The following is a 72,089-nucleotide window of genomic DNA, read 5'->3' on the forward strand; positions in this document are numbered from 1 at the left end:
ATTTGACTTCATTTTTTTAATGCTCCACTCTTGTCTTATTTGTTACTGTAAATATTTAGCTATTGCAAAGTTCATAGCTCATCCTAAATCATACATCAGGAGGAGTCCCAGAAAACGCTACAGGGCCAATCATTCACTTTTACTTTCCTTACTTTCAGAAAATTACAGAACTACAAGGCTCCATTTCTCTTAAGTGGGTGTTTTCAGTATGCATTCCTGGACTTACAGCTGCCAGTGTTCCTCAGGAAACTTGGATAGGTTATTCACTACAGAATAATTCAGACCACTTAATTCACAGTGCATCAGGAATGTGAGATTCTTGTTAGAACATGCATCTATTAAAACAGCTCTCTCTATTAAAAGTTGTTATTTTCCACTTGGATCTTAAAGATCAGAATATGTTTTCTATTGCAAAATGAAGTCCAGGATACCAAATTCAGCTATGTTACTGACTATATATTTTTTTTAAAAAATGCATTTATGTAAAACAAGCTAACTTTTTATTAGCATTATGTTTTTTTCCTAGGTTATAAAATTCCCACACATTTTCTACCAGCTATTAAACAGTCAAAATAATCATTATCAGTTCTGATTTTCAAAGGAGTATCACAAATGATAATAGAGGACATTGATGTCGTCCATTAGCAAGATTATTACAAAAGCAGCTTGGAGTTTCAAGTGGCTATAGGTTCTGGATCCTCTTGCTTTTTTAAAATTATTATTCTCCTATAATGGACTCCTAGTCATTTATTATGCTATACAATGAACAGCTGGACCTGTATACATGGCAATTCTTCACATTTCTAAATGTTAGCTGTATAATTAAATCCTCCCATGAAAAAAAGGGTAATTCAACATATTATGCAGTTTAATGTCAACCAGCATTTCCTGATACCAGAAGTTTCTTCTCAAGAAATGTCATGCTTGCAGCCAGGGAAAAAAAAAAAAAAAGGTTTTATGTACCAATTGATTCTAAGTGCATTGTCCCCTGAAAACCACAGAAAATGCTCTTGACATATTTTTGAATGGAGAAATTCCAATATTTTTTTAACTAACTGTATTTTGGGATGCATTTTATTGAATTTCCAAGAATAGTCCACAGTCTCTCACGTTGCTTATATACTTACGTGACATCACCAGCTCTCACATCAATGTCTTCTACTGCTTATTATCATAACATCATATGGGATATATTTTCCAAGGGATTTATTTATTTATTTATTTTAATTATAGAAATTTTACGCTCTATGGCGTTTAACTGTGCTCTGTAAACACAGCATGAAAGTGCATGTTGACCTGCAGAAAAAATGTTGTAACCTGCCAGGCTCACTCCTCCCCTCTCCTGGAAGTCTCCCTCAATGCTGTCTCCAGGGACAATACACTCAAAAGAAGACACTATAAGTTAACAAGTGGTGTCATTTTACACATCCTCACAGAATGAGTCTAACTAGCAGGCCTTCATTGTATAAATGTAGCTAAATTAGGTGAATGATCATTTTAATGAAATCTTTAAAATAAGTGTGTGGTAAAAGCGTAGTTAGGTGTAATAAAGCATAGTGAACGCATGGTAAAGCTCAGGCAATTACACGCACCGTGGTGTACTTGGGTAGCCACACGTTTATTTTGAATTCATAAACAGACACTTGATTTTCCGTATACCCCATACTACATAGTACATCATGGGTTTATGGGTTTTTTTGTAGCAACTGCACTTTTTGAGTGCATTCCCAATACTGTACATTCCTCTTAGTGACCATTTTATGTTCTTCTTATGAGGTGATCTATGCTACAAACACAGATTGTTACATCATGGAATTCTTGATTTTGCATCATCAGAAATAATGCAGTAATAAGGCCTCCTATTGGAGATTGTTGGTATATTTAATAATTCTAGAGTGAAATGGATAAATCGCCCCCTTATTTTCAATTTCAGTGAAGCCTTTGTCGCTGAGGTACTTTAGAGGTGTTTGATAAATACTGAAACATGCCATGCCTCTGTGGGGTAAGACTGACGAAACTACTCTTGAGCAGAGCCACGTTCAAACACTCCAGGGTACCTCCAAGATATCTGGTGTTTTATACCACACATGTTCACTGATAACCTGTTAACTGAAAACTGGTTCCAATAAGAGGTGATCAGTTCCCCTTACTAAAATCATATTGGCAACCCCACAGGAAAAGCTGCATCCATAATATATTTTTTTCTAATATGACTATAAAAAGAAACCAGCTTAGTTTTGCTGCCTAATCAAAAGCCCTCTCAGTGTGTGATGGTGTCCAAATTTGACCAGATGATCCTATGTGAATTCCCTAATTCAGTCTTTTAATTGGAGAGGTGTACTTCGGAGATCTGCTTTGGTCTGGAGAACACACTGTTGTTAGACCCCTGGCTGTGTGACTCATCTCCTGGCCAAGGGAAGCATCTGTTAACACCACGGTAGCGTTTGAATGCTAAAGATAATATTGCTTTGCTTTCTGTTGATTCTTCGGACAAACATTAAGTTGAAAAAAACAACAGAAAGAGGCCACACATTCAATATGTGTTTATGAGTAAGCTGCTCTTGATATGCAAACAGAAATACAATGAACGTTATATCAAAAGAGCAAACAAAGCTGTGGAGCTTAAATGAACCGAGATCACATGAAATATCATTAATGTTTTACCTGAAGGAATGCAAGGCAAGCACGGACAAGACAACAATTTTATACTATTTGGTGGGAACAATGATTTCTAATTAAAACATGTTCAAGAGAAAAAAAAGTTAAATTGTAATAACAGTGCTGTTCAAGCTGGTACACATAAACGTTTTATTAAGCTATCCGTTTTTACAAAATTCTTCTAAAAACCTTCGAAACCTTCTTCATCCTTTTATCACTGGGTCTAAAAACATTTTAAAGCATCTTTAAAAAAAAAAAAAACTCTATCATACAAAAAAAAATCTTCCTACTTGTCTAGTACCATCTGTTTAAGTAAATAAAAATCTGTTCTGTCCAAGGAACTGCCTTCTAAATTTATCATTCATCAAACCTAATGCTCATGACATGCAAGATCTGAGACCACCAATGTACTGTGTCACCCAACATTTTCTTTTTAAAAATGAAGAAAAAAGTAAAAGCTGCTTATTCGGCAAGACTGAAATCCTTAATTAAATGCTCTATAGCAACCACGTCATTTTTTCCCCCCACGGGTGTATTGGCCTCCCTAGTAACACCACTAATGTCAATAGAAAATGCAGTGGAATGAGGCTCATCGAGGAGCAGGACTATTATATTTGGGATGGTAGAATTTTATAATATATCAGTGGAGATCTGTGTCAACTGTAAATAATGAACACTGCTGATTATGAAGCTTTTGTGGTATAGTAATTTTGAATTGTCTTAAAAACCACCAATGTTATATGTAATTTGGAAGGTAAAGCAGGTTCTATCAGAAGAATCGATAATAATAATAATTTGTCAGCTAGAAATGTGAAGTTTGATTTAGATAAAGTGACAACTTTTGTTAAGCATAATGTAAACAGCTGTAAATATTTCGAGGAGGAAGGGATTATTGTAATTCAATACAATGGCCTCATTCTTCGTCCATGCAGAATAGGATCGTTTCTCAGGTTAGTCATGCCGGAAAATTGAAAAAGCGTGGCTCCCAATGGAGCGGAGAACAACGCCCACATTACCCAGAGGAATTGTCCTGGTTTTAAACAGAAATTGTGTTAGGATATTTTATTAGTTGAAAAATGCTAACAATATAATTTTACTTTTATGAACTGTAAAATACTTATTTACAGCATTGTCATGTTTTTACCATGTCTACACTATTCATTTACTATACTGCAGTTTGTGATATGTGTTACCATGCCTTCACTAAGCTACATCACACTGTCCGAGGCTTTTACTATGTGAACTTTTAAGGGTCTTTGTACCTCCCAAAGTTTTCAGAGTTTTTGTTTGAATGTGCTGTATGTCATATAAAATACTGTGGTGGTTGACCTGGGGAATATTTCTCCTCTTCTTTGGGGTTTCTCACGAGATGCATTTTATGCTTACAACTCGGACCTGAGCCGGCTCAGGATTGATCCGATTAAAAGATTCTAATCATCTGAGCCACTTGTTTACACTTGAGCACAGACTTGAATTGGGTTGGCCCCATGTGCATAAGCATTAACGAAGGACAGTGCAGAATGGGATTTGTGACTAGAACCCTGATATACCTGTAATGTCCAATCAGATGCATCTAAGCTGTCACTCAAAAGCACCGCTGCTGTTTGGTTGCACAAAACAAGCTACTTACAAGTGAACAGGTTCTTTATTTGTCATTCATTAAAAATACAGTTGAACAGGCAAGGTAACTGTATCTGGGGAAAGGTATCCACTTGGTTTATTCGATCTGCATTGAAGTGCATGCACTATTCATGGCGTGTTAACAGACATGCTTTTATTCTTAATTGAAATCCATCCTGGTTTGAAGCGTAAAGCCCATCCTTCACATAGGTACTGTAGGCAAAGTTTTCTATATCCCAATATACAAAGCTGCATGAACATATTTAATACTGCATTAACATTTTGATAGGTTTGCTTTAAAAGAAAAGTATTACAATGCAAAAGGTAATCATTTACAAGTTATTAAAAGTAATGTTATACTTTCAAAGCAATAATGCAATAAAGATTACGAAGAGAACTATTGTTAGCTTTTAAGTACAGACTGATGGCTCAGGGAGTGACTGAATGAAAAGCTAATAGTCTAAAGCAAACCCACGCTTACACACATTGTAGGCTGCCTTGCTGTATGCTACACATCCATTTATACATATATCTAGAGACATAAATATCCAATTTAGTATTTACAGCAATGTTGATTTTGACCCATTGAGACACTATGAGTAGTTTAGCACGTATAATTCATTTAATAAAAAAAAGAAACTTCAGGTTGGTTCTTCTTGATTGTTGTTAGCAACGCCCTGCCTGTGGATGAGTGCGAAGCAGAGGTACACATTCGTTCTCACAGCCAGTGATTGCGTATAATCACACTGCCACTTGTTTTCCCAGCAGCAGTGAATTGCTGGTGTTAGCGATGGAAGGAAAATAAGCCTACAATGAATGCCACCGCTCAATTATCCCAGTCAGCTTCTTCATAAAATGAGACTATTTTATCAGGTGCACTGACAGGTGGCTAGAGGTGCGTGTTGTATCATATTCATAAGTTACCAATACTAATACTTTACAAGCACAGGCACCAATTATAAATACAGTTCATACTCACTTGCACTGTAGGATAGACACATATCTATAGAGCACAAACCACTCCCACACGCCAGCAGACCCAACAAAAAAAATTAAATTGAAATTAAACATAAATAAATTACTAAGCAACAGAGAAGACGTCATCTATAATAAATTCCAAGACCTGTATCGATGGATCCTGGAGGTTAGTCACAGGACATAAATCCTATTGGGTATCTGTGTAGGATGTGCTGGACATAAGGCTAACCAGATGACCCACACCATCGCATACAGCTCTGAGGATCATAGTCAAACCGTCATCATGCTATACATGATCTGTGAATGCAGTATGTTCAGCAATGAGCCGGACACCTTTTTTTTATTTCTTTAATTTAGTCGTCGGCAATAGTTTGTACCCCACTTTTCCCCCCAGTATGGAATGCCCAATTATTATTTTTATCTAGGTTTACTGCTGCACTTTACTTTAATTAGTAAACTTTACGTTTACTAATAGTTTCCAGGTGGTGGAGCGCTACTGCAGGTACCACAGAAGGCCTGTGTGCATGTGATTGACAGGGAGCCCAGGCATGCAGCAGTTGTCCTCAAGACAAAAGGTCTTACCTCATACGCCCTACCCTATACGGAGCCCCACCCAATACTGCAAGCATGCTGCTGGTGGTCTTCACATCATTCTTTAAAGTTTGAAATGCCTTAATTTATGACCCCAAGAACCTTCCCCCCGTCACTTGTCTTTGTCGCAAACACAAATTTAAAGCAAGCAAACAAAACAGTATCAAAGGCTTGTTTGTTGATACGTGGTTATAATAAAATGGACAGTTTATATAAGGTGCTATATCAGGGTGCAGTTCGCAAAATAAAACAAGCTTTGTGTCTCTGTGAAGAAAGCTGCACACTATTGTACAAATACTGTGCATATTTCCATATTCTAATTACAAAGCTTCTGTATAAGCAGGAGTCTACAATTGGCTGGCTTGCAGGAAATAAAGATGCATATTTTAGAGGAAATCGTAAGAGTTTGTCCTATAATAACCTGCAGGATGAGAATAAGGGCACCACCTAAAGCAATGATCTTCACACCTGTGCAGTGCTGCTGGGGCAGACCTCCTTCAATACTGATAGCTATGTAATGAAGTTCATTATCTGTCTTCATAATTGTATTAGCAAAACAACAAATCCAACAAAAGATGAACGATCACCTAGATGCTATTACCGGTACTTTGACATATTTATCCATCATCTTTTGTAACCCTAGGAGTTTTTGCCTCCCTGACCCGAGGGCAGTAGCTTGATGGGTGGTGTGCTTACTTTAGACTAGGGGTGTGCCGAGGCTTGTATTTTCAGAGTAATTGTCTTTAAGAACTTGAAGTTCTTAGGTATTAAATTGAATAAAGCGTGTTAATTACTCAACACAAAACAACGCGGACCATCGGTTTCCCTTGTTTACACAATTACTGAGTATCACTTAAAAACAATCTGAACAGCAAACTAACTAAAACTTAGCTTTCTTTTATCCTTTTGATATGAAATACATTTTCTTTCACTTGCCTTAATTTCCTTAGGTGTGAGTTTTCTGTGCAGTGAGCTGTGGGATTATAGGCCAGGGCAAGGTCTTATCTCTGATTAAACTCTGAAATACATATCCCAGCTTCCAGTAAAGTTGATGATTTGTGATGAATATGCTTGATTTGCATATTTTCATTGTCGGTTTATGGCCTCAGTATGATTGGTACTCAATTATAAGCCGAATAATCAATAGACATATTTGTATACTATTAAGGTGTAATCTTTTCATTTTTTTAATTTTTATTTAATATGTCCAATTATATTTTTTCACCGATTTTCTTCCAGTTTGGATTGCCCAATCACCTCACCGCAGCAATTCCCCACATGGGTCAGGAGACTTGAAGGTTCAGTGGGCGTCCTCCGATCCCACGACCAAGCCAGCTTCCTTTTTCACTCAGGAACTAGAGAGCGGACGTCAGCGAGCCTGGCGCCTGGCCAGCAGGGTTCGCTGTAGAGCGATGAGGAGAAACAGTCCCTGCTGGTTTTACCTCCCTAACCTACAGGAGCACCAGAGCCTACGACGCTCCCTTCGGAGTCCCCAGCAAAGGCCAACCTACTTCGCAAAGCAAACCTGCGCTGTATGACTTGCCCTGCACACCATGCGGCTGCGCTTCTACCAGGTGAGCCACTCAGAGACCCTATCTTTTCCGTTTTGTTGAGTTGAAATTAAATACTATGTATAAACTGTCAGTGACATATAAAAAAAAAACAGTCAGGTTTGGACAGAAGCAGATAATGGCACCATCTACAAGTTAAACTAACAAGATTTAGGTTTCAGTAGAGATCAGCTTCATGCAACTCTATCGAAGCAGGGCTGCAATCTTGGTTGACTGCAGCATGCGCCTGCAGCCCCTTAGCAACAGATAATAGTGGGTGTCCACTCAGGTTACACAATTTGACAGCACTGCAGAGAGCAGACCCATTCGTGAACGTGCAACGCTGCTTTCACATACAGTGCTTCCCATTCGATTGAAACCCGAAACTTTAATCAGAGTCCTCCTTTTTTCCTCTTCGTGGCTATGTCGGAGCACGAAAGCTAGAGAATGACCTTGTCATGACAACAAGGCTAAAGGGGTATGAGAACAATAATAGCCTTGCCTAAAAATAAAAGAGCTAAATAACAGCGGAGGCTTCTATTACAAAGGCCTGCAGTGGGCAGGAGAGCCGGTGCTTTGAAAACTATTCACAAGACAAAGTTCTCTGGAGATCAGATATCCTTTATCTAGAGTGTACCTGAAGAAAAAAGAAAAAGATGCCAGGGGCTCGTTTGAAGAGACAGTTAGTAGCCATTCTTGTACTGGATTGTCATTGAGGATATACATGCTGCGTCACAGACTAATCCCAGGAGAACCGTCTGTTTAATTCATCATATTGACGCAACTCTGTTTCATATTACTTCCATTAGCTTCATTAAAGACAGAGGAGCTACAGAATCCTGGGTATTTAAACCTGGACGCCTGTTCTTTTTTATGTGAAATTAAGACAGGGAAATTACACCCCATGGCAATTTTGAATTAACATCAGTGTTTTTTTGTGTTTTGTTTTATTTGGCCCCCTTATCATTTAGAAATGTTATTTGTAATAACAATAAACCATTCATTGATAAATAGCCAAAGGGTGGAGAGTATCATTAGTTGACTTGATATTACAGGATGTGTTTAAATCCTGTTCATGAAAGTACATTAGCACTCTGCATTGCAGAGATAATTGCTGGCAGGTTTAATGCCAGTTACAGGAGATCATAAACATTCATACAGTACAGAGATGGGAAACACCCTTATTTATAGATTACAATTATCCAAGGAAGGTCTTTGAAACATTCTCTTCAGAATCTTTTATTTATTTTTATTGTACAAAAATATTTTCAGATCGGTACACCCACCCCCATCAAGTTTGACTTGTCTTCTTGACTGTCAAAAATACAAGAATGATATGCTCTAGAATGATATGCAGCCCCCAACATCAGACACACATGGGGTAATAACTCAAAAACAGATTGCTGTGTGAAGTGTCTACTTGAAAGTGTCTCAATGGGTCACAATCAACAGGGGGCTTTAAATAGTGTTAATCCACAATCCTCCAGGAAACTCCAATCACATGGCTGACACATCGTAGCACCCCTGCTACAAACTAATATCAAATGAGTTTTTTTATCTAAAGATTAAATGAAGAAATGTTCCATAAACTTCCTATTTCTGAGTGCTGATTGGGGTCTGTGAAACCAACCACAAAACATCTTAGAACATCTCATTCTCCTTTAATCCCTAATCTTATAAAATGCAGGCTCCAGCCACATTCCCACTCAAATCATATAATAAATAATAATAATAAATTATTCTCAAATAATAAATAATAATGTCGGATGTTTTTCAACCACCCACACAGAAGCATCAATAATAACAATAATAACAATGATAACACAAATGAAAACAACATTAATACACAAATGGTACTTTTATTATGATCAGACAGGGCAGCGAATGTCCAGAGTGCACTGAAACATGTCCTGATTGACCCTGTTCTCTGCTGCAGATCATGGTTTCTAAAGATGCAAGAGCACAAAATAACTTTTGCCATCATTCCAGATTGGTGCCTTCTCGTTTTATCCCATATACAAACTTCTTTGTATCTGTAGATCGTCAGTCAAATACGGTCTAATTTGCAGTGATAGACACATTTTTCTATTAGTCACGGCTGATATCAGAAAGTGCAGTAAAAAGCTATCCCAAGGGCATCTGCTTGGGTGCTGGATTAGCACTTCATTGATACCTAGGGCTAAATTACAAACAGTAATCCGGTACTTAGTCTACGAGACAGAAGGAATGCTGCCTGTGTCTGATAAATATCAACGAATAACAAGTTGTAACTTGTGACTTGAATAAAGGAAGAGGCTGAAAGAGAAAGCATGGTGAACATGTGGGGAACCTGATGAAGGTGAAATGAGTGTTTTTTATGGTTTTGTGGCAGAGCAAAAGCTCTGCCTGTAAATATTGTGGTGTTTTGCTTGTGTTTTGGTGGTGGTTGGCAGGGATGGGATTAATTTCGGTCCCTGCCAAAAATATGTGAGAAAGTGGCTGCTCCTTCATTGAATAATTAGTGCTAATTGGGAGCAACCACATTCTATAAAAGGAGAGCCCAGGGGTCCATTAAGAAGGAGGGAGTTTGGTGAGTTTTTGTTCTATGTGGTTGTTTTAAGTAAATAAATAAATAATCTGTTCAGTGAAGGTGAATGCCCAGCCTGACAGCAGTTTTTGTTGTGTATTTAGTTTAAACCTTTTGTTTTGGCCCTTGTGCCTTTTGATTTCTATTACTTGCGTTTATTAAAGTGCGCGTTAGCACTTAAACTGCAGCTACTGTGCCTCGGAGTCTCTTTCCTGCTGCTATCCTGTCACAGGTTTTGTAACTGTTCTTTTTTTCTGTGTGAGTTGTAGGGTTTCTGACGCACCACCGCTGGTTTTTGTGATGCACTGCAGTGCCACTTCTTATCTGTTTACAAGGGCCCGAGCTTGTCCCTATTTGTTTATGAAATGGAAAACTTAACAACAATATTAATAACATTAAAAAAAAAACAAAAAAAAAACAGCATAACTGTATTGCAGGCTAGAGTAGTAGTCAAAATAAAATAAAGGGCATGTTGCGTTAGCAAAGACACACAACGAAACAGATTAAGATCAGCAATGACGATGTATTGTAGAGAAGGGTTACTTCAGCAACACATTGGAATCCTCAATGTGTTGTTCTTTCTTACCAAGATTAATATTATCAGTTTCTCTTTTGTAGTGGCCTTATTTTTAGAAAAGCAGTCCATCGAACTGTTTAATATCAGTACCGTTTTCCAGTTATTTTATACTATCACTGCAGGACACAAGCCAAACTGTTGACCCTTGGAGTAACTTCTCCACAAGGATATAGATTTTTAATGATTTGTTAAACGTATTGTGGGCAAGAATTTTTAAGAACAATGAGGCGCTTGGCCAGTCAGCATCCTCTAACGTGGGGCAGGTAGTTATCAGCTTTAGCAGCTGTAGTTATCATTCAATATAAAGCAGAAAAAGCTAACATTCATTTTCAATAACACATTGTTTTGTCTGGCAGTGTTTATTTAGAAGTCAATCAGCAGTAAAAGTGTTATATCCTGTCGATACATAAAGTTTGAACTTGACAGGAAGCTGGTAAGAAGAGATTGGAACTCTGAAATATGCGAAGGAGGTGATTTGCCAGCAAAGAATGATGTCAGCCTTTGAGCAGCTGCATATTTAATGTACTGTATAGACACCTAAAAAATCAATTATCACTAGTGCTCACTACTGCCAAGGTGGTGAATTTCTGTATTTGGAAAGAGAGAACAAAAATACTTATATGTAAACTCATTACATGTTATTTTTTAAATTTGCAAGTTCAGAGACTTGATTTGATAATAAAAAATGCAGACAAAAGTCAACAGAAGTGAGTCATTAATACACGTATGTGATAACAAATGTTTTAAGATGGAGCCAGTTGATTTGTTACCTAGTTTAATTAACACTGTTCTGTTTCTATGTTACCAAAACTGTATCGTTGCACTGAATATAAAATGAACTACTACAATATTGTCTGTTTTCTTATACAGTAGGATCTGTTTTGCTCAGGAAGGAAATTCCAAAAAAACTTCCCTTTAGGTCACAAATGTAACATCTGTAACTTTACCATATACTTAGTAGTTCACTAACAGACAATCATGGCTGACTGAAGAGAACTACAGGAAATGCTGGAAATAAAAAAAAAAAATAAATAAAAAAAAAATATATATATATATATAATTAATTGCTCAGATGTCAAAAAACACGGCTGCCTTTTTTAATGTACTATTGCTACTTATGCAAAGTAAAAAAATATTTTAATGGGGATGAGATGATTACTGAATGGTGAAGCAATTCTAAAAGTCTTTTTCAAAGGGTCACTACACGGTCTCAAAGTCACAATGTGTTTCATAAAGCATGAATCACGTTAAGACCCACTCTCTTCATCCTGATGCCTTCTGAGTAAGGTAGTGTGCTAACACATATCCAGGGTGAAAGGGAATTCCTACACCATCCTGACCTTATGGACTGGCATGGTCTCATTCACTGGGTTTCTAAAGACATAGACGGGAACATATGGTACTACAGTACAGTAAGTGGGTCCTCAAATTTCAGCCTCATTTGTTCTCCCATATTCTAAGTGAGAATAAATAGGTCATTAAGTTCAGCAGAGCCGTCTCCAGTAATATGTGAGGGACCTGATATATTGTGTGCAAGAAGATGGTAAGCAGGGGGACAGCAATCATCTACTGAGTGCATTACCACTATCCTGTATGCTACTGCATCAATAGAGGCTCTGTCAGACCACAGCAAGCTACTAAAAATATAGCAGCAAACTGATCAAGTCATCCTCATACACAGAAAAAAATGGTTCAAATCAGATGAAATACAGTCAAACTTGTGACAGTTTTGGACCAGCATAAATTTACCCCTTACAGCAGGATTTTCTCTGTGAAACCAACAAAGATCAGAGGTGGGAGTATGACTCTCAGTCTAAAACAGACGCTTTTAAACTTTTAAAGGGGGAAAGGGATGAATCTCATGATTTGACCTTCGTGGCCTTCTGCACATCAAAGCGTGTACCTGATACTGTATCACTTTAGATTGAGTTCCGAAGAGCTAGCAAGGGTGAGATAAAGTGCAGATTCACAGATTAATATAACCCACTAAATCTGGAGTGCATTTAGAACTCGTGTGCTGGTGTGATAAGAAAGCAGGCGCTACAATGACTTCAAGCTGGTTATAACAGTTCTTTTTTTTTTTTTTTTTGGTGCAGTATACTAATATACTTACTGCTGAAGACTGCACTGCATGGCAGTATTTATTCTTTATATACTGATAACTTTTCACTTCACTAATACAATTATAATTATTTGGTAAGGGCTGCATATTGTGGTTTACATTATCTTGATACATTATTATTATTAAACCAAATTCCATTTCACACATTAGTGTGCATTTCATAATCTTGGTATTAGTGATTATTGTTCATGGTAACCCCCCATACCTGCTGATAGGGCAGTAGGATTGTATATCTTATACTAGCGTCTGACATCATACTCACATCCTGTAGGTATAACCCTAGGCATGCTCAAGCTAACCTATTGTCGAGGACTCTGAAACATACACAATTTGTTTAGCTTTCAAAAGAATAGATCTATTAATCACAGGATTCACACAGTCCTAATGAACTCATAAAACCCACCCTTTCTGTCAGTCTTATCTGATGGCATGTATTTTTTTTTCTTGTTTGTTTTACTTCAGTGTGCATTATTGTATCAGCTTTAAACGTCACCCCTTCTGGCATGCACTACACACCTTCATTTACCACGTCCTGTGAGCTGGCCATCAGTCTTATATCATTTCAGCATGTGTCAAAATGATTACACTGCATGACTGGAAATGGGTTTGTTTAGCACCTTCATGTTCACATTTTTCAAGGTTTCCTTTGTCTTATAGCTTAGAGTAAAAAGGCTGAGGAAAAACTGTCTTTGTAGTGGTGTAGTCGAGCTGGAACATGCAGAATGCCGTTCCAGTCCCTTTTTCTAGAAACAGCACCACTGGTGTAGTCGAGTCAGAGATAGCATAACAGGCAAGCTAAGTCACATGACTTGCATCTCCCGCACCACTGTCTGGTTCCTCTTGATGCAATGAAAAGAGCATTAGGAACTTCTACTACAAACCCTTCTTTAAGATACTAAAAATTCTGATGAAGGTGTCATCAACCGTGCCTCGACCACGACTGTGGACCCAAACACAAACAAAGCCACTGACACACAGACGCATAAATAAAGTAAAGCATCCTGGCAGGATGGAGAAAGACTCTTTGTGGAAATACTTGTAAAAATTAGATAAATGCATTACCTATTCAGTCAAAGACTGCCTCAGACGTAATCACTTCAAGGCCTGTGCTGGTCCACTGTGAATTACATCATGCAGATATTCTAGGACTTCTGTGACCAATGGTCAGTAACAAATTGCATTACACTAGTGTCTGAACACTAAAGACCAAGTCAGCATGCTTATTATCACCATGGTCAAATGGCCCTGGAGACATATCAAAAACCTCAGGGAGAGAAAAAAAAAAAATACAGGGAAAATACATAATAATAAAAAATGTGGGTTAAATATACATTGCAACAATAAAAGGTTATATGACTGGTAATAATAATAATAATAATAATAATAATAATAATAATAATAATAATAATACAAGCAAACTGCACTGCACCTCAGTGTTGAGGTGTCTATTTCTAACTTTTCTGGCCCAAATTCTCGAATAGCCCTGTGAACTGCAAATTAATTATTCAGCTGCAATCATCACTATTCATACTGAAATACAAATTACATTGCATTGCACTACCCCAACCAAATGCAGTATTTATGTTTTTACAGAAAACTGTATCCCTGGGCATATTTTATATTTATGTCGGTCAGTTAAATAAAAATAAAAAAGTGATTTTTACTTCCTAATTAATTATCAAATCATTGTGTATAATTTCATATTTTTTGTTATAGAATTTTTGCTGTAAGTATATTCACTAAGCATTTACTCAAGTATTGTATTTTTTTTTACAGGGAAAAACAAACTATTAACGTTACAATTCTAGCAGAAAATAAATACAAAGATGTACATCAGTTTTTTGCATTTAGAAATAAAGTGGAGCAAACACAGCACAGGAGTAAAGTGTAGTGAATTTGTCCCATATACCCGTTTACAGTAGCCACTTGCAAGCCAGGTTAGCTTAGGTCTTTTTTTTGTAGTGTAAATGCAGCTGTCCTCAGTCCAGCCCAAGTCCAGCTGTCCTAAAAGAGGTCTGCTCCTTTGGTGTGTTTTTTGCTCTACTGTGAATGTAGTGGTCCTTGAGACGGCTCACGTTTCCACATACATTCCTGGGAAATTCCCCCATTGCCATCGTAAAACAAACACAGACAACAGCAACAGGAAGTTTGGTTTGTTGCTCAGACAACAGAACCCCCCAAAAAATATCAAACCATATTTGTCTCTAATAAAACAAATACTAATTACAGAGACAATCTGTTTACAATTTAAAACTAAACTAGACATTCTGTATGTATTTTATTCCTAATAATTAGCAAGCATATTTTATTTGATCTTTTTAAAACAACTAATACAATTCAAGTGTCTTTTCCTGTGATCACGGAGCATCTGCCATCTAATTAGAGTTGCAATGATTATCATGCTTGCATTTGAATATGAATTACTATCAACATCTGCTTGTGGACAGATCAGTGGAGAACCTTGAGGAATGCTTGCAGAGTGCCGATAGAATCTGCTTGCAGAGTGCCTCTGTTTGAATGAAGACCTAAGCAGCATGCAGTCTTGTAGATCAGAGGCCATCATTTCCACAGTGTAGGAGTTTACATTACCTAATTAAGCAGGAACGTTAACAAACATGCTCGCACAGTTAATACAGTGTCCTGAAAAATAAGTTGTCTTCTCTGACTCAGTGAAGGCATGAAGAAGTTAAAATATCATCCTGGTGGGTATGTTTTAGTAGCAGTAAGTGAACCGATCCCTGCAACATCATTCAAACTTTTAAAAGTGAAAACATTGCAAATTAATTTGCGTAGAATAACAGAGAGGAAAAAAAAAACCACACACAATAAAAAAAAAAAACATCATACTGGTAAAAACAGAAAATCTCATAGTGCAACATTGTAAAACTGTAAAACTATGTAGGAAATGTCTTTCACTACTTCCACATACATTTGCTACAATTTTTCTCGTTCAGAAGTTACAAAACTGCAAGCCACTTTTTCTTTAAAAATGTATTTCGCTGTTCTGTCTGAACAAATCCCACCAAATAAAAAGGACAATTACCTTGCATGCTTTATTATTTAACAACTAGGCAACTATGTTCTATTATCCTGCACAGCTTACTCACTGTCACAGTAAACACCATACCAATAAAATGCAAGGACAAAAAATGCAAACTTAAAGCAATAACTGTGCAAAGATTTCATGCATGCTTGCTACAGGAAATGCAAGGTTTATGATTGGATGATGCACGTTTCCTAAAAAGAACTTGGAGGAACGTAAAAAAATAAATTGTGCATGATATGCATGAAATCCTGCCTTATCCTTACGTCATCCTTACAGAGTTCCTGCTTTATCCTTTTAAGCATTGTATGCACTTGCATGCCTTGCCTGATCTTAGCGTGATCCCTGCTTTTTTTATGGGAAGCCACAAGCCACTATACGTGACCTCTATCGCCTTTATCCCTCCAGGCTGTTATAAAATCTTACAGATGCATATCCTTACTTGCATTAATCTAGAAAAGTAGGTACATTATTTTAATGTACTCAGTGGGACGGTCACCTAAATTCTATTGACGTAAAGAAATTTTGGGGCTGTGGAAGCTTTTCCATTAAGAAAAAAAAATGTATGTACCACTTGGATTTTAGTCCAATTAAGGAATTTTATTTGCACCCTTTAAAAGATGGTTCAATATTTGGAGTATTGATTACCGGGGTCTGGGAAGAGTCATAGCTGTGGGAAAGGTCAATGGAAATGTGTTACAGAAACATGTATAATAACTACTAAATAAAATTATAGGATAGTGTAGCAAAAAACAAATACAAATCTGCATAAAAATGAGCTTAATCAACTAATGCCAAACATAGCATGGACTTCTTAACTATGATTTGAGACCACTACTAATATTATGCTGCACAATGCAAACACAGTTGCAGTTAAAGATAAATGCGTTTAAAAGGTAAGATATTCAACACCAGTCTGGGAATGGGAACACTCTTCTGTCAGACAGCATACCGTATCTACAGAGCTTTGCAAAGTCCTTATAGAAACGTAAGGTGTTTATTAGATGCAAAGCAGGCAGAGAGTCATTTCAACTCGATGTGTGACCTGGTGCACTTAATGACTAATAAGTTACTGAGTAAACAGTGTTAAACAAACGTACACTCATGCCGAAGTCGCCCATGTTTGAAGCCCGCCGGACAGCCGATTAGAAGTAGGTGTATTCAGTAAACAGCCCTGCACACAGGTATGTAAATTGCGGTAAACTGCAAAGGTTGGCGGGAAGGTGCGGCTGCAGTGGCAGGGGGACGGGATCATGTCTAGCGCCAGACGTGCGCGGGAAAACATGCCAGAAGTGAGGTGAGCTGCGCTCTGTGTTAAAAGAAAGCACGCACATGCCTGGCGGGGCTACGGCGGATGTTAAGCGAGGGAGACGGAGAAGAAAGCTAAGCGAAAAGATTAACTTATAGCGCGCTGGTGTAGTCTTTTTGAGTTTCATTCACATGACATTTGAGCTGTGCTGTGTTGTTACTAACTGTGCAGAAACGTATGGAAATTTCTTAACCGTGCAAACAGTGCTCAGAATTCAAAATGATTCAGGATACCACTGCATGTACTCTAATATTAATTACAACAGTGCAAGCTACATAAAAAGCATATATATATATATATATATATATAGTATATATATATATATATATATATATATATATATATATATATATATATATATTCCATCAATCCAAAATATATTACTGTGGCAGAGTGGATCTCTCCCTAGAATAAATGTGTTAGGTATTGGCAAGGATCAAGGATCAAGTTAATTTCTGTTCCTGCCAGAGAAATCTGGTGGTGTGGCCACAGGTATAATTATTTTGAATTAAAGTTAATTGTCACATGCCTGTAGCAGATATTTAAAACAGGATCAAATGTTTGTTTGGGTGCAGTCTCCAGTTTGTGTGAAGAGAGAGGCTATCACTGTGAACAGTTTGTGTGGGTTTTATTTTATTTTTTAAAAATTTTTAAAAGGTAGCGTAAATCAGGCTATACATATAGCATCAATAAAATTTTATCTTTGGGTAAATAACTGGTATAGACCCGAACCCTGAACCACTATTTATTTATTTATTTTTTTAGCATAGTGAGCTTCTATAAATAACATTAAACCAGTATGAACTGTGGCCTGGATTGGCTGATAACAGAGAGTAGTTTACTTTTCAGATAAGATCTAGATAACTAAAGGGTAAGTAAGACTAAAGGAAAAGGAACACTTCCAGATAAGAAAACACTAGGTTCAAAGGTACAAAACCAGCGTGCAGTTTGTTTATATAGGGGCATGTGACATACTGAAAAAGCAAGTCGTTTATGGTCATGCAACTATAAGATGTGTGTGCGGCTACCACTATTCCCACCCAAGACCAAGACAGTCAACATAGATGCTTACCCTGGTAAAGTCGCAGTTTGCCGTAATGTCTTAGTTTTTTCCCCCAATGGTTTAACGTTAACTGCATACATGTATAGCAATTTTACAAAAACAAAAAACAAAAAAATTCTATAAACTGAATATACAGGGATTAGACAAAAATGAGAAACATTTGCAGTATGTAGTACACACTGTAGCGTCAACGGTTGCTTGTCATATGAATGCTTATCTATGTAGCAGGTTGTCTTAATAATAATCTTTATTTTTATATAGCACCTTTCATAGTGGACCACCATCACAAAGTGCTTTACAAGATACAAGAAGAGGGTGAACTATGCATCAGCTGCAGAGTCACTTACAACAACAACTCACCCGAAAGACGGAGCACAAGGAGGTTAAGTGACTTGCTCAGGGTCACACAATGAGGTAGTGGCTGAGCTGGGATTTGAACCAGGGACCTCCTGGTTGCAAGGCTGTTTCTTTAACCACAAGACCTATAAATTCAGGATTGTTGATTCTTTGGACTGTAATGATTTCACTGAAGATTTCTTCTCTGAGTTTGGGTGTTGCTTCAGCGTTTTCTCATTTATTATTCAAAGCCGTTACTTCCTTTGTTTTGTTTTTTTCTGTTAATTTGGCAGTGGTGCAAAGACTTTGTGATAAACAATGCATTCCAAAACATTGCAGTTCAAAGGAATGTGTTATCAGATGTATTTCAAACCTTTTCATTATTATATGGCCACAGTTTACTACACATGATCATGTTAAACTGAACTCACAGTCTCGCTGTGAAATTGTTTAAAAACAAGGCAAAACTTTATAACTTACGAGCTCTTGTGAATTCTACATAATTATAGAGTGCTATAGGTCTACCGAGTGCAATTGTTACTTTCCCCTAAAGGCATGAACAAATAAATAAAGGGATATGCGCGACTCAGTTCAGACTCAGTTCAGTTATTGCTAGTGGCATTTTTAGCAAAATGTTTGTCTTGATTTTATTTCCATTTTTTGTGACTAAATGCAAAATACTATAGTGCCATGTAATAACAGGTTCATGATTTTTCCCAGTTACACCTTGTGAGGCTAGTTAAATTCAAGGTAGTCTCACAGAGTATAATAACATACTCCAGAAGTACAGATACTGTACCAATGTCACAGCTTCAAAAGATGCCAACACATTGATCATGCTAGAACAGAAGCTGTTGTGCTTTTAAACGATTAGTTTGTTTGTTTAAACCTTATACTGGAGAGTCTAAAATCGACAGCTTGGACTGGGTGATCAGAATTAGGGGATGTGTAGATGGAACAAACACGTCCTAAACGAGACGAGTTCCCAATCATTTCAAACAGGGATTTGGATGACCGACATGGTTAAGGAATCAAAGGTAAAGAAGGAGTACTTTAATGCCATGTGCTGGAATGTGGGTAAACGTGTACAAATATAAACATGCTTTAAAAACAATGTTCTATATTTTTCTACTTGGCTAATTCCTGCTTGTATTTGAGTGAAGATAGTGTTTGGCTATTTAGAAGAACTTGGAAATGAAAGGGAAGTGATTCACCATGCTCATTCAAATCAGGGTGTGCTTTGAGCAGAGTGCCAGTTTTGATGCTGCAGTGTGCTGTTTGATGAGATTTAGCTAAAACAGCTAATTACATTTCCTTCCTGACAGATGCCCAGTTTAACATGTCCAGACGGGAATGGCATGGCTTCCGATGTGCACTGTGTGCCACTAACCGTTTCCAGTCACTTTGAATGTTAATTTGCTATAGGTGCTATAAGCTGTGTTCATTGGCTTATATGCTGTCCTAGTTTTTTTGTATTATAACGTCTGTGTCAAAAAATTACAGCTTAACAGACTTTATGATATAGCTCATTGTTTCAGTAATTCAACCAAAATATGTGCATGTATTACAAAGGCCAGTCTTTAAAAGGCACTAAATATGAATATTGCCATTAATCCATTACCATTATGTAAGTCTCACATTTTCTTGTTTGAAAGACGCACCATGCTTAACATGGAGCCTATGTGATTCAAAACATTTAAATGTTTGCAGCTGTAATGGGCAGTGCTGTGTGATACACTGCCGTTACAGATTCTGTCCTGTCCCCTGAGATAGATATGAGGTTAAAAACTCTAAAACCACGAATGCAGACTGGCCCGGCTCTTTTGCACAGTGGTTAAGACGTTGGCTTGCGGTACGCAAGGTTGCCGGTTTTTGCCCTGCCTCTGCCCTGTCACACAGCTATGACAGTAAAAGGTAATGTCTTATTCTCAGGCTGAAGAACTATCATTTGAAGTGTACATTATGGATTTTAACGTTGTTTTATATTTGTTCTAATGGGTGTGCACAGCCCACAGTGCCCCGGGTGTCTAATGCTTATGTAGGAGGTGTGCATCTTAAAGGCAAATCCAAACTTTCTGTATTCTCTTCTGCATGATGCACCAACTCACTGACAACAAACACATTTAGAGAATGAACTGCCAAGTCTATTCACATAGGAGCTTGCTACCACTGTGCCTCTTTATTGCTTCCTGCCCTGAACCTTTCCTCCAGAGACATGTCTTACTGATAAGTACTTCATGTTCTGGATAGATAAAAACATCAGGTGCCAGCCCTTTGGATTAGGAGGCAAGGCCCAGGAAGAGCACGTATTGTTCTTCTTCCAGGCTTTTGGATGCTTTCGTTCTATACTCACATCATCTGTCACCTCCTCTGTTCTGCTTTTTTAAGATTTAAGACCACACTAAATTATAATATTGTAACTGACAACCTCACTCTTATCAGTGAGGTGCCCTTCTGAATGTACGCCCACAGTAAGAGTGTTTGTGTATGCAAGCTGCAGTTCTTGCTTGCTGTTCAGATCCCCAGAATGCCTGTACCTCTGAAGTGATGCAATAGGTAAACAGCTACTGTAAATGGAAACTTCCCACTTTTTTTGTGTAGTACATCCCAATACACATATGTAGACAATACTCGACTGTAATATTGTAGTGTTTAAACCTTAACGAAAAAGAAGCATGCGCAATATTGATGAGTTATTTGTTTACTTTGTGTACTAAGTATAATATTTAATATATATTCTTTGTAACATGTTGTATATGTTAACCTAGAAGTGCAGTATGTAGAGATGTGTTATAATAATAATAATAATAATAATAATAATAATAATAATAATAATAATAATAATAATAATAATGTATTTGTGTTGCTTAATTTTGTTAAACTGCATACCATCATTTACCAATATAAAAGAAAAATACAGGATGGGATGTTTTCCTTTTACCAGCAATGTTATAATAATTGTAAAGGTTCTTTATTTATATCATACAGAACAAACCGTCGAAAAAAATCTTTTGGGAAGCAGATAAGAAAACGAGAAGCTGGTTTGCTTTAACAAAGCAAGTTCCAAATGCGCGAATCAGATACTCTTATACATCGGTGACTAACAGTATGGATAGACGCTTTGCGGTTTGTATTTTGTCCCATATGGTGACCCATAGATGCGCTCTTATCCTATTTCCCTGCTGTTTTTTGTCTGAAATACCGGTTGTGCACAAACCTTTACAAATAATGGATCAGATTAGTAACATCCAGGTTGTTCCTTGCAGCAGCTCCAATTACCTGAAACCGTTCAGGGTCCACTACAGCCAGGTGAGTCAATATAAGCTCACTTGAAGTGATCCAGTCATTGTCCGTGATCATCTGTGTGAACCGAGCATCGTTACAGCATGCACCCAACCCCCGATAATACCTAATTAGAAACTACCCATGATTGCATTCATAATGATCAAAATTAATGTAACGTCGTTCATCTACCATCACTGCTTATTTTATACACACGGTCCCCCTTACCATAACGTGACTTGGTGGCAGCAATATGTCGGAATGCAGGTTCACAGTACATTTCGGGTGTACCAACAATATTTACACAAGCTTTATTGTATTGCAAATGCAACGGCTATTTAAATCCAAAAATTGGATTCCTTTGATATATACATTCTAAAGATTCCACATACTGTAGACTATTATTTATTTATTTATTTATAACACTGTAAATGTAAAACTCACAATTAAAGTGAGTCTTTGGACTTGTATATGGGTACTGAATGGATTAAGGAGGCATAGCATATTAAAAACAGAAAGTCATGTCGGTTCATTTATATACCTGCAATTCTGAAATGTATTATATATATAAATTAGTATCCCATATTCTTTTACAGCCTGCAGTACAGCATTTACTCTGCATCCTTCTTCATCCATGCTGTAAACCATTTCTGTGACTGGCTTGCTTTATTTTGTTCCAAAAAAATAGGGACAACTGAATCAAGTGCACTTAAAAAAACAGCCAGATGCAGCCCTGTAATTTTTGAGTTATCTTAAAGATGGGATTGCTGCAGCTTTACTGACGATCTCGTAATGCCTCTATGCACACGCAGCACAACGCATGCAAAGCGGCTTTAGCCAGCCGGAACAGGTTCTGGAGTTCAGCATGGGAGCAGATTAGAATAACAAGCATCTGTCTGTAGCAGTGGTTTCTAAAAATCATTCCTCATAAGCTTCACAATTAGACTGCAGGGAAATTGTAAGAATCTTGCTTATAACATAACAGCTGAACACCTGTCTTGATCTCTCTAATGAGAACTACTGAGACATAATTCACTGTTAAATGTGTATTATTATTTTAATGATTATTATTATACTAAGACACACCTACAGCAAATTAATTCTGAGATATGTCTATTTAAAAAAAAAAAAAAAAAAAAAAAAAAAACATGCCAAAGGTTTTTAAAATCAATCAATCAGTGGCTAGTACAATATGTTAAATACTGTAATACCTAAGACGTTCAAGCACATGCTTTTATTGTTGTAAGTAGTTGTCAGGACAGTATTTGTTTTAGGTAATGCATTGATGCTATCTCAGCACAAGATCATGCTTTACCAGTCAAGCTTGCTCCTCTTCATTTTGCTAAACAATGGTTTCATTAATTACAGTCTACATTCAAGGCCCTTTCCTTCAGCTAGAATTGGAAGCATCACACTACATAGGAAAGGAACAGTGTTGTCCATGTATAATTATAATTGATTTATACATATTTTAAATGTATTTTAATACGGGTCAAAGCTTTTACTATCAAATTGCAGCTTCAGATTTGTCAGAAAGTGTCAAAACTTCCACAAGGCACTATCAGTGGCATACTGAACATTGCTACAGTGCAAAATCAGTCAATACATTGTATAATGTGTAGTCAGTAGTCATTAAAAAAAAACAAAAAAAAAAAACCAGTGGCTATGCAGTAAATCCATTGGAAGATCTCTGTGATTAACATAGAAGTGTGTCAGTTGTTTAAGGTTGTTTACTATTGTTTTAGAATTCTTTGAATTGTATAAAGACACCTGTTGCTAAGCAGCTTTATTAGCCACAGTATATAGGTCTCAAGCTGAAGAAAAACAAAAAACAGCAATGGATCATAATGCCATGCAATATATTAATACCAAATCTTACACAATGTCACTTATAAGGTACTGCTCCAGATAATAATTATATTCATACAGTATTTATTGTGTTAAAATGAATAACATATTTAATAGTGCTGGGACGAGCACAGGATTTTCCTATTCCTATATTCACTCATAATTTTCAATATTCATTGGGATATTCGTTCGTTTTCAAAAAGTAATAAAAGCCATTATATTGCTCAGAACACAGGCTGAGACAGCATAGCAGCAGGGGCAGGGGGCGTGGCCCCTGTGTGTGTGTGTGCCTTTATTTTACAGCAAGATGTTACAATATGTATCACGTTGAAGTAGAAAAATATCCCAGGAGTAAAGAGTACGTTGTGTAAGCCTTACTTTACCCCAGTGAATTAACTACAAAACAAAGGATGCCAAACAGCAGTTCAAGTTAAACATTTTTTTGTTTATTCCCAAAATAAATAGTACATAAAATTGACAGCGCATTTTATTTATTTTTCACTTCATTTCATTCCTCGCCAGTGCTGTTTCTTCACAGTAAACAGTAGTCATAGACATGCTTTCATAAAGTAATAACAAGTTTACTTGTTTTTATAGCTGAACAAGCAAACGAAAACTGAAATGTAATGTTAAACACTTCAAATAAAACAAACGTGGAAATGGCATTGTAAAATTAACGGGAAAAAACTCACTGTTTTGGTTCTCATTTACTACATTCCACATAACAGAAAGTCGCATCAAAAAATGTATAATATATAAAATCTATATAATATCACTACATAATATTTGCAACATGTTGGGCACTTTAAGGAAGGCATTTCAGAATGACGTGCTTACCTTTTTTTCTGCCCCTTGAGATTTTGACCCAGGTGGCCTTCCAGATCACTATGTGTGTGCGTGCATAATCTAGTTTGTTTAGTTTTTACTGTTCAAGACTTTTAAATAGAGGCTCAAGAGTTGCTGTGTTGATCCCATGTTTTTTTTTTTATATTAATCTCACATCACACAGAGCTCTTTATCATTTGCCATTTTTGAAACTGTCACGCAACTTCTGGTGAGGTGGTAAATACAAACATCTGATTTTTGTATCCAAATACATGTAAAAAAATATTTGTTTAGATATTTGTCCCAGCACTAATATTTAATCACATACAAAGCTTTGCAAAGTTTTGTTTTTGCAGCCTTTGATATTCACTCCCCTTCTTCGTGCTGGTTGCCCTGTTATGGTAAGCACCATCAAAAAAAAACAAAATAAACAGGTGTCCTTCACCTCCTATGTAAGTAGTACACCTAGTCTGATGACGTCAGCATGAGGTGGGAGATGATGCACACTCCTCCCAGCCTTAAAACTGATTCACTTTGTTTAGATCTTTTTGAAAGTAAAAAGTTTGTAAAAATAATTTAATTCATTAGCACCTGCCTATGAACCAGTACATCAATTAATTACATGATTCACCCTACTGAACAAAAAAAAGACGACTTATTAGGCAGCACTCCCAGCACAAAGTTTGACGCCTCTGTCCTTTCCTGCCGTGTGCCCCATGGGGTTAAAAGCAAATGTCTTTGGGCTTTGTAGATTCCAAGGATCCCAAGCTATTTGTGACTTGGGAAAATGTATCGCAGGCTGTGGCAGGGCAGAAGCCCTGCACACGAAGAGTGTGTTTTGTGTGTATATACTGTTAATAGTATTGTGTAAAAATTGGTTTATTGTAAATAATGAATGAAGTACCTTATGCCACTGGAATGAACCTACCTGCTGATTAGGATTCCACACCTGGCAATCACACACAGCAGGCAGGCTCTCCCAGGAGCGTCAGGTACTTAATTAATTACAATAAATACACACTATCTGCGCTAAACATTTACACATAAAAACCCCCTTCTTCATGTGCAGGGCTGTGCTCTGCCACACGGGGAAACTTCCCAATCCAGGCATGGATAGCAGCTTGGTCTGTTGGGCCTCTTGTGGAGCTACCTTCAGATATTGAGGGTTTGGTCACACATGAGAAATGTCCAATTAGGCCTAGCTGTATTATGTAAATATGCATTTGTGAATGAGCTACAACAACTCCTGTCCTGACAGGTTAACTTCATTGTAAACCATCCTACAAATGCAAACAATCTTAAAGACAACAAACAGTTATTACGCATAGCCTAACTTAGTAAACACTCTTAATGGTCTTTAAAATTGATAGTTCACTAGCCAAAGGAATTACACGTACCATACTACTAGATCCTGTTATATATGTATATATATATATATATATATATATATATATATATATATATATATATATATATATATATATATATATATATATATATATATATATATAATTGAATATATATATATTTAACTTCCCGTGAGCAAAAAAAATTTGAATCATTGTTTGGAATTTTCAAATTGAACCACCTAGAGACTAACTTCTGCCTTTACTTAAACAAAGCCATGTACTCCATAAAGCTGCTTATTATCCTTGCTTTGATAATTACTGTGTTGACTTTACCTACTGAGACATTCACTGGTCTGTCTATTCACAGGGCTTGACATTTGTTGACGCTCACAAACGTAATTATATATATCTTTTTTTTTTTTACGTGTTTCACAGAACGTCAATTGCTGTCTTTTCAAGAGTTGCTTAAAGAAACTTGTCTGAATAGAAGTGTCATTTATAGGGTTATTGTTGTCGGTAATCTGATTAATGATACATATGAAATATAGGTTTTCCAGTTCAGAACAGTTTTTGAAAAGAAAACGTACAGTAAATGTTTAGTCTTGGTCTTTTCATCGGCCAAGGAATGCCCCAGTTGTAATTGAATGATAAAAGACATTTGTGCATTCTTCCACCTACTCTCATTTTGAGGGCTTTGATAGGGGTGCGGCACACATACTGTTTACTTACCTATTCCAACAAAAATATGTTGGTGATTCGCCTCATGCTGTATGCTATAAATCAAACTAATCAAATAAAAGTGGATTTACCTTCATTGTTCGAACCTCTTAAACTCTCTGTTTTCTTTTTTTTACCATTTTCTTTATATAAGTACGCCCTGTAATGGGTGCTTTCATGAATATCCTAGATTATACTGCTATCAAAAAGACTACAACCTATCATAATTTGTGTTGAAGATGAAAAATGGATACATTAAATGGCAGCTATCCTTGCTCCCTCCCCCCCCCCCCCCCCCCCCCCCTTTTACATATGAAATCCGCTTTGTGACAAAACAAGGATAACGGATGGTAGATACATTTGTAAGGGTGCTGAGTGATGCAGGGGATGCTTTGTTTTTGTTCACAATGTGTAAATTTTTTAAAGGCTACTAAATAGGACATGTTTGTGGCCCTGAAAGTAATGAAGGCTTAGCTGCTGGCAACGTAACCAAACCTGCATGTTTGTGGTCCGAAATGTCTGTGAATGTGCCGTGCACAAGCAATCGAAATCAGTGTTTACAGTGCTGTAGAAGTACTGATTGTATTATTTAATTAAGAAACAGAAAACTGTCCAATTGCTCCTCTATTGACTTAGGAAATTGTTCATTCCTGATTGGTTAACACCACTGATCACAACAGCATCATTATACTGTAGCTTGCTAAAGTTGTTGTTTGTTAAAGTGATAATCAGTCTGCTTTACCTCTGATTTTACAGGGTACAAAACACCTATTATATGTAGTTAAAGTCGTAACAAGCTGTTGAAAATTTGATAGGATTTTTAGAGATAGTTCTAATAACTGAGAAACATCAAAATCATCAAGTTGTTCGAAATCTAACTACATCTAGGTCATTATTTATCACCATTTCGTTCTTCCCATCCACTCAATAGGACGATTAGTATATACTAGACAGTAAGTTTACATCCATCCTCACCTACAGTATGTGGTGTTACTCCTGCAACTAAAAGTAGTTCGCATTTGTTACACAGCTAATCATCAAAATGAATCCCAATGATTCATGGATCAAGACATAATTAATGAGTTGGTTTGTGAGACGAGCTTGCTGTGGCCAAATCCTTTAAATTTCTCATGTGAAGCAGCCGCCATTCAGAGTTTGTGCTGGAGCAGCTGGGAAGGACATGGGCCGATGCCTCAGTTGACAGGCTGCTGGATTAGAGGCAATATCAAAGGCAAGGGGGGAGATTAGGGGTAAGCGAGCAACTGACAGCAGTTTGCAGCAGGGGAGAACAGATGAGAAACAATGGGAGCTGAGAACTTAGAGGGGATCAGAGGTGAGGAGGCCATGGGAAAAGTGTGGCAGCAATCACTGAAGCACCAGGTTGCCAAGCCTCATGAATAGGACAGGAAATGGGATTTGCTGGGGCAGATGTGATGAGAGGTGATGAATACATTAGAGGCGAAAGAGCAAGATGTTCACAAAGGTGGGCAGAATGTGCTTCCCATGAAACTTTGATTTGCAAAGTCGATAGCTTGCTTGGAAGGGACGGGAATCCTGTGTGAAAAGGGTTTTTTTTGTGAACCAGTGCACGTGGCATGTGGTAGAATGGAGTGGGTGGCCATCATTCGATTTTCCTCTATATCTTTTAGGGGAAATAATTCTGACGTAAATCCTAACGCACATGAAAATTATTCTTTTTGCAGAGACGCTACTGTCTGCAAATCTATCGACAACTAAAGGCTGAATGGCTCTGCTAGATTTAATACCACAAAAGTGCGATAGACAGGTGGTCAATGCATTTCAAAAAAGGGATAAGCTGCCCCGGGTTCCTTGGTTCAGTTGTGTGTTGACCCTTGGCATCGGAAGGTCGTGACTTTGAAGCTCATCTCTTGTCTGTCGGTCCAGGCTTATTGGAGACACTGAAGGTTACTGGGTGTGATCTGTACCTGCAGGGGCTCTCCCCTTCTCAAGCATAGGGTAATAGATGCAACCCTTCATGACCAAGAGAGAAATACAGAGTTCACCAGCGATTCTGCTCCACAAAGATGACTAGTGGCTGTAGATTAGGACCTGACAGTAGCAGCCAATGGCAGCCGATAGTAGCAGAGCATTCTGTGGCAAACTCAATTGCAGCCACACCCAGTGGGTGTGAAGCAAGGATTTCCCAGAGGGATACAGACGGATTTACAGGATGAGGAATATGCATAATTCAGAAAACAAAAATGAACCACCCTTAAAAAAATGAATGTCCATAATGATATAGGCCACGCAGACTGTGGATAAATATTTTTTTGCATCTACACATTTTTTATAGATTTGCTTATTCCCATGAGACAGCACAAAGAATGTAATGTTTAATATTTTCCAAATGCTTCTAAAGCTGCTTTTCTTTTTTTCTCTCAGTGAATTAACAATTGATCGTTGCCCATGCGAGTCCTATATGTCATTTTCCTGAGGGCTTGTGAATTATGGAGAATGTTTCAACAATGCGTTTTCTGACTACTAAGGGGCTTATAAATCATTTCTATCATCAGTAATGAGTTAGTTAAATGTTTTCTTCAAAAACTTTTTCAAGTGTGACATGTTCTTAAAATGGCAATGTTCCTTCTAAAAAACACACAATGGATTTTTTAAAAATTATTTATTTGGTAGAAAAATACTTCCTTTGTCTTTTTTCAATGCAGTATGAGCAATAAATAATGGGACATATATAAAGACACTGCACTGACACCATCTCATTCTAAACTGATTCAGGTGTTTAAAAAGACCCAAAGGCCACTGTTTATAGGTTGTAGGTTTCTAGTTGAACCGGAACTTGTATTTCTTAATAATAACTAATTGTATGACAACAATGGAGCTTAAGCAGCTGTGTTGTATAAATGTACAGGCTAAACTTGCAAGGCTGTTTACAGAGTCATTGGGTAGACTTGCACTCTGCCCTAGCCTAATGGCCTGAAGATAATAGGAGTGTGGGACAGTTCAGGAAATTAGCTGAGGGACAGAAGTTTGTGAGCTGGAAATAGTGCTGCATCAGTGTCTCCCAGCATTCTGATTTACTATAGGGGGGTGGGGCTGTGGTGGAGAGGATCCCTGGGAAACGTAACCATCAAAAAACCTTGGACCAGTATAGAAAAACAAAGTGTTAGCAAACAGGCTTTCGTCAGTGCCCTGCATTGTGCTTTTCACCATGTTCTTTCAGAAAGCTAGTAACTTTCCAGAGAAAGGTGGAGTAGTTGTTCAGCAAAGCTCACCCTTATCTCCCAGTTCTGAAGACCGAGAAATCGGATTATGTTTTTGGCATGTCATAATGTTTTGATTGGTGAGTGAACTATAAACCTGATACTGAAGGAAGATTGGAGATAGATAGAAAATAAGCAGTGGTGACGGGACAAGGCCGGGATGTTCTTCTGCTGCAGAGTTTGTTCGAATCCACTGTGTAGCTTTTTCTCATAGGTCACTAATAAAGTTTATTTTTTTATTTTTTTGTGTACACCTACACAAATTAAGCCCTTTTATAACCAGATGGTCTCTGACAGACAAAACTGTTTGGGATTGTCTGTATTAAAAGATACAAGTACAGATTCGTACCAATCTGCTGCATCATTTGGTCCAATACATACAGATATTATGTTCTATAATTGTTTTAGTTATGTTCTTTATTGCAAGTGTCGTGTTTTTGCAGGAATTCTACCTGTCACTGCTGGCTGTATACTGTATTATACTGATCAATGAAGAGCACTTTTCCTAGCTAGTTACTTGTACTCATTTCAAGTACTGATTTAAAGTCTTAGGTCTTTAGGTTAAAGGTAGATGTCCTCCCAACGCAAATCAAAGGCCTTCAATTTGTAGTCAAAGATATGGAAGGATGTGAGCTAGCATCAATTTCCTGCTCTATTTAAAGTTCATGGTCTAATTTAACACACACTGGAAGGAAATGTACTAAACCCTTCATCCTTAGGAACTGATGCGTAGCTGCTCATCCACTGCGGATATTTAATACGGATGTACTTTAACTTTGTTAGGGGGAAACCATGATTTAAACCTCAGATATGAGTAATGTTTAATATAATGTCAGCATTATCCCATAACCTAAAATGGACAACGTTGTGTGCATGTCCGTGTTTCTGTAGTCCCATTCTGCTTGTGCGGTTGTATTTTGTTGTGGTCATTGATGTATGACAGTGCAGACCTCAGCTGACAGCTGTCCATGCAGCTGCATGTGCTTCTCCATGACCACCTCAGGTTGTTATGGAGACCAGGGCCTAACAAGGGATGAGGAAATTGTAGGATCCTCTTACAAATTTCCAGCAAGAGATGTCATCTTGTGCAGTTTGGGCGAGAGGACTGCAAAAGAAATCTGCTCAAACTGTGCAAAATGATTTCTTGTGTAATAAGGGACGGACACACACACGCTCACAGCATACTGGCTTCTTATAAACAAGGCAAACTAAGATTATTCTCATGATACATTAAAAAATAAAACAAATAGAACTATATGCATTATGTTTTATGCGTGGGATGATATCTATACAGGATATTTTGGAATTTTGACAGACATCTAACAGTAATTAGTAAATTGTTCAGCCATGTTACACCTTCACAACACCTTCTCATTGAATAGCATCGAATGCATCCTGCCGTTTTTTTTCGTAATGGCTGACAATTGACGTGCCGTCTAAGAGATTTTCTTTTCCATTTTTTCTATTTCTGCTATCTTGTTGTGCGGCCTGAAGGTTTCGTTTTATTATTATTGTTTAAAAGTTTGAAATCTGTCTGGACATTGTTGTGATAAAGTCTCTGTTATATTCAGTGAAGTTTTTATGTGTGCAGAAATTTGGAGCCAGAAAACAAAATAAGCCTTTCTGTTACCTCAGTCGTATTTCTCTTACTAATACAGCAGTAGTTATTGTGGTAATTAATGTGTCACTGAAACACACAACAAAAGTATAAAACCACTGTGAACTGTAAGACTCCATCTGAAAATGGTATTGAAGACACTCATTTCATATTTAAGAGCATGGAATGTGTAGTCTTTTTGTTCTGAGAGTTTGCAATTAATCAGAAAACAATTTCATTCATAAAAAGGGCATATGAAAATACCCACTGTAAAGTATGTACATCGAAATGGGTGTACATTATTGTTATATTAACCAATCAGTATATTAAATATTGCATAGTGGGCATTAATGACTGTGATTGTAAATGACAGCATGACTTGAATGTATTTTCACAGCTGTTTGCCCTGTCTGTTAAGGCGTGATGCAGATATTAGATGATAATTAGACTTCAAGCACCTCAGAACAGGGTTTTTTTTTTTTTTTAGGCCTTTATTGCACTTTAGGCTCAGGAGCACATTTACTTCAATGCCCTGCTCTTTGTAATGTGTATACTAATCTGTATACGCAGTGTTTCTCAATGTCCCAGCAGGCTATTCACTTTGACCCAGCAAGTGGACTTGCTAATGAGAACCCCGACCATCTGTGGTCACTCCTAGAGATGAGTTCAAGCTACCATTAAATTGAAACCTCTAGGGGAGAAACAGGAGGAGTGGTGTTTCTTAAAGAACATACCATTCAAAAGCACTGCCTTTGTTATTAAAATTATATAATCGAATAAAATAACCGGAGCGATCTGCATTGCCTCTTTTCTTTTTCAATGCAGGGAAACGCAGGTCTGTTATATGCCGTTATCAGTGACTGATAGTTTCAGTAGAACTAGAACAATGGTTAAAAACCCCTGAGAAACTCACGTAGACAGATAATGCATCTCAGTGTTTTAATCTTTTTATGTATTAACACAAGTGGTAAGAATGGACTTGAAACAGAATAATTAATTTTTTATTTGAATTAAATTGCATCATTTGTACAGAAAAAAAATGCATTAGTTTTTGAAATGTTGTAATTTAAATGGCCCTGTGACAGGACGGCTGAGGGTGGTGACGTTAGGCCATCAGTAGATACACACACGCAGACAGGTACTCGGGTGCAAAAGCACACTGCAGCGCTGTTTTTATTTCAACAAACAAAAATGAAAGATTTGTAACAAAAAACACTGCTCACAAAGTGAAAATAAAAGGTTAAATCTCACACACGAGAACTAAAGAAACACCGTGCTTCCTACACGCGTGGCAATTGTTTTTAGTTTTACTTTCGTTTCTCTTTTGTTTCGTTTCTTTTCCACTCCCGTGTCTCACGCTCGCTCCTCTCGAACACCAATCCGAAACAAGGAGAGCTGCATTCTTTTTATACATGTGGCCATCTCCGGATTAACAATAAATGGTCACGTTCTGCACAAGTTTTAGTGGATGGGTTTCTAATCCCATGCACGCTGCCTTACATAATAACAAACACTGTTGCGTTTATAAATGAGCCCAAAATGCATTTAAATCATACACCAATAACAAAACATACTCGTTTTAAATAGACACAACCCCATATGTTTTTAAATCAATAATACATTGTGTTTTACCTAAACACAAAATGCTTTTTAAAAAAATACAAAAATACAAACACCCGTTTTTAAAATAAACAATACATTTCCCATCACCAAACAATATATTTATTTACATGCTGGACCTTGCCCTGCCCTGCCACAGGCCCTAACAAATGTGTACTCCAGTATGCATGGTAAAAGAATAGTAAATAGTAAAGTGTAGTAAATTTAGCTCGGCTAATAAGGGCTGTGGGATCTTCTTCAGTCCGTTGGGACCTGAGTTTCACAAATCACAGACCGTTAAAGTTCAGGGATTGATTAATGGTGTTTTTCCAGGTTATCCCTAGGCAGGATCTGAAACTGTGACCTGACCAAGAGGAAACTGATCTCCCCGAGCTTTTTAAAGACTGCTTCAGAACTCCAAATTATACAGTTACATTAGCATTGCTTGAGAAACCAAGATCACTGCACCAATATTTAGTGGTAATGATATGTTTATATGTTATTTCAAAATAATAATGATGAAAACCCTTTCAAACTCCTTAAAGGACTAGTAACCCAGGATTTAAAACATACTTACTAGTGTGAACAGCCTTATGGGAGGCCACCTTTTCTCTGTGTTGAAAATCGAATGATTTTTTAATTGTTTCATTTAGTTTGTTTTTTTTTTAAACACATTTACCATTACCTCCTGGTGTCTGTTCACTTCCTGTGCTGAAGGTAACAGAGCCCGTCTTCAGAATATTTGTATCCAAGTCTGAGTATAAAAACAAGCCAAGAACTACAATAATGTTGCTGGTAGGAACATGTATTGCACAGGTTTAACTTCATTAACTTGTTGTTAAGGTTCACCTTACTCTAACAGTAAGACCTACCACATAGAGCACATTTGGTATCCCTTACATTACAAGCAGACCCTTATAAAGGGTTACCACAGTATTTTTGCATAGTATTTTTCCCCACTATATTTTTTGCAGTTTTACAATGCTTTTCCCCCATGGTTATATAATGCATTTACTATAGTTTACATCTCTTTCAGTTTTTAATCTCATTCAGCACGTTGATAAATCACAGGGGTTTAGCGAGCACGTCGTCAAGCACGGAAAATCTGGGGTGTGTTGTCCCTGAAGCAAAGTTTTAGAAAGACCACTGTAGGTGTTTCACTTCTTTAGGTCTTATTAAAATACCAAACCATTACCAAGCAATGCAGCCTATTAGTTTTGATGTCCTTTCAGTCAACTGCTGACAGTTCCACAAAGCAGCTGTCATTGACAGCTTTTGCTGACTCTGCTGATACAAACCTTTTTTTGTTTCTTTCGTTTACAGCAATCTCATACCTGGAAAGGTTAAATAAATCTATGCATTTCTTTGGAATAGTACAGAGAAGCGCTTTTGAGTGAATGTTTTGCCCACATAGGGGGAGTGAAGTTTCTAAGAATGAAGAAAAAACACAAAAGTGCAAATAGTTCTTTTTTTTTTTTTTTTTTTTTTTTACTGTACAGGGTATCCCATAAGCCAACCATTGTATATTATGCTGATTAGGATGTTCTCTGTTATATCAGCTGTACCCTGTTGGACCATCTGACTTTGTTCCTTTTTTCTTAAAGATATTTCACATTGGAGAGACAACCAATTTTAACAATTATACCTATGATGTCTGGAAAGAATTGGCGAGATAACCATTATTTACAATTGTGCCAATGATATCTGGCTCATGGGACGCCCTGTACTGTATATCAGTTTTGTTTTTGGTCTCACGTAAAGTACTCTGAGTGTTTTTGCCTGTTTACATTTCATGGTTCTCTCTGGAAACAAACTGCGTGTTTTCATTTTATTTGAAGTATGTCAGTAACCTCATGTTGCTCTGGAAAGGTTAGCTATGTGTATGTAGAATTGAAAACTGATTTGGCAGGGGTATATGAAATAAGCATGTTTAAAAAAAAAAAAAAAAAAAAAAAAAAGTCATCTTTATTCCATACAGGCACTTACTTTAGATACAGAGGCTGCCAGACAGCGTAATTGGTTGTAATATTTCTTTGCAGTTATGTGCTCATTCATGTTTGCTTTACCACCTCCTTACAGTTAAGAGGGGACCTTTGAACACATAGCACACAGATAAGACTTTCAAGATTGCAGTTTCAACACAGCTTCCCTCCCAAAGCAACCAATATTTGGAGCTAAAAACAGATGCACTAGCTCTCTTGTAGATATAACCAAAGGCAAACATGACCCAAGGTCTTTATAACAAACTCAGACAATAGTTATATAGTTTCAGTTTACAGAGCAGAGCAGATAGGTAACACTATGTAACACATTTTTTGTTCCTGGGTAGTAAGTGTTATTTCCTAATTGCTTATGCCTCAAAAGTATAGAAAATGGCTATTATTCCCCACAGACTTTGCTTTTGTGACCAGGACAGGTAAATTCAAAATATCACTATTTCCAATGGGAAAACGGGCAAATGTGTGTCTTTTCATTCACATAAAGTCAGAAAAAAACAACATATGAATCCAAATTAACATGTATTTATACTAAAGTAATACAAAAATGACTACAAAAGATTTAGAAGTGAGTAGTTTTTCGAGATTTACTATCAGTATAATCGATTTACAGTATAATGGTAAATCTCGAAAAACTTTACCACCAAAATTTGTTACACGGTGTAATCAATAATTTACAAACACCCCAACAATGCTATCATAGCCCTGGTATTTTATAGAACTATATGCTGTAGTGGTGAAAGAATGGCAGCACTATTCAGGTAAGCTAAACTATTGTCTCCTAGGGAAATCACCGGAGGAGAATGCAGCCATAATGAAATTACTGGCGCAAACGTTTTATAGACTTGAATTTACTTTGTATCATAACTGAGTTTCCTTTTGTATTTTATAAAGCATTCATAAAGGATTTCTGTGTGTTTAACTGCAATACACTTCCTTGCACACTAATGCTTCATGATTACAGCCCGTTGTGTCCACACTTTGTTCAACAAGTAGAAGTTGAGAGTAGGCTGCATCTTTAAAAAAAAAAAAAAAAAAAAAAATATATATATATATATATATATATATATATATATATATATATATATATATATATATATATATATATATATATATATATATATATATATATATAGTTTTTCCCCCAACTTGCTGCTTTTAAGTGTAGATGTAGCTGTATGGATGATTTCTATCAACACCACAAAAGAAGATGAAAATACTAGCTACCTCTCTGCCCAGTTAAACGCAGTTGTGCACGGCAAACCATCATACTTCAATACTGTAATAACAACCCTGTTCTTTGTGGTTAAAACAGATCAAAAGCATGCAAGGTCATGAAGTGATGAAATGCAGTCACAAGTTTTTAAAGGTGAAGCTTTTGTTATGTTGAGACGAAGGCTTAGTTTTTAATTAACATAGCTGAAAAACAAAGTTACACACTAAAAGAGTTATTCGTGAAAGCTTTTAAATGCACTCACCTGGAAACTAAAGCCACTATATGTATTTCATTTAAAATGTTAAATTGATTGGGAAAATGTTGTATTCAACAGACCACAGATTTCATTGTACTGTACCTGCAAATGTTGAAATGCATTATCTATTAAAGCAAATATAGATTGGCTGACTTGTGTCAAGTTTAGGAGTGGAAGCATGTAGAAACTGCAGTGTGGTCAGTTTACAATAAACTGTATATTAACTAGTTTCAGTACATAACTAGTTTCTCGTGTGTGTTTACCATGTTATACTATATGATGTACACGTCTTTATTAAGTAAAGCAAAGATTTTAAAATGTTTTAGCTGGTAAATTGGTGTTTAGGCAGTTACTTGAATAACTCATTTCTGCAATAGTTGAGTAGCTGTTTTGTGTTTTGTTCAGGCGGTCAAACTACTTATTTGTGTAGATAGTGTTAAAACAATAGCTGCTTTTTTTTCTCACCCCAAGATAGAGAACAAAAAAAGTTTTGTAACTTCAAATTGATTGGCTCTGATTAGTTTAACAATAGAAGGATATGTTAACAATGAAAAGGTTGTATTTTATTGGAAATTTTCAGAGCCTGGTTTCTGCTTTTTGCCAGAGGAGAGTGATGTGTGTGAGCAGGACCCTGGCTTTGAAGTTCGGCCAGCGCAGTGCTCAGGAAGTTTGAGTTAAGAAGAGCTGTCGAAGGCACAAAGGATAAAACAGCAGAGGTAACCTAAGAAAGTAGAGGTCATGTCTCCAGTGAGTGTGGGTGCTTGAGGAAAAAGAAACAAAAAACTGAACCAAGATATGCAAAAACCTTGGTCATTTCCCTTGTGTGCCACTTCCAATTCCTTCTGTTGATGTGAGAATTCTGTTCCAATCACAGAACAGTCTTAGAATGTTGGCCCGTCTGCCATATGAGGAGAGAACAACATTATTCAAATGGAGTTTGTCGTACGCTTTAAAACCAAAAAAAAAAAAAGCAGGGATTTCTCATCCTCCATTTCTTTCAGTTTCCCTACATCAGTGAAAGTACTTAAAGTCCACATTTTGAAAAACATACCTTTGCCATTTCTGACAGACTGTGATTGTAACAGGATGTAACAGGTTCCTGCTGTTATGAGGCACTGTTGTTCTTCTCAGAGGTGTTTTGATAGCTAGATGCATACAACTCTCATAGCTGCCATTTAAATAACTTGCATGATGACATAATGGATATTTACCTTCTCTGCACACAGTGCACTGTACAGTGTGGGCCTCTCAATTGAGTGAAATGCTATTGATTGATGGGGCTGTTCTCAGAGGTATCCTGACACTTTTTCAGTGGCACTCTTAAATAAATGTATAAATTATGATGCCAGCTCAAAGCATGTACTTTATATATTTGGGCATAGCTTTATAACTAGTTGAATTAAAGCCTAGTTAGAAATTGCCTTTAATACATTTACAGTAATGTATTGATTTTTAGGGCTGGCATAAATATGTCTCATGTCTTATGCAGAATAGCGTTGGCCACTTCTGTTGTTGCTATTGAAAGCCTGATAAGTCAAGCTGTGTAAATTGATAAGCTGCGCAGGAGCATCATGTGGAGAGACGTGGTGTAACAGGCTGCGGACACAAGGGTAACGAGCTGTCACTCTTACATTTCATCATATATCTGGAGAAGACTTGTCAAGACCCTTTGTATTTGTATTCTCTATTTCCGTTTTAAATACAAATTATTATTTGCGATTGTTCTTGCATTGAAACAGTGTGGCTCAGTCTGAGGGGGCAATCAATGCTTGGCGTGTTGACCCTCTCTCAGTAGGTCCCTAACTACTATAGAGACCGTTGGCAACTGTTTACACTGCAATTAATAATTACCAATTCTAGTGTTAGTCACAAAACAAACAGAACAAACCCCAGCGAAAGAAAACCTGCATCCATTTGAGTGGATTAATCTTACCTGAGATTACATTTCATGTAGTCTCAAAGAACAGACTGCCACTCAAAATCAGGTCTTATTTTTTGTATTTTGTGTTTGCTTAAATATTTATCTAAGCAGGTGCAGATAGGCTGTACTGTGTGTTGGCAATTGCTGCGTTATTGTCTTTAGATGAGTGATCAGATACAATTTTTACAGTAAATGCAAATAAAGGAGGTATCCACACATGTTAGTTCTTGTGCAGTTTGATGCTGACAGAACAGGCATACTCTAACACTGTGTAGTACACACAGGCAGACTCATTCTGTAGAGTGAGAGATATTGATAAGGAGGTGGGTGGTTCAGATGTAAAGTTGCAAATGTGCCTATATTACTCATTGTACAGTCAATGTACATTAATTTGAATTTAAAAAAAAAATTAAAGTACTACTTCTTTAAAATCTTTATTAACATTATAACTGTTCCCCTGTAATTGTGCTGATAAGCTGTATTTTAACTACACAGCTGTACATTCTTTGCTGCGTCCTGGTAACATTTCTGTATTGCAGGTGACATGGTCTGGTTGCAGCTAGTTTGAACACAAGAAGTGATTATTTAGCAGTTCACAGTTGTTTAATTACTGTTGTCTGTAGGGGAGCAGTTATAATATTACTAGTGCAAGTTAGAGGCACGGTTGGGATTGTAACAGACCTTTGTAAATGCCCTGTTACAATATACTGCATGTCTGACGAGTGGCCCTTTCCTTATAGTAGATGTATGTATTACCCCAGCAATTCAACATTAACAAATCAAAGGAAGCACCAGGTGAAAGTTAAAAAAAAAAGCCCTTATGGTAATGCCACAATCCAAATGACCTTTACATGGTTAAACAAAGCACTTGCATTTTTGTGTGGGAATAAATATTACAACATATTCTGTTGCCTTCTGGGCTAACTTTTCAGTGTTTCCTAAAACCTAAACACCTTACTTTATCCTTTACTCTGTGTGCCTTTTTGAACCTGTGGTGACCTGTTTAAATGTGCAATAAATGGTTATGTGGGTTTAAAAATGTAGAAGAAAAATGTGCACTTCACCACGTGGTGAAATTCATGCCTTTGATCAGACTTGTAGGATGCGGACTATTTCGGAAGTGCAGATCCCCCACGGCTGGGAGTTGCTGCAGGTGATGCCTCAGGCAAGTTGTGACTCATTTGCAAACAATCTCAGGAGATGCGTGTAACTGAGTAGCGGCCTGGTTTGAGACTATGTCCTAATGTGCTGTACAGGAACAGGAAACCTCTTGACAACATCCTAATTGCATTCATGTCCAGATATGGCCCTAATCAGCTCTGACGAGTTCTGCACCAAAAAAAAAAAAAAGACTCATATCCTGTCCCCATTTGAAAAGAAGAATATGAATAATAGATTTTCAAGCTGTATAAAATATGTGTTGTAAAGCTATATATTTTAAATATATGACCCATATATTGAATACCGTATATTACAAATATATATTTTTTCCCATATTGGCAGAAACTATAAAGTTTAAAATTAGACAAAGCAAAGCTTATGGATAAATAATACCTTAATCAAGCATAATGCTAATGTCATTTATGTCTCTACTAAACAGCTAAATATCGAAATAACAATCAACACTCTTCCACTCACTAAACCAAAATACTTTCTTTTGTTTACAGAATGGAACCAAGAAGTCCTGGGATTTCATGAGAACACACGACAGGTAAGAACAGATGTGTGAAGGGAGGTGCTGTTGTCCCCTTTCTGATAAAGCATTGCTGTGTTGTGCAGTGTGATGCAATGGGTTGAGTTGAAATACTGTATACAGTAAACGTTTATAAGCGGTAGTCATTATATTTAGTATTAATATCCAGCCTAGCTGGCATATATTGTTAGATAATTGATCACAAGTACAGCTGATGTCATTACTCACAGGCAGTTGCTAGCAGGAAATGGCAACTCCTGTTGCATAGCAGTGTCATCCATTCTATGTTTTATTAAGAGCTTGATTACCCAGAGTGCATAGGTAACTAGCTCATGTGTGTCTTATTAAACCAGGAATGGATTATACTGATATGCAATGGCACTCATGACTATCTATGCAGCTATGAAGGGTATTAATACTATGTGACAGGCAGACCTGCAGTTACAGTGAGTTCCAAGCCCTGTTTACTTAGAGCCATCTAACCTGAATGGCTTGCATGATCTATGAGGTTTATAATAATAATAATAAAAAAAAAAACCTTAATACAATATCAATTGGGAAGCGGCTGCAGTTATTGTCAGTCAGGTTCAGTAAATTTAAAACTCTATTCATATGTTTGCACGCAGTATTAGATTGTAACTGCAGCTTCAGAATATTTTACTTGTTAATGACTGAGCGGTACTTAAATCTTTCTGTAAGGTGTATTTAACACTGGCTGTGAAGGAACAATGCAATATCAAGGTGCTTTCCTGTTCAGGGTGCACCCCGTGCTTTCTCAATGCCAAGAGGGACTCTAATTCTTGCTCAGGATGGGAAATATCTAATGCACTGAAAAAAAGAAATATATACAGTTAAAATAAAGTTTTTCTTTAAAAAAAACCCCCAAAAAACAAAAAAAAATCTAATTTGGCAAAAAGACCTTGATAAATCAGACCCCATGCGTTTCATTTTGGTAATCAGAACTTAACCTTTAACCCCTGTCGACATTTTTTGTCATCACCAGTTAGCATCCTGAAAGAACAACTTGTGACACCCTGTCAGTACAGCCTCAGATTATTATAGTCGATTTTGCTGAACCAAAAGAAGCCCACACAGGTTTGGCCTGCAATGGCCTTTGCTGTTGAGCCGCTGTAACCAGCTGTACATTCTGAGGGGAAGCCCTTCTTAGTGCTTTCTTCTCCAGGCTCGTAACATTTCAAGCTCCATTTCTGGGAAACCGCTGTAAAAAAAACATTGAAAAAACCTTGCCTGTGCTATATCTGCCATTGACATGAAAATGATCTGGACCGTTCTGGCTCACATTCCCCTTTTACTTGCATTTTCTTTCTTCCAGTTTTCCTCGCTCTCTCTCTGTGTCTCTCTCTGTCTCTGTGTGTGTGTCTGTCTCTCTCTGTGTCTCTCTCAAGGGGTCATGGAAATAAAAATGTGTTTGTTTTTTATTTGTTCGGAAGGATAATTTAATTCAGTTAGGGAAGTATGTAAAGTAGGGGCTTTGCTTTGGCAAGACCACATTGCTCTAACAGCATCATTCTCAGTGGGGTTAATTACGTGTACTTTGGTTTAACACATGTTCTGAGTTGATTTTGTGAATGCTGTTTTCCCAGTGGTACTGACCATATATTCCACACTGTGCACCCCATAAAGCAAACAGATGACTTCTCATCTGTGTTTCCCATGGTCGCACTCCCTTATCTGTGCTGAAATCGATTCTCTCTCCCATTGGTAGTTTTAAGCGTGCTCAGCTCACTGCGAACTGGAAGTTGTTTCTGTCAATACAAACACAGAGCCGCCACATCCCATGAATGGGTCAGCAGTGCTGTGTTTAATGCCCCACAGTCTGTTCAGTTGTGTAACAAAAAAAAATATTTGCTGGTATCTTTTGAGTGCGTTCTTCCATAGTCAGTCCATGCACGGTAGTTTACCAGGAAGAACTGTGTTTATGTTTATCATTCCCATAACATTCCCTACAGGAGTGAGGCAGGCATACCTGTATAGGGCACCAAACACATTTCTTACATTTAATATGTCTGTGATTAATTGTCTATGAATTACATTACATATATTTCTAACAGTTTAATATTATGTCACAATATGGAAAAAGAACCATTAAGGACATATCACTTTAGATAAAGACACTATACTATGCAAAAACACTAAAGAGCCTGGCATTAATGTCAAGTGGGACATGACTTGAAATCCTTTCCAGCTATCCAAGCAATGCATGTACTGATGGATTATTTGCTTAGAGTCCTTCAGTGAGAACCACTCTATTCTATTGCAGTAACACACATTATGTTTAGTTGTTTAAACGGTCTGGTAAAAGGTATTTACACAAAATAAACACATTATGCATCTCTAAAATACACGAGGCATGAAAAAACACGTTACGGACAGCACTTTTTTAATGACAAAAATACAAAAAAGTTTTCTGTTTTTTTTGTAAATCAAATTAAGTGAAATGCTTTTTTTTTTTTTTTTTTTTCAAAAGGAAGTTTGTTTTAGTTTTTTTGTTTTTAACCAGTGATGGGTGATTTTCTGCTGTCCGTTCCAGTTCAGATTGTATTTACAGTGAAAAGGAAATAACAAAGTTAAGGCACTTCGGGGTGTTTTTGTGTAAGAACATTCCGGGGGGGGTGAACACCCTATCGAGTATTACAAAACACAGACAAGGACTTCCTCCTCCACCGTACCTGTGGTCTACGCTTGGAAACAATGCTTCAAGTATCCGAAAAACTCTTAAGAGTAGTGGTTCATTCCTAAGTATTGTTTTTGCATTTTTTGACAGTCAACTGAGTGGTTGTTAAAACCTGTAGACAGTCTGAGGGTTTTGGTGTAGGTGGGTGGTTAGTGCTTTGTTTCGGAGAAGAACAAACACCCCTAGTATTGTGAGTGCATGTGGGTGTCAGTGTAGATGTGGTTATGTGGGTGGGTCCGGGGGGATGGGTTGCTCCAAGCCAGCATCCATAAAGCCAACAACCATTTGTTTTCTTAATCTCCTTTATCGAATCACAAGGACTGCCTTTATCGCAGAGTTAATGGCAAAGTTATCGGAAAAAACTCTTTGATTTGAGTTGCACTGTGAATTTGCCAAGTCATTTTGGGACATTAACCAATTCACTATGCCTGTTAACCCTGCAACTTAGGGAAGGGAAGGAGTGAGGACAGGCCTGGTGACTCAACACATCTTGGTGGTTTGGTGAGAATTGAAAAATCTCTCTGTCTGAGCTAATTCTCTAGCCTTTCACTCAGTCAAACCTGGCTCAGAGCTCTATATCGTAGATATAACAAAACCACCACTTCTTGGAGGGGGGTGTTCAGGACTGGATTGAGGATTGGTGGGTGCTATTGTCCTCATCACTAAGTTTGCATGCATCGAAACACAAATGTAAAATCAGTTTCATCAGACCAGGAGAACAATTAGGTTAGGAATTGGATGGTAGGAACTGGGAAAGTAAATTAAGAGGACATAGTTGTAGACCCTTCTCCAAACTACACTATAAAGCGTCATTATCTTGAGACAGAGAACAGTCCATGGCACAATAACAGCTACCCACATTGTCTTTTCAGTGTGCCCCTCTGAGCTCTGCTAGGAGTAAAGAGGCAGTTCAGCTGGATTCATACCACAAGCTGGATTCAAAATCACAGCCCAAAGACAACAGGCTCCCACCCAGCCTGGTCACATTTTAATTATAGCACAACATGAAACTTAACTTGTTAAGAATCTACAGCTTGTTCCACCAAGATCTTTCTTTCACCATGGGAAAGTATGGGCTTGTGTACTAGGCTGGGCTTCCTGCTTCCTTAGCAGTTTCAACCCTGCCAACGCTGCAGACACCTGCCACTAAATGGGGGCACGATCCATTGCCAGTTAACTGGGAAAACACAAGGCAGTGTTTTCACTGCATCCACAAGCTAAACGTGAGACGTTTGAAATGAACTTTCTGCATCCCATGTCAATGACCATTTTTGATTTTGATTTTTTTTGTTTTATTTAAGATTATAGTACTTTCCACAGTGGTGCCCAGCTGAGAAGCAATATTCTTATTTTTGTTCTTTTTAATTGAGTGATTGAGTGGTGCACAAAAACATAATATTACTCATGCATGGTCACACTCGGCCAGTGGCTAATTACTTGTACAACGTCACACTGAGAGCAAACAATGGGTATCTTGGCTTCAAGTCCTTTAGTCTAACTACAAGAATATACTGCCCCTGTTGCACTCTTCAGCTCAGTTTGTTTATCTGGCGAACTTACCTGTCTGTGTGTTTATTGTGTCTTATTTTTTTCTTCCATTTATATCGGCTTTTACCTTTTTACTTTCTTTGCTGTATGATTTTGTTTATGTTTCGATATTGGTATCGTATAAACCAAAACTCATAAATCAAATGCCCACACCTTGAAAGCATATTAAAATGTATATGCACTGAAGGGTTTATAGCTGCTAAACACAGTATGTGCTTCTGCTGTAATGCTCTGTCCAAATATTGTTTCTCATACATGCAGGAGCCAAATCTGTTTGGTGTAGCTGTAAAGAAGAAATCGACTGTTCCTGTGAATTGTGACGGTCTGGACAAGACAGTCCTTTAAAGTTAAATGTTTCCCAGTTAGAAGAAATGCTGTTTAATAGAAGTGAACACCCAAGTTACAGTAACTTTGCAAAAGCTTAGACTAATTACAAATAAAGCACTGCTTACTAAAAAAAAAAAAACTTTGAATATGTTCAGTGTTACTGTGCTGCCTGTCCGACTGTAATGAAATCCTATTATAACGGCTTTCTTCAATGGAAATTTTATAAGGAATTCCCTCCAGTAGCTTAAAATTGAAATGAGCCTGGAAAACAAAAACAATCTAAATCCTCCCTTAGATAACCAATCATCTGCAGTCTGACCGGCCTTATCTCTTGTTCCTGTTCACTCAGACTCCCAGAGTGGTTTTGTTTTGTGCTTCCTCTGTCTCTCAGTAATGGACAGTGCTTCGCCCAACCATTATTAATAGGAGGGCTGAGTTAAGCTTGCCTTAAAAACACTTCAAAAGCTCTTTTAAAATGTCCTCAAAGAGGGTAATGGAGATACCAAACTGCTCAGGTATTAATTTTGGATGATTGCCTTACTCTTTGTAAGTTACAGAGTCCTGTTTGGGAAATATCAAAGGATTCTGCCTAATTGACACTGTCTGGTTTGAAAATGGATGGGTTGTGGTTTGTAACTGGTTTAAGTCAGCTCTTTACATCCCTGCAACAAGGTATTTACATGTCAGAGGGTGTGAGAACAAACAACATGTATGCATTTAAGAGGTTAATGAAAGAGCAGAACATTATGCTTTACAATCATTCTAGGATTTATCACTGTAATTAAATAGGCATAATGTAAAGTATCTGTGTTTCTAAATCACACACCATACATTAATTGGTATGGATCCTGATTATTAGGTCAGGTATTTTTATACATTTTGCTTACAAAAACAAAGTTGTTGCATTGCAGTATTCGGTTGCGTAGCAACCACATTTTGATTTCTCGTTTGCCCAGTCGTCAGGCTGTTACATTGTCCTCAGTGTTCGGTTTGCTAGGGCCTGCAGTGGTTACTGTGTCTCTGGAGAGTTTTGAAATTAGTCAGGGGTTTTATGTGTGTTTGTTTGTTCCTTAGCATCATCATCGGACAGATTTGAATTCCTGTCCCCCAACCGAAAGACCAGTACACAACTCTGAAACTGAAACACCTTCTTGTAAACAAGATATTCCGGCTCTAGGTTTCCTAGTTAAACAAATTTCAATAAATAAATAAATGTAATGTGATGTTTTTTAAGTAAAGAACTGCTATTTGTTTCTTTTAATCATTTCTGTAGTTCGGGACAAACACCAATCACAACATGTTTTAGTATAAATATTTATTGGGAATAGTGCGGAGTATGTTATATATCCACATCCATTTGGAATCTACCCTAACTTGGTTTGAGGGCTCGCTGCCTGCCAAGTGGACGAGGCGGGGCCTCCCCATAGGTAAAACCTACATTTTTAAAAGAGGTGGAGTTGGGGAGGTGGTGGGTTACGATGAAATCGAAATGTAACAGAGGAAAGTGAAGAGGGTATTTATAGTGCTAACAGTCTTAATTAGCTAATGTGTAAATTGAATGATTCCATTTGGTGACGCAGAGATTGGTGTCTGACCCTCCTTGTGAACTTTAGTTGTAAACTTAATTTATTCAAATGTAATTTGCTTTTATGAGGCACACTGAATTACCAGTTTCTCCCCAGTGTTGTTCCAGTTCATTACAGTTGAGGATTTTCAGTACATTACTATGGTATGGGTTTCACCAATAGAGCCAAAAATACCAGTTCTAACTTATGAAATCTCACACATCCAAAACAGCAACTCATACAGCATGCACTTTCTACACCAAGGCGTGGTTCACAATGAGGGGCAGCAGCTGCTTAGATGCTTACCGTATCATAAAAATATACATTATGCATTGCTGGCGCACAAGCACAAGCCTTGATTAAGGTCTGAAACCAATCAAGTTGCAGCCTCTTCCAGTTCCTGCAGCACTCCATCCCAGCTCTCTACGGAAATGCAGATTCGCCTAAGTTTGAGTTTGAACATAGAATCTAGAGCATTATTGAAACTAAAAAAAAAATGGTTGCATTTCTTAACTTCCAAAGTGGAATGACCAAGGACCATTAACATGACTAAACAATCAACAGATCTAGCCATTATCCCAATAGGTTTCATCCACTGAACAGTAAATGTACAACACAGAAAGCAGTTTTGTCCAAATTAAAATGCAAAGACACTTTACCACCGAGCAGCAAAGGTAAGGCAAGGGAGTCTTTTGAAAACAGATTAAAGAAATGGCCTGTGTGCTTTTCTTCTGACTCATGCATTTCCTGTCTGTTCTTTTCTAGTGTCTCGGTCCTAATCTTCAATACCACTTCGCATTGCTTTATCCTGGTCAAGCAGTTTCGTCCAGGTAATCAGCATTATATGACTTTTTATACCCATTGTGTTGGAAAGTTTTACCTATTAGAAGGAGGCAGCAGAAAGGCAGGCAGGCAATGGTGGGAAACACCAGCTACATGATGCTGTTCCTCTACTTAATTCTGCAGCCTTTAATAAAGAGCATGATTTGCTATAGGAGTTTGTTTGGAGGTTTTAAGAACACAATGTAAATTGCACACATTTAATGAATAGGCATGTATCAGTTATAGTCTTGAATTGCAGACATTTTAAACAAAAGCGTTCATAAAACTATTGACTGAGATCAGAGGTGTGAAGTCATCCAAATGTAGTTTAAGTTCTTTGTTAATCTATGAATTGTCTTTTGTCAGCTCAAAAACCTAGTAAATAAAGGCTCTAAATTCAGTGAGCGATAGGGTGCATGTTTTGTACAATTTAAATTTCATCTAGGATTTTTCTCATTAAAAATGAGTGACTACAGACAGGATACAGGGGCTGTTTCTACCCACCTTTCTCTTTTTTCACATATACAAAAATAGCGATAGTCCCCAAAGTCCCTAATCTGCTCTTCATTGTATCATCTTAAGCAGATTTTTTACTTAGCAATATCATCTTTGTTCGCTGAAGCTGCTGCTTTCCCTAATCTCAAGCTCAGCCTTACTGTAGTCAAGGGTCAAGCCCATTTTTGCAAGTTTGTTGTTTAAAACTTTCAAAAAATCCTTTAGTGTTGCACATGGCTACATTACAACAAAAAAGGGCCTGCCCTCCCCTTAGTTAGATTAAACAATCCAGTGATAAAACTGAGGAAAACACACCCAGCTCCCGCTTGCGTGTGTGTGAGGGTGTGGGAGCCAGTGCTGAAATATTAAATTACAAGAATCAGGTACAAACGTCCCTTTTTCTTTGTGCAGACCTGTCCTGTAGCTGGGGACTTCCTACTGGTTTCTCATATAGTTCAGTAATGGCAGCCTTGAGAGGCATTGTACTGCACGGGAGCCAGGAGAGTGTGTTACTGAGTTGACAATGGAAGGAAGTCCCTCCGTTTAGACTGGAAATGTTCTATAGCAACAAAACGTGGCAAGCAAAACTCTTAAATAGTGAAAGCAATGATGTAATACTTAAACAATAACCTGTTGAAGCACAGTTGTTGCTTGGTCTCACCCTGGTGATAGTGTAGATCAATCACTGTGCTTATTTATAGTTAGATTTGTGACAGTTGGAGGGGGGGTGGAGAGGGTGTTGTATATTGCGCTGTAAAAAGCAACATTGCCTTCGGAAGGTGTTTCAAGATATATCTCTTCAATATTCTAAATCATTTGTATTTCAAACCTCTTCTCTTTAAAGCTGTATACATGTGTGAGTGGGAGAAACACACCCCTCAGAGTCCCGAAGACAAGGTAAAAGAAGGAGAGGAGAAGGAAGAGAGTGAGGAGAGCCATGGGGACCCACCGACTGCAGCTGCTGGAGTCACTTATGAGCTCTGTGCAGGATTAGTAGACAAGCCAGATCTCTCGCTGGAAGAAATAGCCAGGCAGGAGATCCTGGAAGAATGCGGCTATGACGTGCCAGTATCGAAGCTCAGAAAAATAACATCCTACAGGTGAGGGATGCTGTATTTATTTAGACTTTGAACCGTAATATTTTTGTATACTATGTACACCATATTTGAATTTGTACATTTTCAACTGCCCCATGTTTTATAGCTGATAACACTTTGAAGAGTATGAGTTATATTGACATGCGGGGGAGAACTTATCTAGCCATCTTGGATGGGCAGAATTATTTTTTTTCAGTTTTATCATCAACTATTGCAGTATGCTGTATTTGCGAAATGGCTCCCCATTTATTTTTTTTTAGATGATAAAATATCGTTTATACGGTGGCTTTCAATCTTAGCAAGCAAATGTTGATGGCTCTCTTCAGTGGAATTTCTTAGCATAGTAAAGTTATTTAAGCAGCTTTTCATGGACCCAGAAAATATAAAGCCCATTGTGTGGTAAGCGGTGCCATTAAGACCAATGTAAGCTCTGCAATATCAGGCACTAAACTCAACACGCATAAGAAAATTTAGGAAGAAACCGAGGCCATTCTGCCTATCTAAGTTCACCCGGTTCCTAGCAGCTGATTTCCAAGTGATTCTACCTCAACAACAGCCCATTCCATACACTCAGCATGTTCTCCTTCCCTATGTCTTAAGTCTATTTCCTGGTCGTGGTCCTGGCTTCTGTACTGCGCTAAAGTAATAGTCTGGGTTAACTATGTCAGCACCTTTTAAGATTAAAGACATAGGGTTCTATTCATGGATATAAATGGCAGCATATCACCCTCTCTGGCACTGTAGACACTCACATGCACTGTCAGAAGGTTGATTTTTCATAACCTTTGGTACTTCAACTTGAATGATCTCAATAGAGGTATTTCTGTAAGTTATGTTTGGATCAATTGAGTGGAACCCATGCTCTACTAGAGCAACTCCAAACCCTAACCAACACACATGCTTTTACACTTTTGCTTATTTGGTGGGGAAACAACCATCATTTACTTGAGACTGTTACCCCCAAAGGTTATCCGGTCTCCCAGAAGCATTCCTTCACTGGTTAGTAAATCTGCATTCTGCAACTGAATGCCGTAAATCTCTCCAGAAGTATTGGTATCAATTTCAGAAGCATTAAACTGCACGCTTATCAGCATATCGCAGTTGTGAAAAGTTCTAAAATCATAAAAGCATGTAATTAGTCATGAACACCTGCTGATGCACCTGCTGCTAGTTGCTGTAATACAATGACCTCCTTCAATTGATATTACTTTATTTTCCCTGCACCTGCTTTCGCCTTATGTAGACATGGTGCAGTGGAATGAAAAATGCTGGCGTTTCCTTTTCTGCTTATCAGTTGCAGTTCAAGTGCTCTGTGTGTGCAAACACGATCATTGCTCCTCATATCAGTGCACTCCTAGGCACAGCTGCATGCCTGGAACTCCTGTTTTTATTCCAATTTGCGCTTAGTTGTGGAGCCCCTTGCCAGCTTATTATTTAATGACACTTCTGAAACTCAGCTACACTAATCCCCACCTCGCAGTTAATACTTGTTTGATAATAAAAAAGATGTCCTTGGATGGTTGATATCAGACCTGCAATCTGCCACAAAAATCCTGGTGCTTGTAAAATTAAGAACAGTACCACTCCATAAATGGAAGAAAGTCAGCAATTGATGTTGTAAAGTCTTAAACACACAGGACATGATCAGTAAAGGCAAACCATGGATTAGTAATAAAACACCATTCCAAGAAAGTGCTGTCGTGTATTGTAGTCAAATATTATGATTGATTGATTTTGAGAAATTGCACAATTATAGGCCTACTCGCAACTTAACAATTCAGGCTGGAGTCTATTGGTGTAATTATGTATCTGGGTGGAAATGTAGTTTAATGGCGCTTATTAAAATACAACGCATTTGTGTTGCACTGGAATAAGACAGAATAAAATGCTCATTTTGTTGGCTACGGTACACCCATGAGATATTTCCAAGAATGCGATACAAATACAGTGCGATTCAGCTGTAACTGCCATGATGTAATAAACAGGGCCTGACTGCTCAGCTATCCCTGAGTTTGGAGATCACAGATAAATGAACTTCTCAGTTTAACATTTATAATGTAATATATTCACTGTCCTTAGCTGTGATGTGTAGAGCTTTTAGCCATAAATTCAAATATTCGATTGAAAAAAAAAAATTACTAGCATTTTAAACAATGAAATATCATATTAGCTATTCCAGAACTGGTAACAAAATAAATAAACAGCCTTTTGTCATTCAAATTGTGGTATGTTCGCTGTCTGTGTTGAGTGTCACATGGTTGCACTGTGCAGATGAGAACACCAGCAGAAACAATTGAGATACTGGGCTCTATGCACAACACCTTAACCCTTTAAAGTTTCTTTTTAAGTATTTGTAAAGATTCTCTAAGGTTGGACAGGGATTTGAACCCGACAGTCAACTCCAAACAGCTTGGAATGTTTTAATGACTCTATCCTTACTAAGATAGCATGTGACTTTGGCAGTTGTCAGAGGGCACTGAAAACTTTGAAATATTGGTTTACATCTGTACTCTACAGCTATGGCCAAAGGGTTGGCATTACCCTATAGAATAAATTTTTTTTTTCAATATACTTAACGAAAAACTGACAAAAATTGGATAACGTGACATGAAATCTGTAGTTCTATTATGGCTTCCGGTAGACTTTTGTAATATCATTTTGTAGTTTCTCTCATTACATGATGTTAAATAAAAGAGCAAAATTATGTTTACACATTATATATATATATATATATATATATATATATATATATATATATATATATATATATATATATATATATATAATGTAATAAACATAATTTTGGCTACGGTATACCCATGAGACATAACACACCAATAACAATTAGCCACAGTCATTCAAAACGTACTATTTCAGAAACGGTTTGAGATACATACTTCATATTTGCAGAATTATACAAAGAATTCGCAGATGGCCTTGACCAAGACCCCCGATGTACATGTAACATCACACCCATATTGAGGTACTGGCTGTCTACTGTCTGTTAAATACAGTGTCACTTAACAGTTAAACATCTCACCATGGCAAGTCGAATGGTCTTGATATGTCTTCTTCCATTTATAGTATAGATTGCCATCAGTTTGTATCCTGAAACCAAACACACCACATCCCCGTTATCAGAAGCCATCCTTGATAGGACACCCACAATCGTATCAGTGAGATGGATCTTTCAAGTACGCTTCATTTTTCTGTAAACAACTGCATACCACGATGCTGTACATTTTCAGTCAACGCAGCAGTGATGGCAAGTTTATCGTATTTCATACAGTGAGATGTAATAATTTCATGAATTCATAATCTTCATGTTGCCTAATTATCGTAGATCTCTTTTTAATTGTCTTTAAAACAAGAGTGATCTGCGCTATTAAATGAGGGTGATTTTATCCTTTCAAGTATGTTTGCATTTTTTCTTTTTTATTTCCATTAAAATATTATTTTTTTCCTAAGCTGGTCCCAAATTCTTGAGAGGAGTTTCCTATATTTGTGGTTAATGATACATAAACCAAATGGTGCTGTATGCAGGTAAAAAAAACAAACAAAAAAAAATGTAACTCCCACAACCGGAGAAAATGCCCCTCTTCCTGACTTTTTTCCAAATTTTTCCATGTAGCAGACAAATAAGGTTAGTATCATTTGATGTTACAAGGGCTTTCCAACAAAATAGAACATTGACACAATAGGTTGAGTCACCCATATTAGTTTATGTGAGCTAAAAACGACCCATGTCTGTAAACATCAAGAGCTGGAAACTAATTTCACAACCAGGATTTTGGAACGGCATGCTGCTTTATGATGGGCAGTCTTCATCACAGTGTGCATCATTAACTGGCCCCTATGCCCATATGAGTCAGAGCAGAGGCACAATCCACGAGTTACGCTCAGTGTTTGCACTTAAGCACTTCCTAGGCAGGCAGGCACAGGCCTTTGCAGTAAACTATTGCATTTGTTCAGGCCAAATGTGTAATAACCTAGGGAGTGGGTTACTGACACGATTCCCTTTCAACATCCAGTGCCAAACACCTTTAAGACTGCCCAAGTGTTGAAATAAAAAATAATGATACAAATGCAATAAGGTGTGTGTTTAATTGGTACCTCACATATTTTCTGTGTTCAGACATGAAAAAAAGATTGTCTTCTACTTTAAAAACAAGTCATTATTTAATATCTTTTCAGCTATTCTCTATTGGAATCTGAATTATTTACTGGCTGTTCAGTTACAAATTCCGGTTGATTTTATTTGTTGGTTTCTTTTTGTTGCGGTCGACCCAGGTAAAGAATATTTTTCTTTTTCTTCTACTGAAATGCACTGCTGGTTTTTTGGCAGGATTTAGTAATACCCTTGGAAATGTTTCACCATCGTGTGCCAGCCTTTGTGAAAATATTCCAATGGTATACAGTGAACCAATGAATGTAAGATAGCACTGCAATAATATTAAACAAAATGCCAGTGATGGTTAACCATAAATTGTTAATCATATAAACCATATAGCTTTTCACAAAAAAAAAAATGTAAGGATTGTTTAAGGATTTTTTTTAATGTTGGAACCAAACACTCAATCATTTTTGTTATTTCAAATGTAATTTTACCGAATATTATTCTCTTAATTTCTGTTCAGTGTTGTCCAGCTGTAATAGGGAGAGTACAGTACAGTAGTTCCAGACCAAATCAATCCACAAAACACTCTCATCATTCCCCCTCTGACTTCTCGTGTGGGTCATGTTTTGTTTACCGTCCAATGGGCTAAAGACTCATAGCTATGTTCTCCAGATCTTTATTGGCACTAGGTAAAAAACACAAAAAAAACACCCCGGGTCATTCCGTGACAAATCATCCAACAGGTAACACCCTGCCATCTCCGATTTACACCAGACTTGGTTCTTGGGGTTGTTGCTTTCCCCCATTTCTAAGAAACCTGAATAATCTTCATAACACACATTTCATTTGAATCAGGTGACATGAGTAAATGAATAACACCTCATCAGTGGGGGAGACAAAGTCAGCACCTTTTAGTCTTTTTGAATCTTGATTCTGAAACTTGTAGCCTCTTGGGGAAGACGAAGTGACACTAGGGCAAATAACACTGCAAAGAATGTTGACATGGGTTACCCATCATTTGTCATCCTTCTCTGGCCAGCAATACTGCTGTGATTTCCCACCAGGGTGCATGAATTGCAAAAATATCACCTTCCTGAATTTTGCACAGACGAAGCTGACACCTTGACCTTTTCTTGGTCATTTTTGGAGTATTTTATTTCAAATATATTTTTTATACTTGCCAATCTAAAAATGTGAATTTGAGCTTGTTTGCCTGAAACAACCCTAAGAACCAAGTTTGGTGTAAATCATACGGTAGGGTTTAAAACTGTTTTGGGGTGATTTGTCACCTATGCAGTTCTAAAATGAATGAAAAACTCCTTAACCCTTTTTAGCTTTTGGTTTTATTTATTTTTGGTTTAGTAACCTTGGTTGCATTTTTGCTTTGTTAAAGACAATGTGGTGTATTAAATAACCTTGAGAATCTGTAGCCCTATGTATGGTACTGAAGGTTTCTTTATTTTTCAGAAGGAGTTAACGCTGTTCATGTTAATGTTTTTAGGTCTGGGGTCGGAGTCACTGGATCCAAGCAGACCATGTTCTATGCCGAGGTTTCCGATGATAACTGTGTTGGGGAAGGTGGTGGTAAATCCCAGGAAGGAGAGCTCATCGAAGTGGTGAAGGTCCCTTTACCGGAATCCATGAACTTTGCATTTGATGAAAGCCTCCCCAAAACCATGGGGGTCCTCTTCAGCTTTATGTGGTTCCATAGCAACATGGCACCTAAGTACAAAATTTCAACAAACGTGTAAAAGCTGCTGAAAGAGTGAATAGTGATGTGACTAGTATTTTGGAAATAATAGTCTAGATATTCTTAGTGTTTTTATATATGTTATGTGTGACCCCCCCGCCCCCCCCACCACAACACTAATATACAAGGCGCTGCATTGAATGAAAAACTATGAGAAAAAAATACACATTCCTGTACCTATAAGACTGATATCAATGAAATAATAATAATAATAATAATAATAATAATAATAATAATAATAATAAATAAATAAATAAATAAATAAATAAAACAAGGGTTACCACAAGTATAATTTGTAGTATTGTATTTGCTTTCTGGATGTTTTGCAACTTGAGATCAGTCAGTAACTGGAATGCTTGTTGTCTTTTTGTTTCTGCTTTAATAAGCACGGTAAAATCTTTTTATTGGCAGCACGTGTGCTGCTGTCAGGTGTGACATTGTTAGTGGGAGGGGTTCCTTTTACAGATCCCTTCAAGCACTCACAGCCAACTCAGGTTCTGCTATCTAGTAGAAATTACTTGAAGCTTAGAGATAAAAAAAAAAAAAAAATCAGCACATAGCAGCATTCTCAAATTAGCTAGCTTTAGAGCTTCACAGTTTATATATTGAGACCATGGCTTTTAATGATTGAAAGAGCTAAACGGTGCACTGCTAGAAACAATCAACATGAGAAAGACGCACCAAAAAAAAAAATACAAGGGATAGCGAAAGATCGCACACGCAAAGGAGAAAGGAAACAATAGCGCCTTGGGCTATTGAATCAGACTATATAGAAACGTTCCAGGCAGTTTCAGTACACCAGTATATACAAATGATTGGCCCGAGCCATTTGGATACCTGTCATCCTGTTTAGTTGGGACATAAAAGTCTGAATATGATGGCTACGGATCACTTGCTTGCATGACCTTGTTTATTAAAGTACCTTGCTTATTTATAATAGGGATAAGGTTACTCTGAGACTACTGCACACAACATGATACCTGTAGCCACTACGGGAAGCAAGAGCAACTTTAAGAGCACCTGCATTAGATCTTGACATTGATGTGTTAATGTGACATAGTTCCATGAGTTTAACCCTTTAAAGATCAGGCTTTATTGACCTGTCGTCAACATTGTGTCTTAAGGAAAATCATTCGCTAAGTCTTCTTCACCAAATCTACACTACAAACTGCTGAAAAGAAGATAAATAAGGTTAAGAACATCCAGCTAACACTACAAACAAACATGATTTTTCCATTGCAGCAGCTGTATTCTTAGTAATAAGGGTCAATAGGGTTTTGCTACAGTATATGATGATATTTCTAAAAACAGTTTCTATGGACTAAAACTAACAGCATAGGTAGGTCAGCAAAATATTGTTATTTTTCACTCACGGGTTACAGAGTATAAGTTAAAGTTCACAGTACAAAGATACTCTTATACAGTCCAGTTTGTTTACATGATCACATTAATATGTTCCTACATACCGTATCACCAATTAAGAGAAAGTACAAAAGTCAAAGGCACAGAGGGGAATAAAACTAGCAAGTACAAATTAAGCTGGGGCAGTTAATATTATTTGCCTTCACTTAAAAATAGGGCCCTGTATCTCCATAAAAAGACATAGTAAGTGTATTGGATTTAGGGGGGCAGAAACTAAGGGTAAAGTCCACCCTTCAAGCCAAACAGATGGATGTTTCACACCAAATGTCAACCAAGGAGTTGCAGGTTCTTTCACATATGAAGGTCACACCAGCAAAGCTCCTTTTATGCTAAAAAAAACAAAAAACAAAAGTGGAGTTGTTAAAAGTGGAGTTGTGGTAGTCATGTGATTTTTCCTTGGCTGTTGAGAGAGTATGTTTGCAGTGTAAAGAGAAAATCTGTACACTTAAAGGAAATACGTCTAGTAATTTAGGCAGAAAGGCCAGTCAGTTGGCTGTGTCATGTTATATGTACCTGCATAACTTGTTTTTATATTGAGGTTGTATGCCAGTATTGAAGGAACCCACTAAAAAAGGTTTTCATTTGTACTTGAATTTGTTTTAAACTATTTTAAGTAGACATTATGTAAGGCAACTTTTTTTGCAATTGTTTTTTGTGTTATTTTTTCTACATTGTATATTCTAATTAGTCTCTTAGTAATTATTTGGTCATATCATACCTTTTGACTTGTAGAAAAGGGTATCATTAAACTGCGATTGCATGAGCTCTACATTTAGATGAATTACATCTGTAGTAAATCTGTAAATAAAAGGGTTCAATTCCAAAAAGGTTAATCCAGGTGTATTCTTACCTGTTTTAAAGAATGTGGTTTCATCCTTTTCACAAATAGACTTGCCATGGCCAAAGTTAAAAGTCTTCTTTTCTTTGTTCTTCTATTCTTTGTTGTCAACCACTGTGCGTATAATTGTACCATATATAGTTTCCTGTCTGTGTATCTATTTTATAATTATTATTATTGTTTTTTTTCAAAGTTTTGACGGCAACTTCGCAAACTCCATGGACTTCACACAAACTATTTACAAATGTCTAAAAATGTAATTAAAAAATAGTGACCGAAGGGGATATATTGCAGGCAACTAGAGCTCCTTAACTCAAAAGGCAAAGTCTTTACCCAAGGCTTCTCAAAAAAATTCAAACATTTGAATAACAGCATTAACAACCACTCGGAATGATTGCAAACACATTAAAACAGCAAGGGAACAGTGGAAATAAAAATGAAGGAAATGTCATCCGAAACTGTTTAATCTTTACAGAAATGCAAGCACTCTTAACAAATAGTTACAGGTATCTGAATTTGATCCTCATATCCTTCACTTTAGTTGTGCATGTTAGGCCATGTTCTGTAACTGGACCTCAACTGACTGAGTTTCGTAAACAAAAGACAAAACCATAACCCGAATCTCACCCAGCAGCTGGGAACGGTGTCATCTGTACACAAATAAGACTCATTTGTCAGATCTGCCTCGCAGCTCATAGATAAAGGTTTGGGGGGAAAAAAAACAAAAAAGTAAGACTTTCCGTTTGTCCCTTGACTGATGAGTTTGATCAGATACATTGAGTTGCCAGGGTGATATGTGTATGCTGCTGTTTAAGCCTTGTGGTAATCATTAGACTTTGGTTCATTCAAAAAGACAGAAAAAGAAAACAGGTATTAACTAACCGAAGATAATTATCCACTCCTCTCTATAGCAACAGTAATCTACAGCTTTGCAGTTGGAGGTGCTTAACAGAATCCTGTTTTTGCCAGTGGCACATTCGTCAAAAGAAAGAATCTACAGGTTTGTGGCAGTGATTTGGTAATGAATCCAAAAACTACACATGGAATTGCGACCTGGAGGTAAAATATAAATAAATAAGTAAATGGTTCCTCACTTTAATCTTTGTAGAGGGCACTGTAAAAAAATAACAATGAACCTTAAGTAAAAAGAAAACAAAAACACAGACAAACAAAATGTCAGCCTGGCTAATTAAGCTACTATACCCAAGACACAACCATTTGGTTACAGCTCTAGTAACACAAAAACTATATTTAAAGATTTAGTAGATAAAACAGTAAAGACAAATACCTTAAAATATAGATGATTTAAATATATATATTTTAAATTACATGTATTAATGTGAGGGGTTTGCATTGTTAAATAAACACTTCACTGTGGGACTAGGGTTGTAGAAACATAAACAATTCAACTTCAGTGTGTATTACATGCACAACATTCAACTTCAGAATAGCAGGATTAAGACATATTAGAACAACATTCGGCATGCAGTAGTCTGGCGCTCAACATCCTCTTTGCACAAAAGATAATTGGCCAAAAACGGGCTTACATCTGCAAAACCTAGGCATGATGCCAATGATGCTGTATCTCAGCAATAAACAGTTTTCAATTCAAGTGTGCCATCCGATTTCATCCCGTTTCTGTTGTCATTTTAATAATTGCATTTTAAGCCCATTTGCTTGTCTCTTTAATTCTTGCAGTAACCAATGTCCGTTGCTTCAAATATAACATCTAACCTGTTTCATGTTCTTTTTTTCCACTTTTGAGCACAGGGGGTTACAGGGGTTTCTCTTCAGTGGCCTGTGGACTGACACGTGTCACTTTATAACTATGCCAAGTTCATCGGTAAAATTTCCTTTAGAGTTTGGAACATCCCCGTTTTACTATTGAATTGAATATATCGAAGACCCTCAATGGTACTCAGAACCCTGTGGTGTTTTCTTTTTATAGTGTATAAAGCATATATTTATTGTTTTTGGCTGTTCTCCCTTCAAAACTACAACAAACAGAGACTAAATTGAATGCGGCTGCCAAGGTGGGTAACAGAAAGAGAAGACAAAAGCTTCCTTCTCAAAAACCGTAATCAAAATGCAACATAAGCCTAAATAGTGTAAGCATTGCACAGAGCTGTACAAACACAGTGGCCCAGGAACCATACATTTAAGTAAAACCTGGGACAACTAAATAAGCCTTCCACAGCCTTGGGTCCATTGCAACAGAACTTTCTACTGAGCCAGGGCTGTATTTATCAGGAATCCTGTTTATATGAATTTCTGATTGATATACTGTAATATGATTGGCTAGTAGTTCCTCGGTTTAATTGCCTCACCAATGTGTTCCCAGTTCAGCCAGGCCTCTGGTTGCTTGCTGATCATATCAAAGATGGCAAGTGTTGCATTTGAAACAGTTTTTGGATATATGTAATATTATTTTTAATGGACATGTTTCATGAGACGTGTTTCTTTATTTAGTGTAGTTTTTGAATGGATTCATGCTATTTATCTATATAATTACCTATGTTATCACACAAATTAATATCATACATCACTTAGTCAGGTGAACAAATCAGAGTGGTGCTGTAGCTGTGCTTTTTTTTTTTTTTTTTTATATACTGCCTTGAACCCTAATTCTGCCAACCCTTAAACCCAAAGCTGCAGTCAGTGTGCTTTCAGATCGCATGCCCATTATTTTAGTTTTTACATACAGAAACAACATCTAACAACATTGGGTTGGCAAGTCATGCTTTTCATGGTCTGCTAAACTTACAGCACCTGTATTGTCATAAGATCTAGTATCTGCACATTGCAGTGCAGTGTTTAGCAATAACAAAAAACACAAATATCATTCTTTCCTGTAAACATATCGACAATGATGATTTGCCTGGTCTTCTTTTATGATCATACCACATCCTGTAATCTTCAAATGCACCATTCTAATACAAGAGAGCACAGTAGCAGAAACAGAGGGGTCAAATGCAGTCTAAACTAAAGAACTAAATATCCCTTTTTTCTGTTTTTGTTGCTAGAATAGAAAAGCTTTTTTTTTTGTTATTCAGTGAAAATCTCACATTTGTACATTTTCATCTTAAAATAAATATAAATTAAATTATAAATCCTTATACCACTGAAAGGAGAAGGGAGAAAGGTGCTGGTAGGGAAAGCCTACCAAATCTTCTATCTGACTCTCGTGAGAGTTGCAACGGCGTTTAAAAAAATCAAAGATGGTTTCGATGGATGATGTTTTCGTGGACAGCACAGTACTTGGTTGATTCCATTAGCTGGTGGTTACTTTTATGTTTTCACAGCACAGCAGATAGCAAGGTTTAGATTATAGGCCAGTTTGGAGTGCCAGGTTAAGATTAGCAACTCCTCTAGAGACTTCACTAGAACCCACTGTACATTGTAAATGTACTGACATGATCATCCTAATATTAGAATCCATATTTTTTGTTTATACAAAAAAGGGTGTTTGTTATAGTGAATGGATATGCATTATCTTGTTGCAGGAATTTCTAAATTAAATGTTAATACTTTATACTGGGTAGCAGTGGCATTCTAAAGAATGGCTTCTCAGTATTACCCAGTCCCCTGTACATTGAAAAACATTTCCAGCATGCTCATTAAACAAATAAAAGGAACTCTTGGGGCAAACCCTGAGTGCCTTGCTGGCAAATTGAAAGCTCAGCTTATTTATTATTGAAGTCATAACGGTATTTTTTTTTGGATGAGGATGTTCTGAATGTATGCAGTTAGAACAGTTACTTCTGCAAGAGGAGAAACCTTTCTCACCCATATACAAAATGCAATATGAAAAATAAACCTGTTCATACAACGCCTACCTCAGAATAATAGTGAATCAAACCAGGAGTATCCAGCAGTGACATGGCCACCATCCCCTTGAGTAGCAGGGCCATAGAAGCTTCCTAAAGGGCTTATCAGAATGCACAGGCATGGGAAAAAGAAAAAAAAAAAAACTTCTACTAAATTAAGATTGATGTTAAAAGCAAACATAAAATAACCTTAAGTATGGAATGAGAAATTAAGGAACATAAACCTTTGAAGTTTTAATCCTACTCTGTGGGAACTGTTTCATATTGAAAACAGGCAGGCTTGTATCAGGAGTACTTATACGTAAAACAAACCAGATGATTTCGGCTTTTACATTTTGCACTGGAAAGCGAGGTTGGAATGGTTAACTGTGCAGCACGAACAAGTTCACAGGATTCCCAGAGCTGCTGTTATATTTTCTTTCCATCCAGCTGCACAGCCCCCTCCAGTCTGGAACCCCATCCAAATCCAAACTGGGGAACCCATTCCATCTGGCAGAGAGAGCCAGAGGCAGTCTCTGTGACTTGCAGGTGGTGTGGGCCATCTGCGGTGCGTAGTGTCACCCTGGAACCTCTGGCTGGGACCCCACGCTTCGTCTTGGCTACCTCCTGGAGAGAAGCGTTTTCACCCCCTCCGGTTGCTTTGAAAATTGTGAGTGGCTACTGGGCTGATGCACTAGTGGGAGAGAATCGGATCCGAAACTTCCTTCTCTGTCCACATCTGCAGCTGCTCCACCTGCTCATGAGGCGGAAAGGAAAAAAAAAAAAAAAAAAAGAAATCAATGAACGTGGGTTGAGTGAAACCAAATCCAAAAATAAATTTTAAACAGATAATAAGCTTTTTTAAAAAGAAAGAAAGAAAAAGAGAAGGTCAGCCATGTATCCATGTATTTTCTTTTTCTATCTGACCCTCGTGAATAGGGTAAGACGATTCTAGTGTTACTAATACTGTAAAATAGAACAATAAATGAGTCCGGCCTAGCTGTGATTCTTTTAAGTAAATCACTGAAGCACTGGTCTCGTAGATCTGCTTCACCACACAACACGTAGCACAACATCTCCACTAACAAACTACACATCCTAACAACATGGCAATGGCTATTTATCCATCTACATTGAAGATGAAATATTTCTAAAGCTAGATCTAATCAATCGCTGCAGCCTCCAGTTCTGGTTTATTTTCCTGTGGAAATGCATTGTCCCATGCTGACAGAGGTCCATGGGAGCATCACTGAAAACAGAGCTGGGCCTCACCGTGGAAGAAATTGGGAACCACAGGGCTGTTACGTGTAAATGCATAGGGTTAATCAACTAAGAATGTATAAAGCTTTTCAGATGACGGAATTACTTCAGTTGTTGTTGCATACGAAAAATCTGAATGTTTACCAGGGGATTCTTTTAGTTATTTGTTTTACAACTGCATGCATTAAAATACAGCACTATGGAAGGAATAAATTAGCATGTTAATTAAGTTCAGAAGAACACATGGATTTATCAACTAGAATCATAGCAACACTACCTATACTGTACTGCCATCCTGCTTGGATGCAATTCATGTTTTAGAAATGCATGTATACTTCTTTTCTTCAAGGGTAACTGCACCCTGAACAAACTACCATAAATACACCAAGCAGCCTACAGGCAAGGCAGCGCTGTGATCTAGGAGGACTACGAAACTGTAAATGATAAAAGTCTACAGTTATCATGAATACACCAACATTAACAAAAATGTAAAAATAAAATGTGTAAAAAAAAAACAAAGGATAATCATAAAACCTACCACTGAATTACAATTAAATAAAGCAATTACTACTATAATATACCGATCGACAGATACCGACACAGACCCTCTTTGGTCTCTAAAACGTTTTGTCTGCCAGCTTATAGTGCTTCCTTAACTACCTGTTACCAAGAAACGGCGGTGAAAGCAGGTCATGTGATACCAGCCCCTCTTTTGTCTACAGACAATGCCTGTCTACTTTTTTCTTGTAAAACTGTCGACACAAATATATAACCTGTATTTCAATCTTGATGGATGTGCATAAGTGTTTTGTAGGATAGTTTTCCTGTATTGTCAAATTATACTGTCCAGAGCTGTTTTTTTTTTTTTTTTTTTTAAATCAGAATTTCATTTATTCATAAAAACAAAAAAATCTTTCAATCCAGTGTGGACATTTGGAATCAACATATAGGCAGTTTAGTTTGGTGTAATAGTCTCTATCTAAGATTAACCATGCTGACGTACGATATTATATTGAACTACAGATTAAACTAAGAAGGCCAGACATACTAGCGAAAGCAGAGCTATTAACAGTCTCGATCTCCCAATAGCATTATGAGCTGAGCTCTGATAAATACCATTTAGAGATTTACACTGTACTTTAACTATTGGATAATTGCCTTGTATTACTCTACACTGTTGTAAACTGACAATATTAAAAGCCATTGTTCCTAGGGAACACAGTAAGGGATTTAGATCCCATAGCATTTTGCATCTCATTCTCAAACCTACAAACTCCTGTGACATGTCGATGTATTATTCAATGGAAATTCTTGCAACTTCTGTGGTGTTGTATTAAAAAGGGTTCTCTGTTACTGAAGGAATTTCTCTCACAAATGGTTACAATGGATTTAACACCACAGGAGTCCTGTCCACCTGGTGTCCTGTGTTGAATATAAATAGCAGTGGAATGCACGTTGTTTTGATAGCAGTATGACGGCACCAATTGTTTCGCTTCAGACGGTTTACTTCAGTGGTCATTAAAGTGAACCTCTCAGACAATGTCAGCCAGGATATTACCATGTACAGTACTGATTAAAAAGATGGAGGTTACACTAAATGGTTTATCCCTATTTTTCTCCCTGCCATTTAACATGTTTTTAAATAGAGTAACAGTTGGAACAGATGTTCATGCACTGTTACAAATGAGGTTTTTCAAGCTGTGCATTTTTATTTTAATTCAAAACTGTGGCTTGTTAGGTACTCTATTGGGCCATTAAATAGCCCCCACAATTGCCAGACAGATTGCCCCCCCATACCTTAACTCCTTATGTTATCATGGAATCAAGTGGGTGATGTAAATAAATGGTTTTGATACCAGCGCTATACATTTAAAGACAGGTTATTGGAACGTCTACGCCCATAGTGTTTTTGTTGAGCTCTGATAGTGATCTGCTGTAGTGTGGGATTGACTTTGTGCCACTCTTGGAATGTCTGAGTGATGTTGCCTGGATCTTTCCTGGCTCCGAAGGGTAGCCGAGGCAAGGTTTTGTATGGGGGAGACATTGGGTAGATGAAGATAGGTTCCTTTGTTGTTATGTGCAGTATACAATAAACCACATGTCTCACTCTACTTTCTGGCTCCCTTCATCTCTGTGACTCTTTTATCCCACCATTGGGACAATGGTTACATCTCTATTGTGTTTCGCCATTGTAAGTCTGGAACTCAGTGCCCCCCACCAAACCCCACCCCCCCACATGTCCCCCCATGTTTAATACAGCACACAAGCGATCAGCCAACCTTTTTACATCATGCCACACGCGTGATAAGAGGAGGTCGTAAAAACCTTTCATGTGTAATTTGACACATTCGATAATAATAGTTCCCAATGTTTCTATTCAGGATATGCCATCTGTGTTGGCTTCCATAGGCCGTTTCCCTATCCCTCTAATCTCTCCCCGTTGCATTCTCGCTCCCATTTTCACAGGTGTGATAGCCTTTTCATGCATGGCTGAGCTTTTCAGATACATTGTGCGCACATCTGGAGGTATAACTCTGGACAATGGAAAAAGTTATTCAATATGATTCCGCTACATAGCAGCACTCTACTGGCCATCTGTATGCAAATGAGAAAGTACACCAGGTAAAGAAATATTAGAAGGCACCGTGGAAAAAAATATATGCCGTTGTCATTGCTAGATGACTGCATTGCGTCTGCTATAGGCAGAAAAAAAGTGGCCATGGTAAATATAGATACACAAAAATTAGATATTATATAGACATTATTATATTAATTTAATCATTGTTATATTTTCTCAGTGTGTAGGATAATGCTATCGTTTGTTCCATCAAGCATCTAGTGTAAATCCTGCCAAATCAGAAGGCAAAACATAGAATACCAACAATCGGTGCTAATCAGATCTTTGAAACCAGCAGTGCGTGTATTAATAAAACCCAAGGCTGCTCCTGGTTGAAGACACATTGCACAACACTTCTATAATAAGTACTGACTGAAGAGGTAGTAAATGCACAAGGATCATTGTTCTGCATACAGTTCATAAATGGTGCGCACAATGCTGTGGAGGATTTAAATTGATATGGTGATTTTTAAGGTGCTTAACTAACTTCAAAATGTATTCCTGATGACAGATTTAACTCTCTGAAGACATTTCACACAACTGTTGCTGAGGTTTGGAAGTACATCTTTTAGAAAAATCTAATCTGTTGACAAATCAAAGAGAAGAGCCAAGCCTGCTATGGACTTCCATTCTCCAGGGTTCATCCATACTACATGCCATAAAGTTGTGTAAAATTAACAAACCTACACCCCCATTGCTAAGGCGTCCCGTTGCCTTCTCTTTGACGCTTGCAACATAGAAAAAGAAAGGTTTTGTGATGCCACATAAACTGTATTAAAGTCAGGCTATAGATAGCACAAAATTAGATAGCCCCAGCACCATTGTGCTTTGTGTCTTTAGTGACATCAGTGCTTAATACAGGCAATGGCATGAGGTCATGTCGTATTCAAAATATTGAGAATGTGGACGACACACTGCGAAATTGTGTTTTGTCAATTATTCTGGGCACTTCCAGAATTCTACAGCACTGAACATTTGCTGCGCAGGTTATGTGTCCCTGTGGAAGTTGCCTTTCCTGGCTCCCGTCGTTGAGCTAAACCTGGTCAGGGGGCCAGGCATGGAGTAGTGCATCATGCTGGATCGTTTTCATTTTCTATATGTGTAAGCAGAGCAGAGGAAATCTACATCAGAGATAATTCCAAGCAAACCTTCCAAGATCATTTTAATGTCAAGAGCTTCCTATTGGCTCTCTTGTACAAACTTAAAAAAGTAACCTTTTTTGGCCAAACATAAGTACAGGGGAAATCAAAGACCACTATGGTCACAGTAAAAGGAGCTGATGGTAATGTAGATATCACCTTGATTTGTCAAAGAGATCCATGTATGGGAGACTTGCATTAATGTACAGCTGCACCCAGTATCAGTTGGTTGAAGGGTTATAAAAAAAGCCTGTGTGCTGACATGCTTCTATATTCCCACATTTGTCAATTTTTCCTGTCTATTCCAATGTCCATCTGGCCTGCTCAAAATCTGATTCAGAGCAGGAAGTATACAATCATGTTACCAGCTTCACTGCTACACTGCCTGGCTTATTAAAGAGAAGAACAAGGATAACATGCTGGTACAACCCATAGGACAAGACTGCTAATTTTTAGTCAACATACAAATCTATTATTACTTAAGGTAATTTTTCATGTTCTGTAAGTTTCCTCACTCAAGAACTAACTTCTGTGCAAATTCATTCATCTTCCTTATAGAATATACTTAAGTCCAATGCAAAGACTTTCCCCTTTAGGTTATCTTCAAATGGAGCAATGGCGTAGAATGCTTCCTCCAAATTACCATTGGTTGTGACCCAAGCTTCTACAACAGCCATTCTCTGCAGGTTTAGAAAAAAATTTAAACAGAAATTGATCGTCAATGAAACGGTATAGAAGGATATAAATTATTGCCACCAAATTTCTTTACATTTGTTTTCTTTGCATGAAGAGAGCATGTCTCTTTGTAATACACAGAGCTTTAGGATATTGATAAAGAACAGTATCAAAGAAGCAGCGGACCATAAAACACACAAGTCATGGAATTCCTTTAGAATTTTTATTGGTTTGGAATCAGTCTCCTTCAAAGAGACAGGCATGGTACTTTCAGATAAGACTGGAGTCTTTTAGATACAACTGTGTCTGATACAATCCTGTATATTAGACATATCAAAAAGTATTAATAAGTTTCCCTAATGGGTTTCTCTAACAGCCTTTCTCTAGAATCAAATTTTAAAATAAACATTTTACTTAAATATATCGTCTTGCTTCTTTCAGGCTTTGAATTGCCTGCATTTCTTGTATGATGAATTGGCATATAGTAAAATTCCAAATCAAAACATATATATATTATATTGCCTGCACCTGCTACACAGTAGCAAGATCTGCCGATTTGTGACCAAGGCCGTCTTCAAAGTTTCATAATTATTGCTGGGCAGTTTGTTCATCTCTTGGGCAGAGATGAAGATGAACAAACTTTTTTTTCCAGGATTTTCAGTTACAGTAGTTTGATTTTATATGGACATAAAATCTAAACTACCAAAGCAATGGAGTGTTCTAATAAGCTACTGTATATGTTTATCACAAAATGGGTTTCTTTTGTTGTTTGGTTACATTTAAATCCACCATAAAATCTAGGGTGTTGTAACTTGTAGACATGCAGAATGGATTTGTAGAGTTAATGTTTATTTTTCTATCTGTCAATGCTGTGTAATTAGACCAGTTTTTCTCCAAAAGTTTGCGTGTTTCCCTTCAATTGCCATTTCCAAGATTGACATCCCATGCCCGGATAGCTGTGTTATCGTGTGAAATGCAAATTGCACAGTGCTTCAATCAGATAACAGTAATCTGTAGACACTTCCAAACAAATGATGACACTTCACAAACTGTGAAAGGAAATTAGACGGGCAATTGTGTTGGCAAAGGGGAAAACCTCTGAAGCACGATTCCAGTATTAGTTCAATTAATCAAAGGGTTTTTTTTTTAAAGTAAATCAACCATCCATGAGCAAGCTATTAGTCAGACCAGTCTTCCATGCCCATGGTGGAGGAAAGAGATGAAACAGACTTTCAACTGATCAACTGCAATTCAAGTTCTACAGATATATCTTTCAGAAAGTTCATTAAAAAGCAAACGCACACTATATCAGATGCAGATGCTGCTATGCAATGCAGTATCTTTACATGAAGCACACATTGGTTCACTTTATTTAAATATCCAGGTATACTGTGGGGAGAGAGAGAGAGAGAGAGAGAGAGAGAGAGAGAGAGAGAGAGAGAGAGAGAGAGAGAGAGAGAGAGAGAGAGAGAGAGAGAACGGTCCAGATTGTTTTCTGAGAGAAACTAAGATAGAGAGAGAAACTAAACTTTACCTGTATTGGAAGACTGAAGACTAACAGGCTGTCTTCATTCAGGTCAAGCCAATGGCCAGTAGATGATGTAGCACAGTGAACTGAACTATCCCCAGACAACTGCCACCCCAAAAACATTGCTCAAGGTGGTGCAACGTGTTTTTCAAATCAGCAAACTCATCCTCATGTGAGTCTTCCTGTATCCAAAGCAGTGGTGCGTTTACCCTGTTTATCAATCATTTATAATCTTGTGTTGTCATTCAGACATATATCAGCGCATCTTTCAGTATCCCACTTTCACTCAATAGGGTATGAAACAAGTGGGACCTCAGTAATAGCGGTACCCTACGGCACAGTTGTGACAAATCTTTTCAACCCTATTGCTAGGATGGTCCTTCACTATTTTATTTTGAAATTAAAGTTGGCAAATCTTCATGCAACAATCAAAGGATCAAACTGTTTTGCTTCTTTTAATTAAAAGCAAGCCAATGTTGGATTTATAACATTTAATGAAGGTATTAAAACAATAAATCCCCCTGTACAGCTCAATGGATATGAAGAGAACAAAACTGTACAAAATGCTTTTCTTTCTCTCTTTTACAATGCTGTGTTCCTTCCTCTGTAACAAAAGATTTTAAAAAAAGCAAAATGAAATGCAGAGACAAAGTTAAGCCAAACCACAACTTTAAGAGATTTTTTAGACAGATGTTCTCATAGCCAAACATTTAAAAGGATAATAAAAAAAAACGCTTGCATTGTGTCATTATGAATCTATGACTCTGGTTTGAATTATCGACTGCACTCACTATGATAGCCAGATAGATCCGTAAGTGCTGGTATGATACAGGTCAGTGAAACAGCTGAGGTTAATCATGTTAAAACCACCCACTAATCTTCCGCTCAGCTAACCTGAAGCCGGGTCATGTGAGAAAAGGACTTTCAAGAGGTTACTGCTGCCCCTATCTTAACACAATGCGCTTATCGAGTTAAAAGCGTGCCAATCAAGGTTAAAATTAGTTTTCTTACCTCTTATTAGCACCAGCAATATTATCGCTCATTCCCCTTTTTTGAATGTGTGGATTGTTTTTTGGTGCTATGCTTTTATTTTATACATTTGGAATGTGCAGGTATTTCAAAGACAATATAGATGAAAAGTTGCTGCTGCTTCCTTGCATTGTACCCTATAACAGCGTGGCTCATAGTGAATAATGATCACTCTGTAATCAGATGACATGACCTACAGCAGCAGCTGAAGAAACAAAAAATGTTGAGCACTAAGTGGGATTTACCTATTAAGTGCCATTGTCCTCATTTGAGGAGAGGCTACTTTGTAATTTTTCAGAGCATTTTTCACTGGTATCTACCTGATATTTAAATGATTTCTTTATCTATATTGTTGTGATAGCTCATATTGCTAACGGCAATTGTTAATTGTGAATGTAACAGTTAATTCTGCAAATATAGCCCTGCAGATGCGTTTATGATACCTGAATATAAAATAAAAAAATAAAACTGAAGTCTAAAAATGATACATTTCTCGGTGTCTTCAAACCCACAGTGATGATAAAGCTCCATGTTCTATGTGTTGAGCTTGATAGCCGGCGTGAAATGTCATTGGTACTGCAGACTGCAGCACATATAAAGCAATCCAGAACCTAAGGAAAGTGTTTCAATTCTACAACTGTTCTCTCCTTAGAGATACCTTTCTTATACTGCTTGTCTTTTGGAGATCCGGTAAACATTACAGTAGATATGCTTTGAATGAGAACGAGCGTGGTGGCAACTTTAATTGGGCATGTGTACACATTATCAAGTGACTGCTCTTATGCTTTTCGAGAAACTCAAAATGACTTTAGCATTTCATAATACACTGTGCACCGAGCAATCTGTAGCCACTTAACTCGGTGATCTCTGTAAATAGACACTGCAAAAAATTAAAAAACTCAGTGGCACACAAATAAGAATTGAGCATGTTGCATTACTTGCATTTAGACAATTGCCTCTTTCTTGATGTATAAACAAAGACAGGAAGCAAGAGATCTATAGATAAAATACAATTGTTTTGAGCACAAGAATCTATGGAAAGCCTATAGGGGAAACACAGTTCTTTTTTTAAAACACTAGTTAATGATTGCATTGTTTTTCCAAGTCTGGTTCATTCTCCATGTGGCGGTCCCTGGTTTTATTTTTGCTTTGGTCACCATGGGAGCATAGAGTTGTTGTGTCACACACTAAGGCCCTTTGTTTGAAAAGGGCTCCAATCCTTTTCGTATACCGGTATTTATTTGTGTAATGTTGTAATGAAAATAGTAAGACGACGACATGTACAAAAGGTGTGAGGCATAAGACCCGTTTCCTAAAGCAGACACCAATGTCTTGTTTCTGCATTTCAAACACTTTATAAACTAGGTATGGAGAAAGAATTTGAATACTCTTATCAAATAAAAGATAGGGGTTAAAGTCTAAGATGTTTTTACTAACGTGAGCACAGAAGCATTTTAAAATGGCATTACATTGTAACCTTTATAAACTGCAATATTGACAATGCAGGTTCATAATATCAGCAGGTTAGATATATCTGAATGTGCATATATGTCTGTTCCTCCCCCTGTTCCTTTCAGAAACATATATCTTTTTAATAATTGTAATATCCATTATTCATTGAGAAGGTTCGCAGTGCTTAAATGCAGCATTGCCAGGCAAGCGTGGTTCAAATGCTGTTGCTGATCTTGGCTGGGTGTCCACAAGGAGCAATCATTGTCCTAGCTATCTAAAATCATCTGAGGATGGGTGACCTCATTGCACACCAGCGACCCCTATTGGCCAAGACCCAGCAAAGTCCAGGTAAGACTTTCCTGGCTGATTTCTAATATACAGTAAAGAACATGAAAGGGACCATGCTGTGAAGTGTTGAAGCAATGCTAATCACTCATGTGCATGTGTGCTGGGAGTGAGCATTTATCACGCAAATTAAGACAACATATCTTTCGTCATCAAATGTTCAATGTGCAGATCAACTGTGTTTTTGATATATTGCTTTTCATTTTGTTTTCAACTTCTAAATATTTGCCTAAACCACATAATAAGCATGACGCCCACGCAATGTTATAGGCTATGCATGGACTTTCAGGAAAATCCTGCTATTTCCATCGATAAAGGCAGGTACAAATAATTCAAAAAATGAAGATCTGCACATTTTCCCACATTCTGGGGTTTGAAAGAAACTCGCATTTTGTAAAAATGTGTGTTTTGATCATAATATTTGGAAGCAAAACCAAAAAAAATCCTCATTATTTTATTCATTGATGACTTTCACCAACACAAGAGAAAGGCTACAGCACTGTGCAAAAAAAAAAGACTAAATTGATAATTTGCTTATTTAGACCTTTTTACTTGTTTTCAGCTCTTGAACAGTTGCATATTTCAAGTTAGCTGTAACATTTGATAAGTAACTTGAACTGCAACTGTTTAAGAGTTGAAAACAAGTAAAAAGGTCTAATTAAGCAAATTATCAGTTCAGTGAAGGGTCTAGTTAAGTAATTGAGTGCTTGGTCGGAATGAAAACCAGCAGCCACAGGGGGTCCCCAGGACCGAGTTTGAGAAGTCCTCCAATTCAGGATTCATTTATGATACAGTATATAGTTGTGGCAACATACTGAGAATCTTCCTTAACACTCTCTTCTTCACCCATACAATATTCTACATGTATTTTCTATCAAATCGAGTTACTGAAGAGAAAGGAACTTGTCTCATAAGTCTTTCAGCCTGTAGCCTAGAGCAGGGGTCTCCAACTCTGGTCTTGGAGAGCTAATGTGGGTGCTGGTTTTTGTTTCAACCAATCTCTCTGTTACTTAATTGAACAAAGTATAGGCTTAATTAGTCAAGATTAACAGGTGTTCCAGATCTTTAGTCACTGATGATGTAAAGACACCTATAAAACCTGCTGGATAGCGGCTCTCCAGGACCAGGGGTGGATACCCCTGATCTAGAGACTTAAAGATGCAAGCTGTCCCTTCCACGTGCTAAATATGCATACAGTAAATTAACTGTTACATTGAAAACTTAAAAATAAGACACTCTTATCAGGTCAGTGAAGCACAAACTACATACATATCCTAAACAGGTTTCTCATAGAACAGATTACAATAATTATACTGCATATGCACAGCATGAACATTTCCTGAAATGTGCTTTTTGACAGTGTATCATTTCGGATGTATACCACTATGTTGCAAAAAAAAGTATAACCAGTAATGCAATACAATCATGTTATTTAAGCAATAAACATAAAAACACACTCAGCAAGGCGCACATGCACCTGACTTTAGTTTGCATTCTAGTATTGACTTATTACTTTAGAAAAGACTTGTATTAACAAATGCGCAGTACAAAACCATTGATTGTAATGATTGGCGTTTAGAAAAGAAAGCAAAGTGCAGTACTTAACGGTA

General features: G+C 37.3%; 1 protein-coding gene across 1 annotated transcript; it reads left to right on the plus strand.

Annotated features, from left to right (window-relative positions):
- The first annotated feature begins 21,570 nt into the window (after positions 1-21,570).
- On the plus strand, positions 21,571-56,347 carry LOC121323778 (uridine diphosphate glucose pyrophosphatase NUDT14-like). The gene is made up of 5 exons (XM_041264981.1): positions 21,571-21,722; positions 39,927-39,970; positions 46,853-46,917; positions 48,249-48,504; positions 54,120-56,347. Exons 1-5 carry the CDS (start codon positions 21,642-21,644, stop codon positions 54,367-54,369), a joined length of 696 nt encoding a protein of 231 aa, XP_041120915.1. The 5' UTR covers positions 21,571-21,641; the 3' UTR covers positions 54,370-56,347.
- The last annotated feature ends 15,742 nt before the right edge of the window (positions 56,348-72,089 follow it).

The sequence above is a fragment of the Polyodon spathula genome, chromosome 12 (assembly GCF_017654505.1).
Source record: "Polyodon spathula isolate WHYD16114869_AA chromosome 12, ASM1765450v1, whole genome shotgun sequence".
NCBI classification, from domain to species: domain Eukaryota; kingdom Metazoa; phylum Chordata; class Actinopteri; order Acipenseriformes; family Polyodontidae; genus Polyodon; species Polyodon spathula.

Excerpts from the sequence above, each read along its gene's own strand:
- LOC121323778 (XM_041264981.1), top strand. The coding sequence starts at position 21,642 with ATGGATCAGATTAGTAACATCCAGGTTGTTCCTTGCAGCAGCTCCAAT. Across the intron at positions 21,723-39,926 it reads TCAGGGTCCACTACAGCCAG|AATGGAACCAAGAAGTCCTG; the intron begins GTGAGTCAATAT and ends TTTTGTTTACAG. Across the intron at positions 48,505-54,119 it reads AGAAAAATAACATCCTACAG|GTCTGGGGTCGGAGTCACTG; the intron begins GTGAGGGATGCT and ends TAATGTTTTTAG.